Consider the following 72,089-nt stretch of genomic DNA (forward strand, 5'->3'; position numbering starts at 1 on the left):
CACGCGGCTCCTCTCCGTACAACCCGTACACACACGGCTCCGCTCCGTACACCTCGTACACGCGCGGCTCCTATCCGTACACCTCGTACACACAGCTCCGTTCTACACACCTCATACACACACGGCTCCTGTCCATACACCTCGTACACACGCGGCTCCTCTCCGTACACCTCGTACACACACGGCTCCTCTCCGCACACCTCGCACACGCGCGGCTCCCCTCCGTACATGCACGGCTCCGATCCGTACACCTCGTACACGCGGCTCAGTTCTGTACACCTCATACACACATGGCTTCTCTCCGTACACATCCAGTCCGCTCCGTACACCTCGTACACATCCAGCTCTGCTCCGTACACCCCGTACACACACGGCTACTCACCGTACACCTCGTACACACGCGGCTCCTCTCCGTACACCTTGTACACACGCGGCTCCTCTCCGTACACCCCGTACACACACGGCTCCACTCCATACACCTCTTACACGCACGGCTCCTCTCCGTACACCCCGTACACACACGGCTCCTCTCCACACACCTCGTACACTCGCGGCTCCTCTCTGTACAACCTGTACACACACGGCTCTGCTCCGTACACCGCGTACAAACACGGCTCCGCTCCGTACACCTCGTACACGCGGCTCCGTTCTGTACACTTCATACACACACGGCTCCTCTCCGTACACCTCGTACACACGCGGCTCCTCTCCGTACACCTCATACACACACGGCTCCTCTCCGTAAACCTCGTACACTTGCGGCTCCTCTCTGTACACTCCGTACACGCGCAGCTCCTCTCTGTACACCCCGTAAACACACGGCTCCGCTCCATACACTTCGTACATGCGCGGCTCCTCTCCGTACACCTCGTACACGCGGCTCTGTTCTGTACACCTCATACACACACGGCTCCTCTCCGTACACCTCGTACACGCGCGGCTCCTCTCCGTACACGCATGGCTCCGCTCCGTACACCTCGTACACGCGGCTCAGTTCTGTACACCTTATACACACACGGCTGCTCTCCTTACACCTCGTATACATCCAGCTCCTCTCCGTACAACCCGTACACACGCGGCTCCGCTCCGTACACCTCGTAACATGCGGCTCCTCTCCGTACACCTCGTACACGCAGCTCCATTCTGTACACCTCATGCACACACGGCTCATCTCCGTACACCTCGTACATATCCAGCTCCTCTTCGTACACCTCGTACACACGCGGCTCCTCTCCGTACAACCCGTACACACACGGCTCCGCTCCGTACACCTCTTACACGCGGCTCCATTCTGTACACCTCATACACACATGGCTCCTCTCTGTACACCTCGTACACACGCTGCTCCTCTCCGTACACCTCGTACACATGCGGCTCCTCTCCGTACACCCCGTACACACACGGCTCCGCTCCGTACACCTCGTACACGCGCGGCTCCTATCCGTACACCTCGTACACACAGCTCCGTTCTACACACCTCATACACACACGGCTCCTGTCCATACACCTCGTACACACGCGGCTCCTCTCCGTACACCTCGTACACACACGGTTCCTTTCGTACACCTCGTACACACGCGGCTCCGCTCTTTACACCTCGTACACAAGCGGCTCCGCTCCGTACACCTCGTACACATGGCTCCGCTTCGTACACCTCGTACACACATGGCTTCGCTCCGTACACCTCGTACACACACGGCTCCTGTCCGTACACCTCGTACACACGCGGCTCCTCTCCGTACACCTCGTACACACATGGCTCCTCTCACACACCTCGTACACACACGGCTCCTCTCGTACACCTCATACACACACGGCTCCTGTCCATACACCTCGTACAAATGCGGCTCCTCTCCGTACACCTCGTACACACGCGGCTCCACTCCGTACACCATGCTCCATTCTGTACACCTCATACACACACGGCTCCTCTCTGTACACCTCGTACACATCCAGCTCCGCTCCGTACACCTCGTACACACGCGGCTCCTCTCCGTACACCCAGCACACGCGCGGCTCCTGTCCGTACACCCGGTACACACACGGCTCTGCTCCGTACACCTCGTACATGCGCGGCTCCTCTCCGTACACCTCGTACATGCGGCTCTGTTCTGTACACCTCGTACACACACGGCTCCTCGCCGTACACCTCATACACACGGCTCCATTCTGTACACCTCATACACACACGGCTCCTCTCCACACACCTCGTACACGCACGGCGCGGCTCCTCTCCGTACAAGCACGGCTCCGCTCCGTACACCTCGTACACGCGGCTCTGTTCTGTACACCTCATACACACATGGCTCCTCACCGTACACCTCGTACACATCCAGCTCTGCTCCGTACACCTTGTACACATCCAGCTCCGCTCCGTACACCCCATACACACGCAGCTCCTCTCTGTACACCCCGAACACACACGGCTCCGCTCTGTACACCTCGCACATGCGCGGCTCCTCTCCGTACACCTCGTACACGCGGCTCTGTTCTGTATACCTCATACACAAGCGGCTCCGCTCCGTACACCTCGTACACACACGGCTCCGCTCCGTACACCTCGTACACACACGGCTCTGCTCCGTACACCTCGTACACACACGGCTCCGCTCCGTACCCCTCATGCACACACATACTTACCTCATCCAGCACCATGACAACCAGCATAGCAGAGTCCGGCAGACACAAAGAGGCAGGGCTGTGCGCACAGGACCTGTGATGAGGTCACAGGAGGGGGCGGAGTCAGGGGGTCACATGATCAGGGGTCTGGACAAAGGCTCCTGATCATGTGACCCTGACTCCTCCCCTCCTGTGACCTCATTACAGTTCCTGTGTACAGAGAAGAGAGCAGGCAAGCGATGCTGTGAGTGGCTGCAGGGGGGTCTCAAGCTAGGGCGAGGATGGAGTGCGTGGCAGCTTATCTCCCTGCAGTGCACGCAGAGGGCCAGCGGCAGGAACAACAGCCAGGCCAGTGGCCGCATCAGCTGACAAGCGGCCAGATGAGCGGGCGCTGCCGCCCTCGGCCCACATGACAGCGGCCCAGTGGGAAAATGCCCGGTTGGGCATATTACCAATCCGGGCCTGTCTGTGCCGTATCGGAGCATCATGAGTTGTGGTATGTGTTAAAGGGGCGCTCTTTGGCCCAGGGCACATGAAAATCTGGAGCCAGCCTTACCCCCCACAACTTTATCTAAATAACCCCCAGTTTTCAGTGCGTATCTATTATTATAAAGTAAATTAAGGTTAAAAAGCTTCAGCAATAAGAATTGATGTTTATGGCATTGAAATGGGCACTGTAGGTGTGTTTACTGTCCTCCACTCCCTGCTGACTTTGCTTCCCCATTGCATTTCGTGTTTCGGTCGGACCCCTGACTTTTCCCTATAGTCGGCTGATTTCATGAGAGGAGACATTGAAAAATGGTGGCAGGAATGTCACACGTACTGGCACAGGGCTCCTCATAGTACGCTGGTGTGTCTGACGGTGAGTGGGGCCCCCCACCGTCAGAGACATTGTATTGTACTATGAGGGGCCCTGTGCCAGTGCCGTCGGCCATCTGTGGGCCCATCCACCTGTTCAGAGCAACGGCACTTGCCCGGGTGCGCCAGGTTTTGACTCCAGCCATTGGGGGGGGTGGGCAGCCCACTTAGGGATGTTTAAAAAATGGCATATGTTGATGTGTTGGATGGACATTCAGCTGCTGCAAAGGGCGGAATAGGGCAAGTCTGAGGAAGAGGAGGACAAAAGCGAGGCAGTTTTCTGGGAACCTGTGTGTTATCAGGGGAAGGTGGGACAAAATCCTTTGCAACCCATGCATGGTTCATTTTAATGAAGGTTAGATCATCAACATTTTTGGTAGACAGATGGGTCCTTTTTTCTGTCAGGATTGATGCAGCAGCACTGAAGACTCTTTCAGATAACACACTAGCAGCAGGGCAAGCGAGCTCCTGTAAGGCATATTGTGCCAATTCAGGCCAAGTGTCCAGTTTCGAGGCCCAATAGTCAAAGGGGAATGATTTGTGAGGGAGAACATCAATATGGGAGGAGAAGTAGTTTGTAACCATATTTGACAACTGCTGTCTCCTGTCACTTTTAATCGATGCAGTATTAGCAGTCGTGTGAGTGGTACTTGAGAATTCCACAACATGGTTATTAATCCCTTGTCTCCAATGCCACTTCGGCTGTGTGCACCACAAACACCTCTTCCATTGTGCCAACTACAGCTCGTGGGAGAACCAGCACCACTGCTGTGTGCTGGGAAATCCTCAAACAAACGGTTTACCAGAGTTGCTTGTTTGTTAGCCAATATTATCTCTAGGTTTTCCTGTGGCATGATGCTGTGTAATTTTTCTTTGTAGCGTTGATCAAGGATTCTGACCAGCCAGTAGTCTTCATCTATCACCATTTTGGCAATGCGGGAGACCCTTTTTAGGATCCGCAAGGCATAATCGCACATGTGGGCCAATGTTCCAGGTGTCAATGATGCACTGCCAGTGGTGGGTGGAGGAGCACTTTCTGGCAAATCCACATCCCTACAGTAAAGCACAAACAATGTACCTGACCTTGGAACACCAGCTTTTTCTCTTGCCCCCTGAGAAACATCCTCCTGCCCAAAATAATCATCCCCCTCATCCTCCTCCTCCTCTTCCTCTTCTTCCTCCACCTCGTCCAGGACAGTCCCCTGACCAGACAATGGCTTAGCTTCCCTCCTCCTCTTCTGCAGACGCCTGATCCTTAATGTGCATGAAACTTTGCATGAGCAGTTGTGGGATGCTCATGCTTATGATGGCATTGTCTGTGCTTACCAGCCGTGTGCATTCCTCAAAACACTGAAGGACTTTACAGAGGTCTTTCAGCTTTGACCACTGCACACCCGACAATTCTATGTCTTCCCTCAAACTGTCTGCCTGTGTATCCTCCCACAAATGCATTACAGCCTGCCTCTGTTCGCACAGCCTCTCAACCATGTGCAGGCTGGAGTTCCACCTTGTTGCAACATCTATGATTAGGCGGTGCTTGGGGAGGTGGAGCAATCGCTGCAGCTTCTGCATACGACTGGAGTGTACGGCCGAATGACGGATGTGCAAGCACAGTCTTCGCACCTTAAGGAGCAGGGATGTTAACTCCGGATAATTATTAAGGAAGCACTGCACCACCAGGTTCAAAGTGTGAGCCAGGCAAGGAATGTGTGTGGGTTTTGCATGGGCTATAGCTGCCACAAAATTACGGCCGTTATCACTGACTACCTTGCCTGCCTCAAGATGTAGACTGCCCAGCCATGACTCTCTTTGTCGCTGCAAGTAGTCGGCCAGTACCTCCGCCGTGTGTCTGTTGTCGCCCAAAGACATCATCTTTAACACAGCTTGCTGATGCTTACCACTAGCTTTTCCGTAGTGGGGCACCTTGTGTGCAACACTGCCAGCTGCGGATGGAGTGCTCGTGCGACTGCGCTCTGTAGACGAGCTTTCGCTGATAGAGGAGGGGGAGGAGGATCGAAAGCCTACAGCCAACTGTTTCCTATACCGTGGGCTAGGCAGCACTGTTCCTCCGCCCCTGTCCCCAGTGGAGCCTGCATCCACCACATTAACCCAGTGCGCTGTGAAGGACACGTAACGGCCCTGGCCATGCCGACTGGTCCTTGCATCTGTTGTGATGTGCACCTTTCCACTCACTGACTGTTTTAGTGCATGGACAATGCGGTCTTTCACACGCCGGTGGAGGGCAGGGATGGCTTTTCGAGAAAAGAAGTGAGAGTGGGTTGTTGATGGTATTGGTGGTGATAGCCTAGATTCAGTGTTGTGTTACAAAACCATTGTGTTTCCCTGAGTGCTTTAGCCTTGCGACAACGCCTCCACATTTAGTGCTGTGGTGTGATTAACGGTGGTGGTGGACTTACAGTGGGGGAAGCGATGGAACGTTGCTGGCTACCTTCAGTCAGAGCAGGTGCACACGTGCTACCTGAGGTTTTGTAGTCTGTCCATGCTTGCATGTGCATGTTGATTAAATGTCTAAGCATGCAACTGGTATTCACATTTCTGAGTTGTTTACCTCGGTTAAAGGTCCTTCCGCACTTCTTGCAGGTAACCTTTGCCTCATCAGTAGGATTTTGGACAAAGAATTGCCACACTGCACTCTTCCTACTATGGTATACATTTTCTGGCCTTGCACGCTGTGCTAAGTTGACCGCCTGGCCAAGCTGTCTTGCAATTCTTTTCGTTTTTGGTCCACGTTTTTGGACAGCTACCAGATGACCGCTGCTGTGATGTCAATGCCTGCTGCGGATCCTTCTCCTTATCTGAACTATTGCCAGCGCCACCCTCCTCCCCCAATGGATGCCAATCCGGGTCAAGAGCTAGGTCATCCATCACCTCCTCTTCAAAGTCATCTGCACCTTCCTCTTTACCTACCTCTGTGTCATTGTGTAAGGTGGTATAGTATGCGGGAAGGGGCACCTGAGTTTCATCAGGGTCAGATTCTGGTTCAATAGACTGCGAGGGCAATGTAGTGCTCTGGGTCGATGTACCAGCAGAATCATCTAGCAGTGGCCGTGCATCAGTGCACTCCTTGTCAGATTCATCTTTGACTGGGGAATTCTGGATTTGACTGGATAACCAAGGCATGGTATGTGAAAAGAGCTCCATAGAGTAATCTGAAGTGTTGGCTGCCGCATTCTTAACTTTTGATGGGGGTGAAGGACACAAGGAAAGGTTTTTTTTCCTGACCAGAACCATGCACTGACGACTCCGTTCTTGCAGGTTTCGAACATTCAGAAGAGGAGGCAATAGAGCTGGTGGCTGTTTCGGCAATGAACGCCAAAACCTGTTCCTGATGCTCCGGCTTTAAAAGCGGTTTTCCTATTCCAAGAAAAGGCAACCTTACAGGCCTTCTTGGGCCAGAGGATGGCGCAGGCTCAACACCTCCTGCCTTAGCTGCTATTGTGCTTTTGCCAGAAACAGCCGATGCACCACCATCATCAGTACCAGCTGCGCCCCCTTGCACACGTCTACGGACACTTCCACCATACTTCCTCATGTTTGGGAAAATGTACAAAAAATACCAGCAGAGAGATGGTACTGTATGAGGAGCGTCCAGCTGTGTAAGGTGTATTAAAAAAATTAAATCTATGTATATATTTTCATAGTCACAGACACTCTCACAGTATGTATTGGACCGTAATCCAACTAGCAGATATACGGAACTATATCAGAAGTGTACAGCTGTATATGTTTTTGTGTAACTAACAATCTCCGTATATGTATTTACAGAGTGTCACACACACGCTGACTCTGTATAGATGTGACTGTAATGAAAATGGCAGATATACAATACTGTTTGAGAATCAGACAGCTCTATATGGTGTGTGTATTGAAAATTGTCAATCTCCGTCTATTTGTATAGGGACTGACACACGTTGTCTCTGTTTAGTTTTGCCCGTTATCAAACAGCAGATATACGAAACTGTTTGAAAAGCGGACAGCACTCGCTCTAAAGTGTAGGTCTGAAAAAACGGAAAAACTCGGCTTTTTTTTCCCAGAGTCACACACAGATAGCTTCTATTTGTCCGTGATGCAAGGCGGTACACCGTAGTGTGTGAGGAGCATACACCATTATATGGTGTGTGTATGGAAAATTGTCAATCTCCGTCTATTTGTATAGGGACTGACACACGCTGTCTCTGTCTAGTTTTCACCGTAGTCAAACAGCAGATATACGAAACTGTTTGAAAAGCGAATAGCACTCTAAGGTGTAGGTCTGGAAAAACGGACAAACTCCTTGGCTTTTTCTTCCAGAGTCACACCCAGATAGCTTCTCTTTGTCCGTGATACCAGCCGGTACATGGTAGTGTGTGAGGATCGTACACCGCTATACGGTCTGTGAAAAAATGATGCTCAGTAACTCACCAGGACAAAATAATTACATTTGGAGTGCTTTGAAAAAAGCAGTTTGAACACCAGTGTGCACACAGCAATGCAGCTAGCAGGTAGCCTTACAATGCAGCCTAATCACCACCAGCGCTGCTGCACAAAAGCAAAAATACTCCCCTTTCACTGCACACTAACTGTACAGTGAAAAGCGCTATCAGCAGAAGCAGTTTTTTTTTCTTCTTCCCAGCCTAATCTGTCCCTATTCAGAATCAGCAGCAGCACCTCTCCCTATGCTAAGATCGGCAGAAGTAAGATGGCGGTCGGCAGTCACAGCCTTTTATACCCACTGTGACGCCACACAAAGCCAGCCAATCACTTCAATGCCCTTCTCTAAGATGGTGGTGGCCGCTGCCTATGTCATCGCGTTGCCCACAGTGTGCATCCTCCATCATTGGCTGAAAAAAGGCGCTGGAAGCATCATTTGAATCGCGACTTTGGCGCTCGGGTCGCCGACATCATGGCCGACCTCACGCTATGGTCGGGTTTCGTTTCATGATACCCGACTTTGGCGAAAGTCGGCGATTTTTTAAATTGACCGACCCGTTTCGCTCAACTCTAGTCTTAAGTAGTTTTCTATTTTGTGACCTGTAAATTCACCTCCATTATCACTTCTGATGACAATTGGCTTCCTTTGAAATTTGTTACTCGACTTTGTTACGTAGTCTACAAGTTTATTAAAAACTTCACTTTTGTTCTTAATTAAGTATGTGACTGTGTATCTTGAGTAGTCTTCTATGAAAGTCACCATGTATCTATTTCCTCCTGATGTAGTCACTTTCATGGGTCCACATACGTCAGTATGCACCAAATCAAGTGGTCTTTTGCTTTTCATCTCACTTTCTTTTGGAATAGATATTCTTGTGGCTTTAGATTTTATATAACATTCACATCTTACGGTAATTGAGCAATCTGATATCTTTAGATTTTTTGCCAATTCTTTTCTTTGTAGTTCCCTTATACTGTCAGGGTGTCAGTGTCCTAGATGTCTATGCCACATGTGAATACAGTTCTTGTGATCATGTGTACATACCTTCATCTGTTCCTTTGGTGTGTCGAGATGATATAACTGTTCATCTGCCTTGACATTGGTTATCACCTTGCTTCCTGCTAGAATTGCACACTCATTGTCTTTGAATTTTACAGTGATTCCATTGGCTGTTAAATGCTTCAAATATAACAATCCACCCTCCAATTTTGGAACATACAACACATCCTGTATAAGTATCTTTGAATCTTATCCGAACTTGTTTGAACAGTTTAGCATACCTTGTCCTATACCTTTTGCGGTTATTTTGCTTCCATCTGCAAGATAAATGGCTTCTTTCTTATCTAAATCAAGATCAGTGAAGAAATTCTAGTCACTTGTCATATCACTCGTTGCTCCTGAATCAATAAACCAACCAAGTGATGATTTCTTGTCTGTTACTTTAAATTTGCCATCCCAATTATTCACAAATGAATCGGAAATTGTGTTTTTCACTTTCTGTGTATGCTCTTTATGTTGTAATTTTTGCTGTTCTGCTGTCCATATGGTACAGTTTTTCTTTAAATGACTTTTTTTCTTACATCTGAAGCATTCTCTTGTCTCTTTATTATAGGGATTTTTAAATTCTGTAGTTTTAAGAGTGTTTCACTGTCCTTTTCAGTAGAAAAATTGTCTGTTATTTTCTTCTCTGATATTCATCTATTAGTCTGGTTTTCACAAAATCTAATGTGATGTCTTTTTCTGGTCTTCTCTCGAGGGCATTTATAAAGGCTGTATACGAATCTGGTAAACTGCACAATAATATTGCTGCTACATGACTTTCTTTAATGTCTTCACCAATAGACCTTAGCTGTGATATTACTTCCATCACTGAGAATATGTGCTTCTTGCATATCGTCATTTGCACTCAATCTCATACTGTAAAGCTTTCTTAAAAGAAATAACTTTTGATTTAAACTGGATTTTTCATATAGCTTTTTCAATGTCTCCAACATTCCTTTCGCTGTATCCTCATTCCTTATCATCCACTAATAAGCTAATGGAGGCTCTAGCTTCTCTATTCTTTCTATCCTATGTCTGATTAACTTCATCAGATCTATCTGCAATGATTACTTCCCATAAAACATCCTTAGATAACAACATCTCTACTTTAAATTTCCATAACTGATAATTTTCACTGTTCAGCTTAGCTACTGTGAGTTCCAGCTCAGTGATGCACATCATTTTTAAATAATCTTACTTGTTTTATGAAGATATTCTTCTTTCTTCTTGAGAGTTTCTGTATATCCTGTGTGTGGTGATTCTCTGTAATGATCTCCAGTGTGCGGTCCTCCAGTTCCTGGGTCATAAATTCCTTTGTCCCTCTGTATCTAGATTTTTTTTTCAGTCTCCGTTCACTGGGTTTTATCTTATTTGCTTCTCCGTGTCTGAGGTTATTGCTTGTAATTATCTTCTGGGTGTCTCTGTCCTGGGTGTCTGGGCCCATAACCTGTAGCAGAGTGTATCTTTTGAGAATTCACCGGTACACAGGAGAATTTCACTGAGCAAGTTATCTTGAGTAAATAGCATTTACTTCTTATGGGTAAACATGAGATAAGAATTCAGAAGCACACAGCCCATGCTGTTGGTATAATACAGTCAAAAGCGAAAGTAAAAACTAACAATAGCAAGAGAGCTTCCCTCCCCACAATACAGAAAACATATAACTTCACACTATTGCCATCTGCTGTCAGGCTAGTGTAAAGTCCTCCTTTACATAAATAATAAGTCAATTTCTGTTGCATATGCCAACAGTCTGGCCCTACGGTCTCCCATTCGTTTCTGGATGCTGATACTGTTGCTCAGCGCAGGTGTCGGTCCCGGTGTCAGATGCGCTCACCGGTGCGCTAGTATCATTTATGTTTGGTGTGTGTAAGTGGATACTCTACCACTCTGTATGCATGTGAGTGTGTTTAGATACCTCATGAGTTTTTGCCAGTTAGGGCTTTTTGTACCTGCTTGGCTAAGCATCTGTTTCCCACATGTGTACGGTTAGCATAGTGGACGTACAGGCTGAGAGCCAACCAAAGAGCTGTGCTCCTCTGTGAAGTCTACAGGGTTTGTAGTTAGCCTCAGTTTTTGTATTTTTCTTGTGACTCAGCATCTGTGTCGGCCATGTGTTCGATTGGCAAGGGTCAGTAACAGAGCGAGCGCAACCCTTTAGTTCTACTTCTCTGTGAAGCAAACAGAGCTGTGTATTGTGCATTCTGTTCATACTGCGTGGCGTTAATGGAGTTCACTCACTGTCTTTAGTTCATCATTGTTCACATTAACAGTAGAGATGAGTGACTTTGCCTTTTTTAGGGTCGAGTCTGGTTTCATGAAACCCGACTTTCTCAAAAGTCGGGTCAAATGCAATTGGCCGACTATAGGGAAAAGTCAGAGGCCGACTGAAGCACAAAACCCAATGCAAGTCAATGGGGAAGCAAAGTCGGTAGGGAGTGGAGGACAGTAAACACACCTACAGTGCTCATTTCAATGCCAAAACATCAATTCTTATTACTGCAGCTTGTCAACCTTAATTTACTTCATAATAATAGATACCCATTGAAAACAGGGGGTTATTTGGCTAAAGTTGTGGGGGGGTAGGGCTGGCTCCTGGTTTTCGTGTGCCCTGGGCCAAAGAGTGTTAGTGCGCCCCTTTAACACATACCACAACTCATGATGCGCCAATACGGCACAGAAATATAGGTATAGTACAATGACAAATACTTCACTTCTTACATGACATGACTGATCTATTTTAAATTGTACAATAGCTCAAAAAAAGGACAGTATATTACTCCATACAGTATTATGGCCACCACTTTGTGCGCCAAACAGAATAATGCGCCCCACATATTTCTCCATACAGAATAATTGGCAACATATAATGTTCCATACAGTATATGATGAGCTCCACATAATGCTACCGTATATGATGGTCCCCATGGACGATGCTCCAGTGTGTTATGGGCCAAAATAATGCTCCACATATAATGGGCTCCATTTCTAATGCTCCAGTGTCTAATGGGCCCCTTAATGCTGCTCCAGTGTCTGATGTCCCCCATTTGGAATGCTCCAGTATATGATGGGCCTCATTGATGATGCTCCAGTGTATGATGGGCCCTAATAATGCTCCATATATAATGGGTCCCATTTCTAATGCTCCAGTGTTTCAGGTGCCCCATAGATGCTGCTCCAGTGTCTGATCTGCCCCATTTGGAATGCTCCAGTATATTATGGGCCTCATGGATGATGCTCCAGTGTATGATGGGCCTCATGGATGATGCTCCAGTGTCTTATGGGCCCTAATAATGCTCCATATTTAATGGGCTCCAGTGTATAATGGGCCCTAATAATGCTCCATATATAATGGGCTCCATTTCTAATGCTCCAGCGTATCATGTGCCCCATAGATGCTGCTCCAGTGTCTGATCTGCCCCATTCAAAATGCTCCAGTAAATGATGGGCCTCACGGATGATGCTCCAGTGTATAATGTCCCCCATGTCCATGGAGTAATCTGAAGTGTGTGCTGCTGCATTTTCACTTTTGGTGTGGGTGAAGGACACAAGGAAAGTGGTTGCTCCTGACCAGAAGCCTGCACTTACTACTCTGTGCTTGCATTTTTTTAAACTTCTGAAGAGGAGGTGATAGAGCTGGAGGCTGTTTCAGCAATGTAAGCCAAAAACAGTTCCGATGCTCCAGCTTTAAAAGTAGTCTACCCACTCCCAGAAAACGGAGCCTTACAGGCCTTCTAGAGCTACACCATGACGCAGGCTCAACACCTCCTGTCTTAGCTGCTATTGTGTTTTTGGCACTACCAGCAGATGCACTACCACCACCATCAGTACCAGGTGGCTCCCCATGCCCACGTGTGCATCCCCTTCCACCATACTTCCTCATGTTTTAGAAAATTGACCCAAAATACCAGCAGATCTATGGTACTGTATCAGAAGCGCACAGCTCTATACAGTCTCGGGATAACAGTAAATCTCCCTATATATTTCATGAGTCATGCACAGATGCTCACAGGCTCAGTATGGATTACCCAATAAAATAAAAAGGTGAAAAAGGGTACAGTATCACCAGATACAAGGTATATATAGTATAGTGTAAACATTCTGAATCTCCGAATACATTACAGGAGGCAGACACAAACGCTCTCAGGCCCAGTATGGATTACACAAGAATATGAAAAGCTGTAAATGGGTAATGCAACACAAGCGTACAGCTGTATACAGTGTTGGCCAAATTTGAAATCTCGGTATATTGTTCCGGAGTCACCTTCAGACGCTCACTCAGTCTGGGTTGACCATAATAAAAAATGTTGTAAAAAAGGTACTGGATAACAAGATAGCAAGTATATATATTATAGGGTACAATTGAAATCTCCATATACATAGTCCCGTAGTCAGTCTCAGATGCTTATTCAGTATGGATTTGACCGTAATACTAAATGTCGAACAAAGGTACTGTATAACAAGATACAAGCTGTATCGAGTATAGGGTAAAAATTGGTATCTCCGATTCACCGTATATATAGAAGTCGAAAACCACACACGCTCACTCACTATGGATGATACCGTAATACAAAATTTTGAACAAAGGTGCTGTATCAGCACATACCAGGTTTATCCAGTCTCCGGTTAATTGTAAATTTCCATCTATACTTCTGGAGTCAGACACAGACACTCACAGGCTCACTATGTATTACACCAGAATTTAAAAAGTAGAAAAAGGAAAAGGTGTCATAATCTCAGTGCGGGTTTGACTCGCACACATGGGGTTAATGTCTGGAACCAGTGCTGATGACTGGCATTTCTGGGGTTAAAGGTTGTGATCCCGGGGCTACGGTTGTGGCCTCTTCCTGGTTCTGGTAGAGGCTTCTTATTGTCATGATCCAGGCTGGATCTGACAAGTTAAATGGACAAATTGAACTTTTTTTCCTTTGGCTGTGTGCCAAAGTGGTGTGATTGCCCCCGGTGGCCATTAGAATTATTGCACTGTGGTGTCGTTTGTTCTAAGTTGCCCCGGTGGTGGTGAGCGGTAGTGCACTTTAGTTTCTTTGGTTAAGTGCACGTAATTATAAAACAGGTGTGATGCTCTATAAAAGAGTGTCAGGTGTATTGATCACTGTTGGTGATAGTTAGTCATTCACAAGTAAGCCTAGGTGAAAGATGGAGCTGAACAAGAGTCCTGGGCAGCCCAGCCAGAGGGGATGAGTGGCAGCTATGGAGTCTACAAGGAGTGCTGGCATGGATTTGTGGAGTCCAAAGATGGGGTCTGCAAGAAGGGCTGGTTTGGCGTGGTGGAGTCGCAGTTTATGGTGTCAGCCGGAAGTGCTTGCATGGCTTGGTGGAGTGGCGACTATGGTGAGAGTTGCACTCAGCATGCTGGACTTGGTTGCTGAAAGCTGGACTCAAGCATTCTGGACTTTTTGGCAGAAAAGTTGGACTCAAGCATGCTGGACTTTTTGGCAGAAGCTGGATTCATCTTTGGGACTCTGTTTACTGGGCAGCTACAACTGGTGGTGGACTCTGCTCCAAGGCTGCACTATGGTGATGGATCCGGTTATGGTGATGGATCCAGTTGAAGGAGAAGATGCACACAGGTGGTGGGCTCTGTTGCGGGGAGCAAAAGCAACAGAGCAAAGCTAAGTGGTGTCCCCCTGTATTGTCAGTTTTCCTTATGTGTGTTTAGTGCAGTGGTGGGATTAGTTTCCGCACCGACCAATTCCCTAGTGAGGGTTTAGGTGCAGGGCGAGTCATGGTTTTGAGGTTCCTGTGCGTCGCCCCAGTGCGGAATCGGTATAGGGAACGATAGAATTGTAGAGACACTGACTCAGGGGAGTGCAGGAGGTCTCCACTTCCCCGTTTCCCTATCGCAGGGCCCTCCATTGTTATTGTTACCCAGGTTTCCCCTTTATTGTTTAAATTCGCCTTACTGGAGGCGGGGTTTCCAGACTTACGTGTATTACCTAAATTCGCCTATTGGAGGCGGCGTATCCAGCTGCACGTGTTATTATTCAAATTCGCCCGACTGGAGGCGGTGTATCCAGGATCACGCGTGTCATCTAAATCTGCCCTGCTGGGGGCGCTGCGTCCAGCCGCGCGTGACCGTGACACTTATAGCCTCAGGACACTCCCATCCCCGTCAGTTATACTTTCACCCTTGGCATTGTGTGGTGACCCCTGAGTGTGTTTGTGCTGTGTTCTGGTTGCTTGATTCTCTGTGTATGACTCGGTCTGTTCTCTGGATATTGCTTTGGATTCTGCTTGGTACCTTCTATGTCTGTTTGGTCTTGACTTCTGCTTGGCCCTGACTATCCATTCTGTCTCATCCCTGGTACTTTACTGATATCTCTGTGTATGACCTCCGTTTTGCCTGACTCTGAGTATTTCTGTATAGTGTCTTGCCATCTCTGAAAGCAGGATGCTAAGCCCTGCCCCCTTGCAGTCACAAGACCGTAGGTCCTGTGACTGCTTGCTAAACTTCAGCATCCACAGGTCCTGTGTATTTGTACTTTCTGGCTGTACCTTACCCCGGGCCCCCCCTACAGTGCGGGTGAGTCCCTGCTCAGCGGAGGCTGCACACCGGTGCTGACAGGATCCTGACATTATAACTGACCGTTAAGTTTTTTGGGTTTTTTTTTCTTTCTCTGCTGAGAAATATGGATCCCATACAATCTCTTGCTGAGCAAATGAAAAATCAGAGTCAGATGTTTCAGGGTTTATCTCTGGAGCAGCAAGCTCTGGCTCGTTCTCAGCAGCAGGTTTCTGAGACAGTGCGGGGGGCTTTAGCTGCTGGGTCTCTGGGGGCTGGGGCGAGTGATGTTGCTTTGGTGTCCCCAGAACCACTTGTAAAACTGCCTGATTTCTTTTCTGGGAACAAAAAGGAGTTCAGGGTCTTCTTGGAGGGGTGCAAACTCTTCTTTAGTTTGAGGCCATGTTCCTCTGGGGACTAAAGTCAGAAGGTTGGGGTCATTATGTCTCTGTTAAGAGGGTCCCCACAAGCTTGGGCTTTCTCCCTTCATCCCACTGCCCCTGAGAGAGTGTCTGTGAATGCGTTTTTTGAGGCCCTCGGGCACATATATGATGAGCCGGACCGAGTGCGATTGGCAGAGGACATGGTGATGAGTGTCTGTCAGGGGAAACACTCGGCTGAGTGGTTTTGTACAGAATTCCGCCGCTGGGCCACAGAGGTCTCTTGGGACGACACTGCACTCCGAGGACTCTTTCGCAGAGGCTTGTCCGAGCGGTTACAGGATGCCTTGGCATTACATCCCCCACCTAACTCACTCGAGGATGCCATGACCCAGGCCGTCCGGATGGACCGCAGGCTGCGGGCCAGGGGTTGATGCAGGCGGAGACTCCATTGTTCCCTAGTGGAAAAGAGACTGTTTCTGTGCCCATTGACGTAGGGGCTCTCTCCCTGAAGCAAAAGGACAGACAACGCCAGAGAGAAAAGCAGTTATGCTTCTACTGTGGTAAATTGGGACATTGGAAAAGGGAGTGTCCTGATTGTCCATCCTCAACCCGGTCGACGGGAAACGACTAGGTCTGGGTAGTCAGCGGGGAGACTACTCAGACCCTCAGGTACCCTTTTCCTCATTTTCTAAGGTGTTGCTTCATGTGGAACTATTAGTGGACGATTGTTGTTTTCCCTCTACAGCTTTTGTGGACTACGGATCATCCATCAATCTCATTGTCTCCCAATTGGTCACACGCTGTAAAATAGGGACAGTTAGACTAAAGGTTCCGATCAAAGTGGTGGCCATTGACTCCTCCCCCCTCACTAAAGAGGGAATTCTCTTTATATCTGACTTGTTTTCACTCAAAGTGGGCGCTACCCATGTGGAAAAATTAAGTTGTTTGGTTCTGGACAATATACCAGCAGGATTGGTGTTGGGCATGCCCTGGTGGTTACAACACCATAACCCAGTCATTAACTGGAAAACGGGGGAGATTGTTCAGTGGGGGTTTATTGATTCGATGTTATGTGATAAGCCTGCACTATTGGTTGAACCTGTTAAATCTGCGTCTGTGTCATCTGTCAAGATGGAAGGTATTCCGGAGTACCTGAAAGATTTCGAAGATGTGTTCTCTGAAAGCGAGGCCGAGACGTTGCCGCCACATAGACCCTTTGACTGCGCTATCGAGTTAGTCCCGGGGGCTAAATTGCCTAAAGCCTGTCTGTTTAATTTATCTGGCCCTGAGCACTTGGCAATGAAAGATTACATTGCTGAGAGTCTTCGCAAAGGACACATACGTCCCTCAGTCACACCTGTGGCGGCAGGGTTTTGTTTTGTAAAGAAAAAAGATGGTGGTTTACGTCCCTGCCACGATTTTCGGGAGCTCAACAAGATTACTGTACGAAATATGTACCCCCTTCCGTTGATGCCCGATTTGTGTAACCAACTTTCAGGGGCAATATGGTTCTCCAAACTGGATCTTTGGGGGGCATATAATTTGATAAGGGTCCGGGAGGGGGCAGAATGGAAAACCGCGTTCCTCACGACGGAGGGACTGTTTGAAAATTTAGTCATGCCGTTTGGTCTTACCAATGCCCCAGCCATAGTTCAGAATTTCATCAACGTGGTATTCTTGGATCTCATTGGTCGTTTTGTTGTCATTTACTTAGACGATATTCTGATATACTCTCCCGACAGTCAATCTCATCTGAATTATGTACAAACCGTTCTCCAAAGACTGAGGGAAAATCATCTGTATGCCAAATTGGAGAAATGTGTGTTTTTTGTGTTCAAGAATTGTCTTTTTTGGGATTAATTGTGTCCTGTGAGGGTTTTCACATGGACACCAAGAAGGTGCAATGAAGAGGAGGATGAATGAACTCATGGAGATCAACATCCGACACTGCGGAGACACCATCACGTGTTTCTCAACGCAGTGATTCTAGAGCACTGCCCCCATCCCTTATGGGAAATATGTAAAACATGCAAAACAGAAGCCGCGGAGACACCATCACGTGTTTCTCAATGCAAGCAATGACCAGCCAGGTCTTTGCCCGGGAAGGATCAACTACGGGAAGGGCAGTCTCCAATGAAGGAAACCACCTATGCCAAAACATGGTATCCATCCACATACAGCTGTATGTGGATGGATACCATGTTTTGGCATAGGTGGTTTCCTTCATTGGAGACTGCCCTTCCCGTGGTTGTTCCTTCCCGGGCAAAGACCTGGCTGGTCATGGCTTCTGTTTTACCAAGAAGGTGCAGACCATTGCGGAGTGGGTGCAACCCCGAGACCTTAAGGGTTTTCAGTGCTTCTTAGGGTTCGCCAATAATTACCGCAAATTTATTCGGGGGTTTTCACAGGTGGTCAAACCACTCACAGATCTTACTTGTAAAGGTGCGGATGTGAGAAACTGGTCCTCGCTCGCAAAAGAGGCCTTTGCGACCCTGAAAAGAAGCTTTATGTCTGCTCCCGTATTAGTACAGCCAGATCCGTCCAAACCATTCGTCGTGGAAGTGGACGCCTCTGAGGTGGGGGTGGGGGCGGTGTTGTCCCATGGGCCTGCCACTCTAACCAACCTCAGGCCATGTGCTTTCTTTTTCAAGAAGTTCTCTGCTGCGGAAAGAAATTATGACGTAGGCAATAGAGAGCTTCTTGCGGTCAAATTGGCGTTTGAAGAATGGAGGCACTTTTTGGAGGGGGCCAGTCACCCGGTTACGGTGATCACGGATCACAAAAATTTGTCATACGTTGAGTCTGCTAAAAGACTAACGCCCAGACAGGCCCATTGGTCACTTTTTTTTCCCGTTTTCAGTTTACAATTACATTTCGTCCAGGGTCTAAGAATGTCAAGGCTGACGCCTTATCGTGCAGTTTTCAGCCGGTGTCTCCCCCTGAGCCACCGTCCTCCATTCTTCACCCTGGGGTTGTGATAGCAGAGGTCTTGTCTGAATTGGAACGGGAGATTCAGGGGGCCCAGTCACGGGCCCCGGTGGCCAAGCCGGAGGGGAAGTTGTTTGTCCCAGAGCAACTTCGCCTGAAACTCTTGCAGGAGTTCCATGAATCCAAGCTGAGTGCTCACCCTCATATTTCAGCCACGCGTCTGGCGGTGGCTAGAATCTTTTGGTGGCCTACCCTTGGTTCGGACATAAAAAATTTCATTGCTGGTTGTGGGGTCTGCGCTCATTCTAAAAGCTCTCATAGCCGGCCGGCAGGGGAGCTGATGCCCTTGGCAGTGCCCGAAAGACCATGGACTCACTTACCCATGGATTTTGTTACCAATCTCCCTCCTTCTAAGGGTAATACAGTGGTATGGGTAGTGGTGGACAGGTTTTCTAAGCAGGATCATTTTGTACCCCTGTCCGTACTACCGTCAGCTGAGACGTTGTCCAGGTTGTTTGTGCAGCATGTGATCCGGTTGCATGGGGTATCCCTGAATGTGGTGTCTGATCGTGGTGTGCAGTTTGTTGCTAAGTTTTAGCGTGCTTTCTGCAAAAAATTAGGGATGTCCTTGGAACAGATCCTCAGGTGTCTAACCTCTGCTAGACAGAATGACTGGTGCGATGCACTGCCATAGGCTGAATTTGCCTTCAATAGTCGGATGAGTCAATCCACAGGTATGACTCCTTTTTTTGATCAATTATGGGTTCAGTCCTCATTTTGGTGAGTTTTCTCGTCTGGACTCGGGGTGTCCCGGGGCTGAGGGCTCTGTTCAGCGATCACAGAATACGTGGGCAGAAGTTCAGCGGAGTATATCTAGGTCTCTGGGCAGGTATAAGTTTTTTGCGGATAGGAAACGAACACAAGGGCCCACGTTTCCGGTTGGAGACTAGGTTTGGCTCTCCACGCGAAACATTAAGTTGAAGGTTCCTTCAGCCAAGTTGGGGCCCAAATTCATTGGCCCATACAAGATTGTGGAAAAGATCAATCCAGTGGCGTATAGGCTGTGCCTTCCACACTCTTTCAAGATCCCTAACGTCTTCCATAAATCTCTACTGAAACCTTTCGAAGCAGTCCGGGGAGACTCCGAGTCCGGTGCTCCTCCCTGTTTTGGTCGAGGGGCAGGTGGAGTACGAGGTTGGTCATATTGTAGATTCCAGGTTGGTACGGCGGTCGGTACAGTACCTGGTTCATTGGAAGGGGAATGGACCGGAAGACAGGTCCTGGGTACCAGCCCGGTTGATGCATGCTGATCGCCTGGTGCGGGCTTTCCATGCTAAGTACCCGGGCAAGCCTTGGGGTCCAGAGGCCCCCCGGTGAGAGGGGGGTACTGTCATGATCTCAGTGCGGGTTTGACTCGCACACGTGGGGTTAATGTCTGGAACCAGTGCTGATGACTGGCATTTCTGGGGTTAAAGGTTGTGAACCCAGTGCAGGCTTACCTGCACACCTGGGGCTATGATTGTGGCCTCTCCCTGGTTCTGGGATAGGCTTCTTATAGCCTCAGGACACTCCCATCCCCGTCAGTTATACTTTCGCCCTTGGCATTGTGTGGTGACCCCTAAGTGTGTTTGTGCTGTGTTCTGGTTGCTTGATTCTCTGTGTACGACTCAGTCTGTTCTCTGGATATTGCTTTGGATTCTGCTTGGTACCTTCTATGTCTGGTTTTGACTTCTGCTTGGCCCTGACTATCCGTTCTGTCTCATCCCTGGTACTTTACTGATATCTCTATGTGTGACCTCCGTTTTGCCTGACTCTGAGTATTTCTGTATAGTGTCCTGCCATCTCTGAAAGCAGGATGCTAAGCCCCGCCCCCTTGCAGTCACAGGACTGGAGGTCCTGTGACTGCTTGCTAAGCTTGAGCGTCCACAGGTCCTGTGTATCTGTACTTTCCGGCTGTACCTTACCCCGGGCCCCTGTTATGAATGAGTCACCGTAGGAGGCAAAAGCAGAAATACAAGCTAAGTCCAGAAAACCAGAGAAGTTGGCAACTATCAGATTGCAGACCCCTGAACCTATCAACACAACTAGCAGTAGCCATGGGGGGTTTCTAAGATGCCCTAGACCCCTCGATCACAGCCGGAGAATTACATAGGCCTAAAGAAAGAAAGGGGAAATCTAAACTGCCCCAGAGCAGAACCCAAAGCAATAGGCAGCCCCCAACATATAATGACGGCGAAGCAAGATGAAAATACTAACACAGACAGAAAGATAGACTGAGCAAAGACGGGGCCCAAAACTACCTAGATAGGAAAGGACAGGAAGGCTGCTGTCTGCAATCTGCCAAAACCCTATCAAAGACAAAAGCCAACAAGCTGATATGAAAAAGGCCCTGAAGCAGCTAGGCTTCAAAAACTAAATCAGCACTCAGGTATTTTCAGAAGACAGAGCTAAATGAATTCAGCACACCCCAGCAGGGAATGGCAGAAATCAAGAAAAACAAAGCAAAACAAAGTCAAAGCACCAAAGCAAAAGGCCGAGCAGCAAACTTAGCTTTAGAGGAGCAGGAATTCAGACTGGTCTCCAAGGATCCCACAGAGAAATCACCCGCAGGGCAGAAGGGCGTCGGCAGCCTTATATCCAGTCAGTAACTCCACTCAGCCAGTCATCATCATCAGCCTCAGGTGTTTGATAATCAGGCTCACTACCTTTCTTTACCAGAAGAGGGAGTTCCTCGGGCCTCAGTAATGAAGGGGAAAATGAACTCACAACAGTACCTCCCCCTTGAGGATGAAAGGCACGCACCAATCTTTTGGCATGAATATCAGAGGCAGAGACCCAGGAATTATCCTCCTGACCATAACCCTTCCACTTAACCAAATACTGGAGTCTCCGTCTAGCCAGACGGGAATCCAGTACTTTCTCTACCTCATATTCCATGTTACCTTCAACCAATACAGGGTCTGGAGGTGCCACCCCCGGAACAACAGGTTCAACAAACCTCTTCAACAAAGATTTATGGAACACATTATGGATTTTAAATGTGACAGGAAGAGCCAAACGAAAAGAGACCGGATTAATAATCTCCACAATCTTGTAAGGTCCAATAAATCTAGGCTTAAACTAAGGAGAAGCCACCTTCATAGCAATATTTTTTGATGATAACCACACCATATCACCAACCTTAAACTGGGGACCAATGGTCCTATGTCGGTTGGAAAACCGCTGGGCCTTTTCCTGGGAGAGAGATAACTTATCCACCACTTGGTCCCAGATCTGGTGCATTCTCTCCACCACAGTGTCAACACCTGGGCAGGCAGAGGGCTCCACCTGCCCTGAAGAAAATCGAGGATGAAACCCAAAGTTACAAATAAAAGGTGACATCAAAGTGGCAGAACTAGCTCTATTATTTAAAGCAAATTCGGCCAAGGGCAAAAATGAAACCCAATTATCCTGATCAGCAGAAATAAAACATCTCAAATATGACTCCAAGGTCTGGTTTGTTCTCTCTGTCTGCCCATTGGTCTGAGGGTGAAAAGCAGAGGAGAAGGACAACTGAATTCCCAGCCTGGAACAGAAAGTTCTCCAAAATCTAGACACAAACTGGACTCCTCTGTCAGATACAATGTTCTCAGGAATCCCGTGCAAACGAACCACCTGTTGTAAAAACAGGGGCACCAACTCAGAGGAAGACGGCAACTTAGGGAGTGGTACAAGATGAACCATCTTAGAGAACCTATCACAAATCACCCAAATAACAGTCATCCTCTGAGAGACAGGCATATCAGAGATGAAATCCATTGAAATATGGGTCCATGACCTCTTGGGGACAGGCAAAGGCATCAACAACCCACTAGAGCAAGAACACGATTTAGACCGGGAGCACGGCCCACAGGACTGCACAAAATTCCTGACATCACGAGACAAGGAGGGCCACCAAAAAAAAGACTCACCAGATCTCTAGTACCAAAAATACCTGGATGACCAGCCAAAGCAGAGCAATGAACTTCAGACATCACTCTCTTCTTCCACTGGTCAGGAACATACAACTTTCCACTGGGACAACGCTCAGGTTTGTCCTCCTGGAACTCTTCCAGAGCACGTCTCAAATCGGGCGAAATGGCAGAAAGAACTACCCCTTCGCCTAAGATGGTAGCAGGCTTGGTCACCACAGGAGAATCAGCAAAGAAGCTCCTAGATAGGGTGTCTGCCTTGACATTCTTTGTTCCAGGAAGAAAAGAAACCACAAAATCAAAACGTGTAAAAAACAAGGCCCACCTAGCCTGTCTAGGGTTCAAGCGCTTAGCCGACTCTAGGTAAATCAAATTCTTGTGGTCAGTGAGGACCACGACTTGATGCTTAGCTCCCTCCAACCAATGTCTCCACTCCTCAAATGCCCATTTGATGGCCAACAGTTCCCTATTCCCCACATCATAGTTACGTTCAGATGGAGAGAACTTTCGGGAAAAGAAAGCACAGGGATTCATTTTAGATGTTACAGGATCCTTTCGGGAAAAAACAGCTCCTGCACCAATCTCAGAAGCATCCACCTCTACCTGGAATGGAAGTGAGACATCAGGTTGCCGCAAAACCGGGGCGGAGGTGAATCTTCGCTTCAGCTCCTGAAAGGAAGAAACAGCCTCCGGAGACCAATTTAACACATCAGCACCCTTTTTAGTCAAATCAGTCAATGGCTTGGCAATACTAGAAAATTTTGCTATAAATTTCCGATAAAAATTAGCAAAACCCAAAAACTTCTGGAGGGCCTTCAAAGAAATGGGCTGAACCCAATCGTGAATGGCCTGTACCTTGGCCGGGTCCATTTCAATAGTTGATGGGGACAAAATAAATCCCAAAAAAGAAATCCTCTGTACTCCAAAAAGGCATTTAGATCCTTTGACATACAGGGAATTCTCCCTCAAGATCCGGAACACAGTCCGAATATGTTCCACATGAGAATCCCAATCCTTGGAGAAGATCAAAATATCATCCAGATAGATAATCAAAAATGTATCGACAAAATCTCGGAAAATATCGTTCATGAAGCACTGGAAGACAGAAGGGGCATTAGTGAGCCCAAAAGGCATCACCAGGTACTCAAAATGTCCCTCCGGAGTATTAAACGCCGTCTTCCATTCATCCCCATGCTTAATGCGAATAAGATTATACGCCCCCCGAGGTCAAGCTTGGTAAACCAGCAAGCACCTTTAACTCTGGAGAATAGATCAGAAATCAGGGGTAACGGATACTGATATTTAACAGTAATTTTGTTGAGGGCACGATAATCAATACAAGGTCTTAATGATCCATCCTTTTTGGCTACAAAAAAAAACCCGGCACCTAAGGGTGACGAGGATGGTCTAATATGACCCTTCTCCAACGCCTCCTTAATATAGGATCGCATAGCCTCGTGCTCGGGTAGAGATAAATTGAAGAGCCGACCCTTGGGAAATTTACACCCCGAGCTCAGTTCAATTGCACAGTCATAACTCCTATGAGGAGGCAGAGATGCAGACTCATTCTCACTAAATACATCATAAAAGTCCACCAAATAATCAGGAACATCATGCGACTGAGGAGAGGTGGAAAACACCGGAGCCTCACTAAAGGCACACCGACAACCCCAACTCACCACAGACACAGATTTCTAATCCAAAACTGGATTATGAATCTGTAACCAGGGAAACCCCAGAACAATAGTATCATGCAGATTATGCAACACCAAAAATCTGCAATTTTCTTGATGGTCTGGGGCGACCCGCATTACCACCTGGGTCCAAAACTGGGGTTTATTTTTAGCCAAAGGAGTAGCATCAATCCCCCTCAAAGGGATAGGAGTCTGCAGAGGTGTCATCGGAAATCCACAACGTTTAGCAAAATCCAAGTCCATTAGGTTTAGGGCTGCTCCCGAATCCACAAAAGCCTTGGCGGAAAATGTGGACAGGGAGCAGATCAGAGTAATGGCCAGAAGAAACTTAGGTTGAACACCCCCAACAGAAAACGTGTGTGCAAAGCATTTCTCTCGTTTAGGACAGGCAGAAATAATATGCGAGGCATCTCCACAGAAAAAACACAACTTATTACGCCTTCTGAACTCCTGACGCTGCTCTCTGGAAAAAACTCTATCACATTGCATAGGTTCAGACATTTGTTCAACAGGTGGCAACACCTCTCGTGCAGGTTTGCGTTCGCGCAAACGCCGATCAACCTGAATGGCTAATGACATAGAATCGTCAAGACCAGAGGGAACAGGAAATCCCACCATAGTATCTTTTACGGCTTCTGACAACCCCTTCCGAAAGAGAGCAGCCAAGGCATTATCATTCCAGGTAGTAAGTACTGCCCACTTTCGGAATTTTTGACAGTACAATTCTGCAGAATCACGACCCTGGCTCAATGCCAGCAGGGTCTTTTCAGCCTGATCAATGGCATTAGGTTCGTTATACAACAACCCCAAAGCTTGAAGGAATGCGTTCACATTAGTCAGAATAGGATCATCTGGTTTCAAAGAAAACGCCCAATCCTGGGGATCGCCACTCAGCAAAGAGATGACAATTTTAACCTGCTGCGCGGAGCTCCCTGACGAGTTAGGCTTCAAGGCAAAAAATAATTTCAATTATTTTTTAAATTCAAAAATTTAGACCGATCCCCAAAAAATACATCAGGTGTAGGAATCTTTGGTTCAGCAGCATGTGAATGAGCAAGGTAGGCGGAAATTCCCCACACTTCCGCAGCGAGCTGCTCCACACGATCAGACAATTGCTTTATCTCCATTGAGAGAAAAAAAAAATTCCCCCTACGGCCTCAGAGATGTAGAGGAAAAAATATACACACTTTTTTTTTTTTTTTTTTTTTTTTTTACAATTCTTTCCTGCTATTGAGTACCCTAGGATCTGCGGTATGGCGGGTGATTCTGTTATGAATGAGTCACCGTAGGAGGCAAAAGCAGAAATACAAGCTAAGTCCAGAAAACCAGAGAAGTTGGCAACTATCAGATTGCAGACCCCTGAACCTATCAACACAACTAGCAGTAGCCGTGGGGGGTTCCTACGATGCCCTAGACCCCTCGATCACAGCCGGAGAATTACATAGGCCTAAAGAAAGAAAGGGGAAATCTAAACTGCCCCAGAGCAGAACCCAAAGCAAAACAAAGTCAAAGCACCAAAGCAAAAGGCCGAGCAGCAAACTTAGCTTTAGAGGAGCAGGAATTCAGACTGGTCTCCAAGGATCCCACAGAGAAATCACCCGCAGGGCAGAAGGGCGTCAGCAGCCTTATATCCAGTCAGTAACTCCACTCAGCCAGTCATCATCCTCAGCCTCAGGTGTTTGATAATCAGGCTCACTACCTTTCTTTACCAGAAGAGGGAGTTCCTCGGGCCTCAGTAATGAAGGGGAAAATGAACTCACAACAGGCCCCCCTACAGTGCGGGTGAGTCCTGCTCAGCGGAGGCTGCATGCCGGTGCTGACAGGATCCTGACAAAAGGTAGTCGAAGCGTACAACAGTATACAGTGTTGTGGTACTTTTAAATCTTCGCATATATTTCAATCTCAGTAAGCCAGTCCAGACTCTCCGCTACTGGAAATTAAATGGATACAAATACAGACGGAAATTCGAGTGTTATCAGGAATTTGGGAATTACTCATCGCGGGAAAATCTCCCGGTAGATATTGCAGAGGCGATGCAGACCCTCAATTACTGTGTCTGTGGAGACAGTGAAAACGGTTCTTTGTGAAGAAAGGATTGCTTTATCGCAGTAGCGTGGATAACATCACCGTTACTCGTCTCCATCAAATTGTGATCACAGAGAGAGATGTAGACATGGTCCTCACTGCCTATCATGATGTGTCTGGTCATTTTGGAGTGCAAAAGACAGAAGCCACAGACTGTAGGTGATTCTATTGGACTGGCATGAGAGGAGACATTGAAAAATGGTGGCAGGAATGTCACACGTCTGTGAATATCACAACTGTGAAACGTGATCATAAAGCACCACTGCATCCGCTTGTAAGTTGACGTCCATTACAAATGGTAGCCATTGATCATCTGAAGGTAGAGGCCAGCAGGACAGGGCATAGCTACATCTCAACCATCATCGATCAATACACCAAATTTCTAGTGGCCATCCCTTTGAAGAATTTAACTGCCCAGACTACACAGCGGTGAAGCAGGGAGAGGTACGTATTGCAACTTGCAAGTGCTGTGGCCATGACCAAGCCGGGGGGGCACACTCGTGGTCGACGGTACTGGCACAGGGCCCCTCATAGCACACTGGTGTGTCTGACAGCGATTGGCCCCTCCACCGTCAGACACTGTATTGTGCTATGAGTGGCCCTGTGCCAGTGCCGTCGGCCATCTGTGGGCCCATCCACCTGTTCAGAGCAATGGCACTTGCCCGGATGCGCCAGGAGTTGACCCCAGCCAATGGGGGGGTGGGCAGCCCACTTAGGGAGGTTTAAAAAATGGCATATGTTGATGTGTTGGCTGGACATTCAGCTGCTGAAAAGGGCGGAATTGGGCAAGTCCGAGGAAGAGGAGGACAAAAGCGAGGCAGTTTTCTGGGAACCTATGTGTCATCTGGGGAAGGTGGGACAAAATCCTTTGCAACCCATGCATGGTTCATTTTAATGAAGGTTAGATCATCAACATTTTTGGTAGACAGACGGGTTCTTTTTTCTGTCAGGATTGATCCAGCAGCACTGAAGACTCTTTCAGATAACACACAAGCAGCAGGGCAAGTGAGCTCCTGTAAGGCATATTGTGCCAATTCAGGCCAGGCATCCAGTTTAGAGGCCCAATAGTCAAAGGGGAATGACCTGTGAGGGAGAACATCAATACGGGAGCAGAAGTAGTTTGTAACCATAGTTGACAACTGCTGTCTCCTGTCACTCTGAATCGATGCAGTATTATCAGTCGTGTGAGCGGTACTTGAGAAATCATTCCACAACATGGTCATTAAACCCCTGTCTCCAATGCCACTTCGGCTGTAATCACCATGAACACCTCTTCCATTGTGCCCACTACGTCTCGTGGGAGAAACAGCACTGCTACTGTGTGCTGGGAAAGCCTCAGACGGCTTACCAGAGATGCTTCTTTGCTAGCCAATATTATCTCTAGGTTCTCCTGTGGAATGATGTTATGTAATTTGCCTTTGTAGCTTGGATCGAGGATGCTGGCCAGCCACTAGTCATCATCCCGCATCATTTTAGCAATGCGGGGGTCCCTTTTTAGGATCCGCAAGGCATAATCGCACATGTGGGCCAATGTTCCAGGTGTCAATGATGCACTGCCAGTGGTGGGTGGAGGAGCACTTTCTGGCAAATCCACATCCCTACAGTCACGCACAAACACTGTACTTGACCTTGGAATGCCAACATTTTCTCTTGCCCCCAGAGAAGCATCTTCCTGCCCAAAATAATCATCCCCCTCATCCTCCTCCTCTTCTTCCTCCACCTTGTCCAGGACAGTTCCCTGACCAGACAATGGCTTACTGTCATCAAGGCTTCCTTCCTCCTCCACCTCCGCTGCAGACGCCTGATCCTTAATGTGCGTCAAACTTTGCATGAGCAGATGCATAAGTGGGATGCTATTGCTTATGATGGCATCGTCTGCGCTTACCAGCCGTGTGCATTCCTCAAAACACTGAAGGACTTTACAGAGGTCTTTCAGCTTTGACCACTGTACACCCGACAATTCCATGTCTTCCCTCAAACTGCCTGCCGTGTATCCTCCCACAAATGCATTACAGCCTGCCTCTGCTCGCACAGCCTCTCAACCATATGCAGGGTGGAGTTCCATTTTGTTGCAACGTCTATGATTAGGCGGTGCTTGGGGAGGTGGAGCAATCGCTGCAGCTTCTGCATATGAGTGGAGTGGACGTTTGAGCGATGGATGTGCAACCACAGTCTTTGCACCTTATGGAGCAGGGATGTTATCTCCGGATAATTATTAAGGAAGCACTGCACCACCAGGTTCAAAGTGTGAGCCAGGTAAGGTATGTGTGTGAGTTTTGCATGGGCTATGGCTGGCACAAAATTACGGCCGTTATCACTGACTACCTTGCCTGCCTCAAGATGTAGACTGCCCAGCCATGACTCTCTTTGCCGCTGCAAGTAGTCGGCCAGTACCTTCGCGGTGTGTCTGTTGTTGCCCAAAGACATCATCTTTAACACAGCCTGCTGATGCTTACCACTAGCTGTTCGATAGTGGGACACCTCGTGTGCAACACTGCCAGCTGCGGATGGAGTGCTCGTGCGACTGCGCTCTGTGGATGAGCTTTTGCTGAGGCGGAGGATCGAAAGCCTACAGCCAACTGTTTACTATATCGTGGGTAGGCAGCACTGTTCCCCCACCGCTGTCCCCAGTGGAGCTTGCATCCACCACATTAACCCAGTGTGCAGTGATGGACACGTAACGGCCCTGGCCATGCCTACTGGTGTATGCATCTGTTGTGAGGTGCACCTTTCCACTCACTGACTGTTTTAGTGCATGCACAATGCTGTCTTTCACATGCCGGTGGAGGGCAGGGATGACTTTTGGAGAAAAGAAGTGCCGACTGGGTAGGTCATAGCGTGAACAGCGTAGGCCATGAGTTCGCGGAAAGCTTCGCTTTCAACCAAACAGTAGGGCATCATCTCTAATGAGATTAGTTTGGCAATGTAGGCATTCAAATAAAGTGTACGCGGATGAGAGGATGAGTACTTTCTTGTCCTACTCAGAGTGTCTGGTAGGGTGAGCTGGACTGGAGAGCTGCATATGGGGAAAGTAGCGGTGGACCGGATGGAGTAAGAGGGGGTTGTTGATGGTACTGGTGGTGATGGCCTAGATTCAGTGTTGTGTTGCAAAACCATTGTGATTCACTGAGTGCTTTGGCTTTGCGACGACACCTCCACATTTAGTGCTGGTGGTGTGCTTAGCGGTGGCAGTGGTCTTACAGTGGGGGAAGTGATGGAGCATTGCTGGCTACCTTCAGTCGGAGCAGGTGCACATGTGCTACCTGTGGTTTTGTAGTCCGTCCATGCTTGCAAGTGCATGTTGATTAAATGTCTAAGCATGCAACTGGTATTCAAATTTCTGAGTTGTTTACCTCAGCTAAAGCTCCTTCCACACTTCTTACAGGTAACCTTTGCCTCATCAGTAGGATTTTTGACAAAGAAGTGCCACACTGCACTCTTCCTACTATGTTATACATTTTCTGGCCTTGCACGCTGTGCTAAGTTGACCATCTGGCCAAGCTGTACTGCAACTCTTTTAGTTTTTGGTCCACGTGTTTGGACAGCTATGGGCCTGCCAGATATCCGCTGCTGCGATGTCAATGCCTGCTGCGGATCCTTCTGCTTATCTGAACTATTGCCAGCGCCACCCTCCTCCCCCAATGGATGCCAATCCGGGTCAAGAACTGGGTCATCCATCACCTCCTCTTCAAAGTCATCTACACCTTCCTCTTTACCTTCCTCTGTGTCACCATGGAAGGTAGTATAGTATGTGGGAAGGAGCACCTGAGTTTCATCAGGGTCAGATTCTGGCTCATTAGACTGCGAGGGCAATGTAGTGCTCTGGGTCGATGTACCGGCAGAATCATCTAGCAGTGGCTGTTCATCAGTGCACTCCATGTCAGATTCATCTTGGACAGGGGAATTCTGGATTTGACTGGATAACCCAGGCATGGTATGTGAAAAGAGCTCCATAGAGTAATCTGAAGTGTGGGCTGCCACATCCTTAACTTTTGGTGGGGGTGAAGGACACAAGGAAAAGTGTTTTTCCTGACTAGAACCGTGCACTGACGACTCCATGCTTGCAGGTTTCGAACGTTCAGAACAGGAGGCAATAGAGCTGGTGCCTGTTTCGGCAATGTACACCAAAACCTGTTCCTGATGCTCCGGCTTTAAAAGTGATTTTCCTACTCCAAGAAAATGCAACCTTACAGGCCTTCTTGGGCCAGAAGATGACGCAGACTCAACACCTTCTGCCTTAGCTGCTATTGTGCTTTTGCCAGAACCAGTCGATGCACCACCACCATCAGTACCAGCTGCGCCCCCCTTCCCACGTCCGCAGCCTCTTCCACCATACTTACTCATGTTTGGTAAAATGTACCAAAAATACCAGCAGAGAGATGGTACTGTATGAGATGCTTCCAGCTGTGTAAGGTGTATTAAAAAAATTAAATCTACGTATATATTTTGTTAGTCACAGATGGTCTCACAGTATGTATTTGACCGTAATCCAATAAGCAGATATACGGAACTGTATCAGAAGTGTACAGGTGTATATGTTTTTTGTGTAACTAACAATCTCCCTATATGTATTTACAGGGTGTCACACACACACTAACTCTGTATAGATGTGACTGTAATGCGAACGGCAGATATACAATACTGTTTGAGAATCGGACAACTTTATACTCTGTGTGTATAAAATTGTCAATCTCCGTCAATTTGGATAGGGACTGACAAACGCTGTCTCTGTCTAGCTTTGACCATGATCAAACAGTAGATATACGAAACTGTTTGAAAAGCGGACAGCACTCTAAGGTGTAGGTCTAGAAAAACGGAAAAACTCCTTGGTTATTTTTTCCAGAGTCACACACAGATAGCTTCTATTTGTCCGTAATACAAGGCGGTACACGGTAGTGTGTGAGGATCGTACACCGCTATACGGTGTCTGTATAGAAAATTGTCAATCTCCGTCTATTTGTATAGGGACTGACACACGCTGTCTCTGTCTAGTTTTGACCATAATCAAACAGCAGATATACGAAACTGTTTGAAAAGTGGATAGCACTCTAAGGTGTAGGTCTGGAAAAACAGAAAAACTCCTCGGCTTTTTTTTCCAGAGTCACACACAGATAGCTTCTATTTCTCCATGATACAAGGCGGTACATGGTAGTGTGTGAGGATCGTACACCGCTATACGGTGTCTGTATGGACAATTGTCAATCTCCGTCTATTTGTATAGGGACTGACACACGCTGTCTCTGTCTAGTTTTGAACATAATCAAACAGCAGATATACGAAACTGTTTGAAAAACGGACACCCAGATGGCTTCTATTTTTCCGTGATACCAGCCGGTACACGGTAGTGTGTGAGGAGCGTATAACGCTATACGGTGTGTGAAAAAGTGAATGCTCAGTAACTCACCAGGACAAAATAATAAAAGTTGGAGTGCTTTGAAAAAAGCAGTTTGAACAGCAGTGTGCACACAGCAATGTAGCTAGCAGGTAGCCTTAAAAGGCAGCCTAATCACAACCAGCGCTGCTACACACAACAAAAATCCTCCCCTTTCACTGCACACTAACTGTATAGTGAAAAGCACTATCAGCAGAAGCAGTTTTTTTTTCTTCTTCCCTGCCAAACGCTCTCCCTATTCAGAATCAGCAGCAGCACCTCTCCCTATTGTAAGATCGTCAGAAGTAAGATGGCGGTCGGCCGTCACAGCCTTTTATACCCACTGTGACGACACACAAAGCCAGCCAATCACTTCAATGCCCTTCTCTAAGATGGTGGTGACCTCTGCCCATGTTATCATGTTGCCCACAGTGTGCGTCCTCCATCATTGGCTGAGAAAACGCGCTGGAAGCATTATTTGAAACTCGACTTTGGCGCTCTGATCGACGACTTCATGGCCGACCTCATGCTATGGTCGGGTTTCGGTCGGCGAAACCCGACTGTAGCTAATGCCGGCAATTTTTTAATTTGAGCAACCCGTTTTGCTCAACCCTAATTAGCAGCAGTTTTATATCTCAGCATGGTGGACCCTGGATTGCGATCGCACTTTATTATTTATTTTATTTAGTGCGATCTGCCAACCCTAACACCATATTTGTGCAGAATTTGTCTGGAGATCATTTTCTGAACAAATTCGCTCATCACTATCCTCTACCCATGGTAGCCAAATGGGCTCATGACACGACCCACCAATTAAAAATGAAGATGCACAATCTTGTGAAGCAGTACTACCATTCACCAGGCTTCTCAATAGAATCTGCAAACATCACAAAGGCATGCTTTGTCTGCAGAGGGGTATCCGGGGAGGGCAGCCGGGTCATGTGCCCCTGGCACAGCCGGCAGGGGGGCGCAGTCGGGCCGCTAAATGCGGCAGTCTGCACTGTCTCCCCCCCTCTGTATGCTGACTGTCAAGCTGACAGCAGGCACAGAGAAGCTGCAGTTTTTCGGCCCCCAGGGATCAATTGTACTGGTGTCTGTACAGACGCCAGTACAGTTGAAGCTCTGGCCGCCGGGTCAAAGCGACGCCAGCAGTGTGTTCATGCTATGTGATCACGCTGCTGACATCACTCGCTGGTGCCCAGAGCGAACATTGGTGGTAAGTGTGATCCACTGTGGAGCTGAAGAACCATCGAAGATTAAGGGGGGATTTGGAGTGGGGATGGGGGGTTATTTAATGTGTGGGGGTATTTGGAGTGGGGATGGGGGAACATAATGTGTGGGGGGACTTGGAGTGAGGATGGGGATTTGTTTACTATGTGTGGGAATTTGGAGTGGGGATGGGGGAACATAATGTGGGGAGATTTTGAGTGGGGATGGGGGGTTATTTAATGTGTGGGTGGATTTGGAGTGGGGATGGGGGTTATTTAATGTGTGGGGGATTTAGAGTGGAGATGGGGGTACTTAATGTGTGTGGAGGATTTGGCACGGGGATGGGGGATTTCATGTGTTGGGGGATTTGGAGTGGGGATGGGGGATTTAATGTGTGGAGAGATTTGAAAACACAATGAAGAGTATGTATGTATGAAGGCATGTATGAGGAAACAGTATGGGGGATGGGTGCAGACACAGTATTGTGAATGGGGATGGGTGTGGGATGTCCTCACACCCAGGGCTGTGGGGTACTCGGTACCGGGCCCGATGAGCTTCAATGGGAGATGTCACGGCAGCTGGGACCCGGCCCGTGGCCCTGGGCACCCATTGTAAAAGGGAAATGTTCAGTGTGCTTAAGATGAGTGATTTGTGACGCCACCTGTGGTGTTCGGCAATAGAGATGTAAGCCGATGCTGCAGACAGATCCTCTGGGACAGATGGTGTGGTGCAGCAGTGATGTTATAGCCCTCCACAGGCAGGGCTGTAGTCCCAGGGCAGTGTAGGTGAAGTGAAACATAGATTGTGTAGTGTCAGGCACAAGGGATGTAGCAGTGCTGGGCAGGTTGGCGCAGGAATAAGTGGAGGAAACCAGGGCATGTGGTTCTAAAGCTTTACTCACAGTCAGTTGCAGGTACAAGTGCCCTCATCCATGCCGTGTCCTCCGGATCAGGAGCTCAGCCAACTTCCAGGCAAGATGAAGTACTCCTTTCCAACACTCCGCCGACATATGTGCCTTTTCTGAACGTCTCCTCTTATAGCGCCTTTGAATGAAGTACTCCTAGTACTGAGTTACACTGGAGTTCCTCCTGTCAGATGTTCCAATGAACTCTACTTGTACGGCAGACAGCTGAGTGAAAGACTGACTGACTGACTCAACTCTTCCCGCTCTTTTATGTGATCTAAACTCCACCCACCTCCCAGCACGTTTCATGTTGCAAGCAGGGAGCCACCAAGGGGTGCAATGCTACACTCCAAGCAGGGAGCCGCCGAAGGTGCTTTGCTACACTACTTTGTGGTGTGGGGTGCAGGTGTTGGAGTGTCGTCAGTTGTCTCCACCTTACCTGGATGGTGGGGTACCACACCTCAGGAGGAGATGCAGTACCTCTGTGGCGACTGAACCCTCAGACAGTATGGGGAGCGAACGGATGAATGTATGTGGACAGTATGGGGAGTGAGGGTGATAGGATGTGTGCAGACACAGTATGGGAAGTCAGGGGTATGTGTGAGAAGACAATATAGAGAGTGAGGGGTAAATATATGAGGAGACAGTATGGTGAACAGGTGAGATGTCAGAGGAGATAGTATGATGAAGGAAGAAGGAATCCATGCTATTCCGAAACTAGTTGGAATTTTGGCTCAAGCAGCACTCTTGTTATCAGACATCATGTGACTGCACGCCTCACGTGATTTGGATTATCATCACAGGTCCTGCCGGACTCACACCACGCTGACCGCGGGTGTCTACAATCTATAATACGGCTGGTATGCTGACCGCCGTTGAACTGTGTCTACCTTGGTGAGCGATCATCTATGCTCTTTTTCCTGCTCTCACACCATTCACGTGGGATCTGTCATTATCGGAGAATTATCGGACGTTTGACTGCACCTGGAGCCTGTTACCGTCCGGAACAGAGCTCGGTGTTTTATTTGTTTTTTATCTACTGATTGAGAGACTTCCTAAACGATTAGCAAGTATATGCCGCTGGCTTTTACCACTTAAAAGTCCGCTCTCAGAGGTGAATCTACTGCTTAAATGTCTGTTCACATTAGTGAACCACCGGGCGTTTCCCACTGCACTCCTATTCAGAGGTAGTCACTGTGGGGGTATGTGCAAGTTACACTTATAGCACTTTATGGTTCCCCCAGTGTGTTTGTTTCTGTTTTATTTATGTCTGCATAGTTATATGGTAGGTGTTTTTAATTAACTATTAGAATGCAATACCAACCATGCTCTTAGTCACTAGAGTCTAACCCGGACACATCACCCTTTTTTTTTTTTTTTGGATATGACTTTGCATTTTCAGATTTAAAACTTATGTTTTGCTTTGTCTTTTTGTAGTCTGATCCATCAATACTCAGTATCTTCTAACATCTAATGCTTATGAGTTTATTGCCTTGATCCTACAGGTAACTATATATATATTTTTATTCTCCATTGATTCACAGCGCGAGTATCATTTTGTTTCAATGGTAATAATATGTACTAGGTTCAAGTACCAAACTTGGGAGAGGGGGGGATGGTGACAAAATGGGCAAATTTAACTAAGAAACATTGATACCAGGTATGTCTCATCCACACAAACTGTAGACATAGATGGACCAATTGCAGGAGCCAAATTCCTATCAGATGTGACCAGTGAGGACAAATTGGCCATAGAAACAGGATTCTCTGACTCCAACATCTGGCTAGAATGGATAAGATACTCTGCCAGCAATACAAATCACTCCTCATGCATAGCCTGTTCTACTGCCTCACCTCATTTAGACCCAGTACAGTTCCCATTAGAGACCCAAGGGTAGACGAGGAGGGATTCATATGTGTCCTATCACTATGCATGCACAACCACCCAGGTAATTCACAAAGATGCCAATATGTATCCACCCTATACCCACCTAACCAAAATAAGGAACCAACTGGCTATGGGATCACCTCTATCCTAGGAATTACACTTGTTTTGAACATGATGGCGTGATGCTCATGGAGCCTACATAGATAACTTACCATTTGACTATTGTAATAATGTCCTCCAGGTCCTGCCAGGAAGTCAATATAATGATTCTCTTTTGGTAGGCCAGAATTACCAATTACCAGATGTGTACTGGCTATGTGGTGACCTAAAAATTAGGCCCAGACTATACACACAATGGAGAGGACAATGGGTCATGGTAAAAGCCTTTATACCCTTCCATATATTTGGTCTACCCAGCTGGAATCAAGTACTCTGGCATGACTAACTACCACTAAAGGTGAAAAGGGAACTACGAGGTTTTTTTGACTCTCATGTCTACATAGATGCCATAGGGGTCCCACAGGGAGTTCCTGATGAATTCAAGGCCAGAAATTAGGTAGCAGCTGGATTTGAATCTATTATTCCCATAATGGGGATAAACAAAAATGTAAGATGGATAAACTACATATTCTATAATCAACAACAGTTTATGTATTTAACTAGTAATGTTTTAAATGGACTTAATGAGCTAATAGGTCCCACATCCATTATGGCTTTCCAAAATAGGATGGCACTAGACATGATCCTGGCAGAAAAAAAGTGTAGTGTGCAAAATGATAGGCACTAGCTATTGTATTTACATACCCGACAACATAGTCCCGGATGGGAGCATAACTAAGACACTCAAAGGTTGGCGGGATGGATGGCAAAGAGCTCTCACTAAATTAGAAGTAGCTATTCAGTTTTGATTATCTTAGCCTTAATTCTATGCTGGTAGCTCCATACCTTAAGAAAATGATGATGAAAACTATGGAGACCACGGTAATGACCATGCACGCTGACTTTGAGGAAGACTACCATATCCAGCTCCCCCAGAGTATGCCTGCCTGAGACATGAGGGAGAGAGTAGGCTCTGACATCCTTCTGCATAAGTCCGTTAAGAGGGGATCTATTTACTAGAGACAGGTCATCTTGTAAGCGGTAAAACAATCATTGATACACTAGGACAGATCAATAGGCTCGACGAGAAAAGTGTTCTGATTTTGCATATCTCCTCAGGGGGGACTGTTAAGGATATGGACTTGATTGAAGATATACAAAATGGATGCTTATATGAATACATAAGAATCAAAGATACTGATTAGTTTCTTTGGGCTATGAAGAAGTCATGCCTGTCAGCACTTTTAGCTAATTTCTGTGTACTTTGATATGATAGCATGTCCACTTTTGCTAATAAGGAATGAGTTAATGCTTCAGAAAAAACAAAATCATAAAAGCTAATGAATATTGATTAAACCCCTTCTGAGGGAGGATAAATTAGAAGGTTTTACCAATGATCAATATGATAAGTGATAATCTATATAAGGATGTGCTATTTCCTTAATAAATCAGATTTTCTGCTCGTGACTGTGTGGTCAGTCGCAAGTAGTCTTTCTCCATGTAAATGTATATCTCCCTGATATATAGTTTGGCAATAGACAATTAAGAAGATCACACAGCTTTAGTGTGACCCTAAAAAGGGAGGTAAGAACTCCGGCTGCCGCTGAGCTCATATTATCATAATATCTCAGCACAGAAACAACCGGTATGTTGTGGGACAAGCCCTTTAATATAAGCAAATTAACTGATATTATTTTTTGTGTATTACCATCATTGTATCTATTCTATACACTTAGGCTACATTATATCTTTGCATGTGATACAATAGAAGCTCTTAGCACTCGTTTCTGTGGGAAGAATATGAATTGGAACACAAAAAGATGACTACAAAAGGCAATATCTGTTAATTTGTGAACCTGCACATAAATATTGTTGTGTCAGCACACAGTGCTACCAAAGTTTTTTTTTTTATTGGGAGAATCTGGACTCTTTGGTGCAGTGCTAGTTATTTGTCAGCTAAATATAGCACTCCCCACATGTATTACGAAATATTAAAGTACCTGAAATGCAAACGAAAGAAATATGAAATAATCTGCATATATATTATTGCGTGCAGTGGGAATCTGCACTCTTCCAGAATTTGCATGTATTTACATTTCAGTCACAGCAATTTAGTTCCTGTTCATTCATTTTATCATGTTTGGAGGCGTGAATCTACTCCATTTTATTTTGCAATTTGCTACAGAGTTGGTGGCTGCTTTCATTTTAACAAAAATCCATTAAGTCAGCCATGTTTTTTAATTAGTATAGAATATAGCTTATACACACCTATAGCATTTGAAGAATTGAGACCACAAGTAATCCTATTATACAGGTGAATAAGTATAATCTACTTTGGATAAAATTGATTTTAATAACTTATGCAATTGTGATCCCGTCTAAGGCCTGTTTCACACTTCAGTCTTTTTGTTTCAAAATCCGTCGTTTTGTGAAAAAAATGGATTCAGCAAATTTACCCGCTGGATACGTTTTTTTCTCAGAGACTTGTATTAGCGACGGATTACGACGGATGGCCTCATGTTTCACCCGTCGTGCGCTGGATCCGTCGTAATTTGTGTATCCGTTATCTGGAGAGGACGGTCAAAGTATCGTTTTTTGTCTCCCTCGAAAAGTCGGAATCCAGGGACGGATTCCATTTTTTTACACTGAGCATGCTCCAAATCTGTATTTAGTAACCAATTGGCCAGCCAACCCGAAATCTATATAAACCTGCCATATGGCTTCATTCCTTAATGTGCCAGCAAGCATCAAAAAGCAAGAAGCCTGCCAGCAAGAACTCCTTCCAGCCAGCCATAGTCCTGCCAGCCATAAGCCTGAAAGCCAGCAAGAGGACTGCCAGCCAGCCAGCCACAGTCCTGCCAGCCATCCAGCCAGAGGCCTTCCAGCCATAGGACTGCCAGCCAGCCAGCCACCTTCCTGCCAGCCATCCAGCAAGAGGCCTGCCAGCCATAGGACTGCCAGCCAGCCAGCCACAGTCCAGCCAGCCAGCGTGAGTCCTACCATCGTGTGTGCGGCGAGTGTGTGTGTGTGTGTATGTGAGTGTGGCGTGTATTTCTTTAATACTGTACATATATTTTCGTGTGTGTGTGTGTCCAGCCATGTTTTTTTTTTTAAATACTGTACGTTAGGGGTGAGCGAAACGGGTCGGTCAAATTGATAAGTCGCCGACTTTCGCTAAAGTCAGGTTTCGCCGATCGAAACCCGACCATAGCGTGAGGTCGGCCAAGAGGTCGCCGACCCGCGTGCCAAAGTTGCGCTTCCCATGATGCTTCCAGCGCCTTTTGTCATCCAATCATCAAGGACGCACACTGTGGACAACGCGATGACATCGGCAGCGGCCACCACCATCTTAGAGAAGGGCATTCGTGTGATTGGCTTGCATTGTGTGGCGTCACAGTGGCTATAAAACCCCAGACCGTCGACCGCCATTTTACTTCTGCCAATCTTAGCATAGGGAGAGGTTGCTGCTGCTGATTCTCAATAGGGATAGCGTTAGGCAACAAAGAAAAAAACTGTGCTTCTTCTGATAGCAATTTCAACTGTACAGTTAGTGTGCATTGACAGGGGAGGATTTTTGTGTGTGCAGCAGCACTGGTGGTTATTAGGCTGCCTTATAAGGCTACCTGATAGCTGCATTGCTGTGTGCACACTGCTGTGCAGACTGCTTTTTTAAAAGCAAAAAAACTTTTATTTTGATTTTCTGCACAGTTAGAGCGTTCATTTTTTCACAAACCGTATAGAAGTGTACGCTCCTCACACACTACCGTGTAGCAGCTGGTATCACGGACATATACATGCAATCTGTGTGTGACGCCGTAAAAAAATAAATGGAGATTTTATATTTTCCATACATACACCATATAGAGCTGTCTGCTTCTCAAACAGTATCGTATATCTGCTGTTTTTATTGCGGTCAAATCTATACAGAGACAGGGTGTGTGTGTGAGACTCCGTAAATACATATACTGACATTTAAATTTTTCCATACACCGTATAGAGCTGTCCGCTTCTCAAACAGTATCGTATATCTGCTGTTTGATTACGGTCAAATCTATACAGAGACAGCCTGTGCGTGTGAGTCCGTAAATACATATATGGACATTTCCATTTTTCCATACATACCCCGTATAGAGCTGTCCGCTTCTGATACAGTACTGTATATCTGCTGTTTAGATTTGTCATGATCCATGCTGCATCAGAGAGATTTTTTAAATTGACCGACCCGTTTCGCTCAACTCTAATGGTAGCAGCATGGGGAAGACCCCTGAAAGTATCTCTGACTCCCAGATCGGTGGTGGGAACAATGTTGCCAGAGTATTACATTACTTTTACTGACTAACAATAAAACATACAAAACTGAAGAAAATATTGATTTTACTGGAAAAAATGTTAAGAAACATTCTTTCCAGGATAATGACTTTGTATATAAGGCAAAATAAAAATATGTCCATGTTGTGTGTGATGAACATAAGGATGAGTGACCTCATGGAGATCAACATCCAACACTGCGGAGACACCATCACATGTTTCTCAACGCAGTGATCTAGAGCAATGCCCCCATCCCTTATGGGAAATATGCAAAAGCATGTAAATCAACAGCCGCGGAGACACCATCACATGTTTCTCAATGCAAGCAATGACTAGCCAGGTCTTTCCCCGGGAAGGAACAACCACGGGAAGGGCAGTCTCCAATGAAGGAAACCACCTATGCCAAAACATGGTATCCATCCACAGACAGCTGTTTCGGGGTATTGCCCCTCATCAGTGTGGAGTAGGAAACTGGCTAGTAGGAGCAATGCCTAGTGAAAGGCTATGAACATAAGGATGAGTGACCTCATGGAGATCAACATCCAACACTGCGGAGACACCATCACATGTTTCTCAACGCAGTGATCTAGAGCAATGCCCCCATCCCTTATGGGAAATATGCAAAAGCATGTAAATCAACAGCCGCGGAGACACCATCACATGTTTCTCAATGCAAGCAATGACTAGCCAGGTCTTTCCCCGGGAAGGAACAACCATGGGAAGGGCAGTCTCCAATGAAGGAAACCACCTATGCCAAAACATGGTATCCATCCACAGACAGCTGTTTCGGGGTATTGCCCCTCATCAGTGTGGAGTAGGAAACTGGCTAGTAGGAGCAATGCCTAGTGAAAGGCTATGAACATAAGGATGAGTGACCTCATGGAGATCAACATCCAACACTGCGGAGACACCATCACATGTTTCTCAACGCAGTGATCTAGAGCAATGCCCCCATCCCTTATGGGAAATATGCAAAAGCATGTAAATCAACAGCCGCGGAGACACCATCACATGTTTCTCAATGCAAGCAATGACTAGCCAGGTCTTTCCCCGGGAAGGAACAACCACGGGAAGGGCAGTCTCCAATGAAGGAAACCACCTATGCCAAAACATGGTATCCATCCACAGACAGCTGTTTCGGGGTATTGCCCCTCATCAGTGTGGAGTAGGAAACTGGCTAGTAGGAGCAATGCCTAGTGAAAGGCTATGAACATAAGGATGAGTGACCTCATGGAGATCAACATCCAACACTGCGGAGACACCATCACATGTTTCTCAACGCAGTGATCTAGAGCAATGCCCCCATCCCTTATGGGAAATATGCAAAAGCATGTAAATCAACAGCCGCGGAGACACCATCACATGTTTCTCAATGCAAGCAATGACTAGCCAGGTCTTTCCCCGGGAAGGAACAACCACGGGAAGGGCAGTCTCCAATGAAGGAAACCACCTATGCCAAAACATGGTATCCATCCACAGACAGCTGTTTCGGGGTATTGCCCCTCATCAGTGTGGAGTAGGAAACTGGCTAGTAGGAGCAATGCCTAGTGAAAGGCTATGAACATAAGGATGAGTGACCTCATGGAGATCAACATCCAACACTGCGGAGACACCATCACATGTTTCTCAACGCAGTGATCTAGAGCAATGCCCCCATCCCTTATGGGAAATATGCAAAAGCATGTAAATCAACAGATTTCCTTCATTGGAGACCTTTCCTTCATTGGAGACTGCCCTTCCCGTGGTTGTTCCTTCCCGGGGAAAGACCTGGCTAGTCATTGCTTGCATTGAGAAACATGTGATGGTGTCTCCGCGGCTGTTAATTTACATGCTTTTGCATATTTCCCATAAGGGATGGGGGCATTGCTCTAGATCACTGCGTTGAGAAACATGTGATGGTGTCTCCGCAGTGTTGGATGTTGATCTCCATGAGGTCACTCATCCTTATGTTCATAGCATTTCACTAGGCATTGCTCCTACTAGCCAGTTTCCTACTCCACACTGATGAGGGGCAATACCCCGAAACAGCTGTCTGTGGATGGATACCATGTTTTGGCATAGGTGGTTTCCTTCATTGGAGACTGCCCTTCCCGTGGTTGTTTCTTCCCGGGGAAAGACCTGGCTAGTCATTGCTTGCATTGAGAAACATGTGATGGTGTCTCCGCGGCTGTTGATTTACATGCTTTTGCATATTTCCCATAAGGGATGGGGGCATTGCTCTAGATCACTGCATTGAGAAACATGTGATGGTGTCTCCGCAGTGTTGGATGTTGATCTCCATGAGGTCACTCATCCTTATGTTCATAGCCTTTCACTAGGCATTGCTCCTACTAGCCAGTTTCCTACTCCACACTGATGAGGGGCAATACCCCGAAACAGCTGTCTGTGGATGGATACCATGTTTTGGCATAGGTGGTTTCCTTCATTGGAGACTGCCCTTCCCGTGGTTGTTCCTTCCCGGGGAAAGACCTGGCTAGTCATTGCTTGCATTGAGAAACATGTGATGGTGTCTCCGCGGCTGTTGATTTACATGCTTTTGCATATTTCCCATAAGGGATGGGGGCATTGCTCTAGATCACTGCGTTGAGAAACATGTGATGGTGTCTCCGCAGTGTTGGATGTTGATCTCCATGAGGTCACTCATCCTTATGTTCATAGCCTTTCACTAGGCATTGCTCCTACTAGCCAGTTTCCTACTCCACACTGATGAGGGGCAATACCCCGAAACAGCTGTCTGTGGATGGATACCATGTTTTGGCATAGGTGGTTTCCTTCATTGGAGACTGCCCTTCCCGTGGTTGTTCCTTCCCGGGGAAAGACCTGGCTAGTCATTGCTTGCATTGAGAAACATGTGATGGTGTCTCCGTGGCTGTTGATTTACATGCTTTTGCATATTTCCCATAAGGGATGGGGGCATTGCTCTAGATCACTGCGTTGAGAAACATGTGATGGTGTCTCCGCAGTGTTGGATGTTGATCTCCATGAGGTCACTCATCCTTATGTTCATAGCCTTTCACTAGGCATTGCTCCTACTAGCCAGTTTCCTACTCCACACTGATGAGGGGCAATACCCCGAAACAGCTGTCTGTGGATGGATACCATGTTTTGGCATAGGTGGTTTCCTTCATTGGAGACTGCCCTTCCCGTGGTTGTTCCTTCCCGGGGAAAGACCTGGCTAGTCATTGCTTGCATTGAGAAACATGTGATGGTGTCTCCGCGGCTGTTGATTTACATGCTTTTGCATATTTCCCATAAGGGATGGGGGCATTGCTCTAGATCACTGCGTTGAGAAACATGTGATGGTGTCTCCGCAGTGTTGGATGTTGATCTCCATGAGGTCACTCATCCTTATGTTCATAGCCTTTCACTAGGCATTGCTCCTACTAGCCAGTTTCCTACTCCACACTGATGAGGGGCAATACCCCGAAACAGCTGTCTGTGGATGGATACCATGTTTTGGCATAGGTGGTTTCCTTCATTGGAGACTGCCCTTCCCGTGGTTGTTCCTTCCCGGGGAAAGACCTGGCTAGTCATTGCTTGCATTGAGAAACATGTGATGGTGTCTCCGCGGCTGTTGATTTACATGCTTTTGCATATTTCCCATAAGGGATGGGGGCATTGCTCTAGATCACTGCGTTGAGAAACATGTGATGGTGTCTCCGCAGTGTTGGATGTTGATCTCCATGAGGTCACTCATCCTTATGTTCATAGCCTTTCACTAGGCATTGCTCCTACTAGCCAGTTTCCTACTCCACACTGATGAGGGGCAATACCCCGAAACAGCTGTCTGTGGATGGATACCATGTTTTGGCATAGGTGGTTTCCTTCATTGGAGACTGCCCTTCCCGTGGTTGTTCCTTCCCGGGGAAAGACCTGGCTAGTCATTGCTTGCATTGAGAAACATGTGATGGTGTCTCCGCGGCTGTTGATTTACATGCTTTTGCATATTTCCCATAAGGGATGGGGGCATTGCTCTAGATCACTGCGTTGAGAAACATGTGATGGTGTCTCCGCAGTGTTGGATGTTGATCTCCATGAGGTCACTCATCCTTATGTTCATAGCCTTTCACTAGGCATTGCTCCTACTAGCCAGTTTCCTACTCCACACTGATGAGGGGCAATACCCCGAAACAGCTGTCTGTGGATGGATACCATGTTTTGGCATAGGTGGTTTCCTTCATTGGAGACTGCCCTTCCCGTGGTTGTTCCTTCCCGGGGAAAGACCTGGCTAGTCATTGCTTGCATTGAGAAACATGTGATGGTGTCTCCGCGGCTGTTGATTTACATGCTTTTGCATATTTCCCATAAGGGATGGGGGCATTGCTCTAGATCACTGCGTTGAGAAACATGTGATGGTGTCTCCGCAGTGTTGGATGTTGATCTCCATGAGGTCACTCATCCTTATGTTCATAGCCTTTCACTAGGCATTGCTCCTACTAGCCAGTTTCCTACTCCACACTGATGAGGGGCAATACCCCGAAACAGCTGTCTGTGGATGGATACCATGTTTTGGCATAGGTGGTTTCCTTCATTGGAGACTGCCCTTCCCGTGGTTGTTCCTTCCCGGGGAAAGACCTGGCTAGTCATTGCTTGCATTGAGAAACATGTGATGGTGTCTCCGCGGCTGTTGATTTACATGTTGTGTGTGAGACATCCTGTTTAATTTATAAAGGAGGAATTCTGAAAGTCACACAGATTTTTTTTTCAGTGCCATTAGGCGGCCCTCACTATTTGTAGAGGACCATCAGGTGGCCCTTACTATTGTTGGATGGCCAGAAGGGGGCTCTCACTATTGTTAGAGGGCACGTAGGTGGCCATCACTCTAATTTTAGACAGCCAGCAGCCAGTCTTCACTCAACAGTTTTAAAGGACCAGTAGCCAGCTTTCACTAATCATTTTTGGTGGGCCAGCAGCTGGCTATGCTTTGCAAAGCCTTATATTGCTACTGCAATATAATTTATCCATCTGAGGTGGGTACATTTTCTTTTTCATATTAACACTGTAAAGTTTGAAAGTTGGAGGGCCAGCAGGCAGCCCTCACAATTTATAGAGGGCCAGCAGGTGGTCCCCAATATTTTCAGAGGGCCAGCAGGCATCTTGTGGACAAATGAGACAAAGATAGAGCTTTTTGTTAGAGCACATTATTCTACTGTTTACTGGAAATGGCATGAAGCCTACAAATAAAATAACACAGTAGTTACAGTCAAATTTGGTGGAGATTCTAAGATCTTTTGTGGCTGTTTTGCTGCCCTTGGCAATGTGTGTGTCATGGCTCTGGACGGGAATTCCTTTCCTCGTCATAGGCTCTATGGAGTTAACTTTGCTTGCCTCCTTTTGGTATGGGGAGGGCTATATTAATCCTCCCTTCTGTTGTGTTTTTGTTATTGATTGTTCTGTCCTCGGCTGAGCAGCTGACCTTGCTATACTTTTGTATACCGTTCGTTCACGTTTGCTTGTCCTGTGTATGATCCGGCTTGTCCCTCGTTTTGTGCCTGCACTCTGATTCTGTACCTCAGCTATTCTCTGGTTCTGATCTCTGGCTTGCCCTCTGACTACCCTCCTTGTCTGTGCCCTTGGTTACTGCGTTCCTGTCTGGTTTCTAACTTTGGCTTATATTTGACCAATCTTCAGTCTGTGCCATTGGATCCTTTTTACCCTCTGGCTATTGAACTCGGCTTGTCTGCCCTCTCTCTCTCCCTGGGAAGGAGTCCGGTTTTTATTCAGGAATTTTCTGCATACGTGGGTACATAACCTAAGGTTATTCAAACTGTGTCTGGTAAATTATAATTGTTGGGATTGGCTTTACTCACACCTTGCTTTTAAGGTCCCAAAGAGTTGTCCTTATACCATCGTGTATTAAGTTTTGACTATGTTATATTAAATCAAAATAATTATAAATTAATTTTACTCAAATATAACAATTACACAAAAACACAGTAAGCTGAAGAAAGGATAGAAATTTAGTACCAGATATTTTTCATGCCATATTGCTGGGTATTACTTGTGAGAGCATTACAACACTCTAGAAAATTCTCTGCTAGGGGTAATTTGGGTATTAATGTGTTAGGAACATTTTTGAAGAACTTTTAACATTATTCAAATTTCTATCCACTGTGAAGTAAAGGAGATGACTGATAGAAGAATTCCTAGAGTGGCACTTGTTCTAAAACCTCTGGAGAACAGCTTAGAGACTTATCTTCCCTTCTTAAAAATTACATAATTGGGTTTGCAGGTCTTTAATTTACCTTCTATATTTTAAGATAAATCAATGAGTGTTACATGCAAAATGGGAGTACAAAGTGCCCACCATATTCAAGTAAGTTCTGCAAAATTGTTATTATGAGATCCATAGTTTTCTCATCACATACAAAAGAAAAAAAGAATGATTTTAGAAGACTGTGAGCTTGTTTCCAATAGTTTTGAATTGCTTGAAGGGGTTTCCTCATACCTTAAATTATGTCTCTATTTAGCGATCTATAAAAAGTAACCATTTTTCTAATTGACATATCTTTATAATTGTCTCCCTTTTTCTTGCTCTTCTCCCTTTCAGTTTGTTATGGCTATTATTTTCGATGACATTTATTTTAAAACTCCGACCATGCATAGGGGAGTTTCAAATGGAATGTCATCACTGACGTTCACTCAATGGGCTGTTCCTGTACTATGGTGTCTCTTTTTCTACTTGTTTCAACATCCCTTCTTCCTTGAAACAGAATGTTATTTGTTATTAGTGATTAGACTGTTCTATTCTACCATACTCTGACAATCCTACTGCTCATTTTCTTCTCTCTCCTCACTCTGCTCTGAAGCATCTTTGAATGCTAACGAGTGAGAGCACACTGAGTATGAGTGGAATAGACAACACCTGCTCAGTGTATCCTCTCTTTTTGCCCGCATTCAGCGAGGTTTTGATCCGAATGCAAAAACAGAAAATCAATGCGTATACAGGAGAGAGAGAAAATGTTCTAGTTGGGTAATTAGCATTGCTGGGTGGGTCTGCGCAAGACTTAAATAGAGTTAAGGCCCCATCTCACATAGAGAGATCGCTAGTGAGATCGCTGATGCGTCACCGATTTTGTGACGCAACAGTGATCTCGCCAGAGATCTCGCTACATGTGACACATAGCAGCGACTGGGCCCCCCCGCTGGATATCGCTGATTGTGCTTCGAGTGTCCTGGGCCATTTTTTCATCGTCCCGCTGGCCAGCATGCATCGCTGTGTTTGATGCCGACAAGCGACCTCGCTGGTGACGCAGAACTCAGGGACGCAGGCTGGAATCATTCAGAATAGCTGCTGTGTGAAAACGCACCAGTGATCCTTACCAGGTCACATCATTGTCTGGATCGTTGCTGCATCGTTGAAGAGATCTGCCCGTCTGGCAGCTTACTAGCGACCATGTAGTGACGCACCAGCGATCCCTACCAGGTCTTATCGTTGTCGGGATCGCTGGAGCGTCGCTATGTGAAACAGGATCCTTAGTTTACTGTACCAGTTATAGAAAAAATTACCTTTGCTTTGCCCCGTTCCAGCCTGTTTTATTCTTGTCCTGGCCTTGGCTCATTTCCTGACCATTGTTCTGTCATTTGATTTTCTACCCTGAATGTACTTTTAGCCCTGACCGGACAACCTGGCCATTCTGACCAGCCAGCACTACTTTAGCAATTAGGCCAAGTTCACATAGCGTTAACACAGCTCGTGCAACGCATAGTGTTGACTGGCTGCATTAACGCTATAGCATAATGCGATATGCGTTATACTATACCGCTAGCGCTGATGATTCATCAGCGCTAGCGGTGACATAGCCTCAGATGCTGTAGCCCGCATCCGAGGCTCCGTCAGTTATACCTCGGTGTAATGCAGTCCGTTAAACGGACTGCCTAAACGCAGTGTGACCCCAGCCTTATTACGAGAACTCGCCTGAGAGTGCCAGCATGAAAGTCCTCAAACCTGTAGAGAGGTTAAAGGGAACCTGTCACTCCCCCAGGGCATTTTTAAGTAAAAGAGCCACCTTCAGCAGCACAAAGGCTGCATTCTGTGAAGGTGGCTCTTATGTTTCTGATCCCTAGTAACGCCGAAATACAGACTTTTATAATTCCCTGCCATACCTCTTGTGTGTCCCGGAGGTGGGTTTTCTCCCCCGGTGTCCAGCCTCTTAGAGCCATCCATCATCCCCTTCTTGTGTTGTTGCACCACCTCCTCTGCTCCTTACATGCCCTGCTCCTTTGCTCTGCTAACAGTTCTCGGGCATGCACCGTGCGCGCTGACCGGGAACTGACATCATGGCTTCATGTAATGCTGTCTCGCCGCAAGGCCCCAGATCCCACCCTGCTGTGTGTTATGATGTATTGACACTGTGGGGCTGGGTATCTGGTGCCTGTGTAGGGAAGGTGACCTGACAGACGGACTGACTGGTCAGGTTTCAAAGGGGTTTGCACTTGCCAGGCAGGATGTCAGTTATGACAGAAGGGAAAACAGCTAGGAAAGTGTAGGTGATGTGCAGTACCTGGAATTGACATTAGAGGGGGGGAGGAGTGTGAGCATAGGACTTGACATCAGCTTAGGGCTAAGAAACCGTTGGTCATGGGGGCGGAGTTACAGGGAATCGGGAAAGCTATAAATTTGACAGGAGGGTTCCAGAAGATTCCAGTCCCCAGGGGGAGCTCAAGTGACGAGAAGACTGTGACAGTTGGTGCACTGTGAGGAAAAACCTAACCAGGGGACTGAGGAGAAAGGAAGTCAGGGGGGTGGTCCTGACATGAAGTACCGCAGTACAGACGAGGCTCCGGGGAAACACATACCGAGTTGAAGACGATATCTGACCAGAAAAATTACTGTTGGTGTACGGGCCTAAGGCGGCCACAGTGACCGAGCTGACAGGAACGTCGTTAGGCGAAAACGGACGGTACGTGTATTTACATCCCTTGGGATAAGTACAGTGTTTGTGTAACGGGGCCTGGACACGGAGGGCCGTGAAGAGAATTTGCGGTGTATTGTGAGGGCCGTCAGTCGGACGTCGGGAAATAAACTTGGACCTGTTGCACCCGAAATCTGCCTCCATCTTTTGTCTGTGCGTCACTGCGTGATATACAGAGGGACCACCCCCCCAGCCCGGCCTACCGACCCTACACCTGCGCAGAGAGATACTGCGTGTGGGGAGCTCAGCTCACTAGATGCTTGTGAGGGAGGAAACAGGAGAAGGGGGAGATAGATGCTCACTGCACAGGCACCAGATACCCAGTCCCAAAGTGTGAATACATCATAACACACAACGGGGAGGGATCTGGGGCCTCGCGGTGAGAGAGCATTACATGAAGGCATGGTGTCAGTTCCCGGGCAGCCCGCACGGCGCATGCCCGAGAACTGTTGGCAGAGCGCAGGTGCCGGGCATGTAAGGAGCAGGGGAGGTGGAGCAACAACGCAAAAGGGGGATGATGGATGGCTCTAAAGGCCCCGTTACACTAAACGATGCACCAGCGATCCCGACAATGATACGACCTTGTCAGGATCGCTGGTGCCTCACTACATGATCGCTGGTGAGCTGCCAAATAGGCACCTTCACCAGCGATCAGGACCAGCGAGGACGCTGGTATTTAAGGTAAATATCGGGTAACTAAGCGTGCACGGCACTTAGTTACCCGCTGTTTACCTTAGATACCAGCGTCCTAGCGTGTGCACTTATGTATCTAAGGTACACAGCGGGTAACTAAGTGACGCGCGCGCTTAGTTACCCAATATTTACCTTAGATACCAGCTCCCAGCGTCTGCTTATAGCGCTGGGAGCTCGCTGATCGTCGGTCTCCCGCTGCCACACGCAGCGATGCGTGCTGGCCAGGGGAGACCAATGATCAAAAAATGGCCGAGGACGTTCAAGCACGATCAGCGATACCCGGTGGGAGGGCCTGTCGCTGATGTGTGTCACATACAGCGAGATCGCTGGAGAGATCGCTGTTGCGTCACAAAATCAGCAATCTCGCTAGCGATCTCGCTGTGTGTGACAGGGTCTTAAGACTCTGGACACCGGGGGAGAAAACACACCTCCCAGACACAAAAAAGGCATGGCGGGGAATTTATAAAAGTCGATATTTCAGCGTTACTAGGGATCAGAAACATAAGAGCCACCTTCACAGAATGTAGCCTTAAGGGTGTTTTACACATAGCGATATCGCTAGCAATATCGCTAAAATGTCACTGATTTTGTGATGTTATAGCGATATCGCTATAACATACTTACCTCCGACCAGCTCCCCCGCTGTCCATCGCTGATCGCGCGAGATTGGGCGGCTCCATTTCTCGTAGTCTGCTTCCTGCTGTGTGAGACGAGCGACGCGTGGAGGCGGGCGGCAGGACGTCTGGATCGCTGTGTGTGAAAGGTGAGTATCGTGCGCTGCGTCGCTGCTGCATCACTGTGAGATCTTCCTGTGTGACAGCTCACTAGCGATCATTTAGCGATGCACCAGCGATCCTGACCGGGTCGGATCGCTGGTGCATCGCTAAGTGTAAAAGGGCCTTTAGTGCTGCTGAAGGTGGCTCTTTTACTTAAAAATGCCCTGGGGGGGTCACAGGTTTCCTTTAAGACTAGGGTTCCTTGACATCTGATAGTAGCTAGTGTAAAATCTGTTCATGGTTGTCCTTTTTAGAACTGCCAGATGATTGCTGATAGGCCAACCTAACACCAGCATTAAGAAATGCTTCAGAAAACAAAGAAACAATGGATCCTCTGAAAGCCTCTGGAGGAGGGAAAGAGTGCTTTGGTATTTTGTCCAGAATGATGCGATGTGCTTAAACTCACCACAAATAATTTTATTACATGTAAATCAAAAGCTAAATAAAGCTATAATTTTCAAAAATATAGTGGGACCTTCTTCAGGTATACACATAGCAGATTCTAACAGCAATTCAAAGGGAGGACAGAGCATCAAAAGGGGAAAAGCAACAAAAAAAAACATTTTTTAAAGAAGTTTTTTGAAAAATCAATTAAAATTGCATTTTACATAGAACAGACATATCAGACTATGAGCTTTAGGCATGTTTTTTTATTCATATGAAATGTACAATACAAAAAAACAACAACTATAAAATATTACTTTAAAAATAGTGTTGCTTATTATCTATTGTGAGGTGGCCAATAGGACATACTATATTGTCTTACAATTAGTAAGTGAATAAAATAAGCTAGACATATATCATTTACAATGTGAGAATTCAATCAACATAAATTATTTATTTTGTGTTTGTGAAAAATAAAACGTGACGGTTATGTGTGTCTCCATTGCTTAGGGAAGCAAGTGATGGCTCTGAACTACGGACCCTAGGAAGACTAACGACAAGACACTGAGCGAATGCTTGAGGTGAAAGAGATGGCATCCCAATCATCTAGGTAACTGAAAATAGTTCTATTAGGCTATGCTGAGAGATAAGATGAAGTTCATCTGGATTCATGTAAATAATATATAGATTGGAGTGAATATTAAAAATTACTAAATTACTAAAGGCTAAATACTGTATACAGTAGTGTATTACAGTGTATAGCTGTGACAATAAGTAAAACTGAATTAAAAAAAATAGAAAATTGTGATTGTATTTATATCGCTTTTGTTATGAAAATAAATGCAGCTGTACCTTGGAGTCACTGGTTTTTATATAAAGAAATATTAAATAAAATAATTTGAAGTACAGTACTTACAGCAGTCGATGGGTGCTTATAAGTTACAAGAACATAATGAAAAGATTTTAAAATATGGTAAATATAAATAAGGATACAAATAGAGAATAGACTAATAATAATAATAATAATTTGATTTATATAGCGTTAATGTATTCCACAGCGCTTTACAAATAAGGGGGCATGTACAAACAATAAAGACATTATCGAGTAACCCATAATTCAACAGTTACAGGAGGAGAGAGGGCTCTGCTCGCAAGCTTGCGACCTATAAAGAAATAGGGGGGACCCAGAGTGCACAGTGCAGAGAGATCAATATACAGTGGGTTTGGAAAGTATTCAGACCCCTTTAAATTTTTCACTCTTTGTTTCATTGCAGCCATTTGGTAAATTCAAAAAAGTTCATTTTTTTTATCATTAATGTGCACTCTGCACCCCATCTTGACTGAAAAAACAGAAATGTAGAAATTTTTCCAAATTTATTTAAAAGGAAAATTTGAAATATCACATGGCCATAAGTATTCAGACCCTTTTCTCAGTATTGAGTAGAAGCACCCTTTTGAGCTAGTACAGCCATGAGTCTTCTTGGGAATGATGCAACAAGTTTTTCACACCTGGATTTGGGGATCCTCTGCCATTCTTCCTTGCAGATCCTCTCCAGTTCCGTCAGGTTGGATGGTGAACGTTGGTGGACAGCCATTTTCAGGTCTCTCCAGAGATGCTCAATTGGATTTAGGTAAGGGCTCTTGCTGGGCCAGTCAAGAATGGTCACAGAGTTGTTCTGAAGCCACTCCTTTGTTATTTTAGCTGTGTGCTTAGGGTCATTGTCTTGTTAGAAGGTGGATCTTCTGCCAAGTCTGAGGTCCAGAGCACTCTGGAAGAGGTTTTCATCCAGGATATCTCTGTACTTGGCCGTATTCATGTTTCCTTCATGTTGCAACCAGTCATCCTGTCCCTGCAGCTGAAAAACACCCCCATGTTTCCCTGTTGGGATTGTATTGGGCAGGTGATGAACAGTGCCTGGTTTTCTCCACACATACCTCTTAAAATTATCACCAAAAAGTTCTATCTTGGTCTCATCAGACCAGAGAATCTTATTTCTCATAGTCTGGGAGTCCTTTGTGTGTTTTTTGGCAAACTCTATGTGGGCTTTCATATGTCTTGCACTGAGGAGAAGCTTCCGTTGGGCCACTCTGCCATAAAGGCCCAACTGGTACAGGGCTGCAGTGATAGATAACTTTTGTGGAACTTTCTCCCATCTCCCTTCTGCATCTGTGGAGCTCAGCCAAAGTGATCTTGGGATTCTTCTTTACATCTCTCACCAAGGCTTTTCTCCCACGATTGCTCAGTTTGGCAATTCTTTTTATGTATTATTTTAATTTGGATTAATTAAAATTGGTTTATAATAACTTTCTGATTCTCTTCACAGGATAGTGACATGTATACAACACAAAATAAATAAGAGAAAAAAAATGCTCTTCCACACCTTTGACTGTGTTTTGGCTAGAGTTGAGCGATACCGTCCGATACTTCAAAGTATCGGATCGGAATGGATCGGCCGATCTTAAAAAAAAGTATCGGTATCGCCGATTCCGATACCGCAAGTCCCATTCAAGTCTATGGGACTTCCGGTATCGGAATAAGAAAAATCCTGCTTTTCCCTTGTACAGCCTCTCTGGGGTCTGTACGGGCCTTTCGGGGGGCTGTGCCGGCCTGCCAGGGGGTCTGTGCAGGCTCCGGTGGTCTGTGCCGGCCTGCCGGGGGTCTGTGCAGGCTCCGGTGGGCTGTGCCGGCCTGCCGGGGGGCTGTGCCGGCCTGCCGGGGGGCTGTGCAGGCTCCGGGGGGCTGTGCCGGCCTGCCGGGGGGCTGTGCCGGCCTGCCAGGGGGCTGTGCAGGCTCCGGGGGGCTGTGCCGGCCTGCTTGGGGCTGTGCCGGCCTGCCGGGGGGCTGTGCCGGCCTGCCGGGGGGCTGTGCAGGCTTCGGGGGTCTGTGCAGGCATCGTCCGATGGGACTACAAGTCCCATCGGGCGATGCCTGCTACCATGACAGTGATTGACACATTAGCCAATGATGGGACTGTAGTAGTCCCATCATCCGGCTAATGTGTTGAATGTAAAAAAAAAAAAAAAATTACATGCTACATACATGCTACATACATACAACATGCATACTACATACATGCTACATTCATACTACATATATACTACATGCAACATACATACTACATATATACTACATGCATGCAACATGCATACTACATATATACTACATGCAACATACATACTACATATATACTACATACATACTGCATGCTACATACATACTACATATATGCTACATACATACTACATACATACTACATGCTACATTCATACTACATGCATGCTACATACATGCTACATACATACTACATGCTACATACATACCACATACATACTACATACATACTACATGCTACATATATACTACATATATACTACATGCATGCTACATACATACTGCATGCTACATACATACTACATACATACTACATGCTACATACATACTACATATATACTACATGCATGCTACATACATACTACATGCTACATACATACTACATATATACTATATGCATGCTACATACATACTACATGCTACATACATACCACATACATACTACATACATACTACATACATACTACATGCATGCTACATACATACTACATACATACTACATAAATACTACATGCTACATACATACTACATATATACTACATACATACTACATACATACTACATGCATGCTACATACATACTACATGCTACATACATACCACATACATACTACATACATACTACATGCTACATACATACTACATATATACTACATGCATGCTACATACATACTGCATGCTACATGCATGCTACATACATACTACATACATACTACATGCTACATACATACCACATATATACTACATACATACTACATACAATACATTCATACAATACATACATACATAGACATACAGTACATATAACATAGAGTAACATACTTACCAATACTTGTCACATTGTTCCCCGAAGCCATTGTCTTTTACGGAATAAATATTAACATAACAAACCACAAAAATACTCACCCACGATCCGAAGCAGTCCACGAGTGTGTCCCACGACGATCTTGGGTAGAGAACTGCAGCATCAGCTGTTGCTGCCGTTCTCTACGGGCTGCAGGAATCCAATGACGGAAGGTAGGTATCCTTCCGCACTGTATTCCTCCGCCACTTAAAAAAAAAAGTCCCTAGTCTCACTTTATGCCATTGCTGTGTGGGAATTTCCCACACAGCAATGGCATAAAGTGAGACTAGGGACTTTTTTTTTTTAAGTGGCGGAGGAATACAGTGCGGAAGGATACCTACCTTCCGTCATTGGATTCCTGCAGCCCGTAGAGAACGGCAGCAACAGCTGATGCTGCAGTTCTCTACCCAAGATCGTCGTGGGACACACTCGTGGACTGCTTCGGATCGTGGGTGAGTATTTTTGTGGTTTGTTATGTTAATATTTATTCCGTAAAAGACAATGGCTTCGGGGAACAATGTGACAAGTATTGGTAAGTATGTTACTCTATGTTATATGTACTGTATGTCTATGTATGTATTGTATGAATGTATTGTATGTAGTATGTATGTAGTATATATGTGGTATGTATGTAGCATGTAGTATGTATGTAGTATGTATGTAGCATGCATGTAGCATGCAGTATGTATGTAGCATGCATGTAGTATATATGTAGTATGTATGTAGCATGTAGTATGTATGTAGTATGTATGTGGTATGTATGTAGCATGTAGTATGTATGTAGCATGCATGTAGTATGTATGTAGTATGTATTTAGTATATATGTAGTATGTATGTAGCATGTAGTATGTATGTAGTATGTATGTAGTATGTATGTAGCATGCATGTAGTATGTATGTAGTATGTATGTAGTATGTATGTGGTATGTATGTAGCATGTAGTATGTATGTAGCATGCATGTAGCATATATGTAGTATGTATGTAGCATGTAGTATGTATGTAGCATGCATGTAGTATATATGTAGTATGTATGTAGCATGTAGTATGTATGTAGCATGCATGTAGTATGTATGTAGTATGTATGTGGTATGTATGTAGCATGCAGTATGTATGTAGCATGCATGTAGTATATATGTAGTATATATGTAGCATGTAGTATGTATGTAGTATGTATGTGGTATGTATGTAGCATGTAGTATGTATGTAGCATGCATGTAGTATGTATGTAGTATGTATGTAGTATATATGTAGTATGTATGTAGCATGTAGTATGTATGTAGTATGTATGTAGCATATATGTAGTATGTATGTAGCATGCAGTATGTATGTAGTATATATGTAGTATGTATGTAGCATGTAGTATATATGTAGTATGCATGTTGCATGCATGTAGTATATATGTAGTATGTATGTAGCATGTAGTATATATGTAGTATGTATGTTGCATGTAGTATATATGTAGTATGCATGTTGCATGCATGTAGTATATATGTAGTATGTATGTTGCATGTAGTATATATGTAGTATGAATGTAGCATGTATGTAGTATGCATGTTGTATGTATGTAGCATGTATGTAGCATGTAATTTTTTTTTTTTTTTTTTTACATTCAACACATTAGCCGGATGATGGGACTACTACTGTCCCATCATTGGCTAATGTGTCAATCACTGTCATGGTAGCAGGCATCGCCAGATGGGACTTGTAGTCCCATCGGACGATGCTTGCACAGACCCCCGGACATCAGCACAGCCCCCCGGCAGGCCGGCACAGCCCCCCGGCAGGCCGGTACAGACCCCCACAGGGTGCACAGACCACCGGCAGGCCGGCACAGCCCCCCCGGCAGGCCGGTACAGACCCCCACAGGGTGCACAGACCACCGGCAGGCCGGCACAGCCCCCCGGCAGGCCGGTACAGACCCCCACAGGGTGCACAGACCACCGGCAGGCCGGCACATCCCCCCGGCAGGCCGGTACAGACCCCGGGCAGTCCACACAGCCCCCCGGCAGGCCGGCAGAGACCCCCGGAAGGCCTGAAATGACGGCGCATCATGATGCGCACACACCGCGCATCATGATGACGTCAGGCTGTCAATCAACTTGAACTTCCGATTCCGATGCCGACTTCCGATATTGAAAAAATATTGGAAGTCGGTATCGGAATTCCGATACAGCAAGTATCGGCCGATACCCGATACTTGCGGTATCGGAATGCTCAACACTAGTTTTGGCATGTTTGAATTGCTTTCCATGGTGAAAAAAATCATTCACCAGGAAATGTAATTTTAATATTTTACTACCTTATCTGACAATGTGGTGTGTGAGACTTGATCAGACACATCCTGTTTAATTTATGAAGAAGGTACACACATATTTTTTTTTCATGGCCATCAGGCGACCCTCACTATTTGTAGAGGGAGAGCAATCGGCCCTCACTTTTTCAAAGGGCCATCAGGCGACCCTCACTTTAATTTTAGAGGGCCAGCAACCAGCCCTCACTTAGCACTTTTGGAGGGCCAGCAGCCAATTTATAGAGGGTCACCTACCCCACTATCTTTCGGAGGTCAGCAGGTGTCTTGTAAACAGATGAGACCAAGATAGAGCATTTTGGTAAAGCACATCATTCTACTGTTTACTGAATGAGTGATACAAATCGAAGAACACAGTAGTTACAGTCAAATATGGTGGCCGTTCAAAGATATTTTGGGATTGTTTTTCTACCTCTGGCCCTGAGTGCCTTGAATGCGTGCAAGGCACCATGAAATGTGAAGATTCCCAAACGATTTAGGGTCGCAATGTACTCTCCAGTGTCAGAAAGCTGAGTTTGCATATCAGGTCATGGGTCTTCCAGCAGGACTATGACCCCACACATAGTTCAAGAAGCTTCCAGAAATGGATTGAAACAAAAGCGCTGAAGAGTTCAGATGTGGTAATTCCAGCTCCAGTAGCATAAAGTCTCCCACAACTACCTCTTACATACAGATGCTGCAGTGAAACTGTGAATGGACACATTAAATTAGTTATTATTGCCTGCTTTGATGAATTTCTGAGCATACATCACCGTAAAAAACACAAATCTGTCAATGAGTGAATGGAAAAAAATGTCAGCAATGAATATAATTTATAAGGCAATAGTCCCTTACTTGATGCCTGTAATACGCTATCCCAACAGCCACACCTCACCCTCGATGAATAGCAGATAAGAGTGGTATTATTGTAGAATTTAGAAGGGATTTGAAACGGCCCTGAAAATATATTTTCTTGTACTTGGCAGGATAAAACTCTGGAGGAATGCAAGCAACATTGCTAGCTTTGATTAATTTTTGAGTTCAGATCACCGTAAAAAGCATGAATTTGTCAATGAGTGTAAGGAAAAAAAGCAGCAGCAATGATTATAATATATAAGGCAATAATTCCTGACTAGATGTCTGTAATACACTATTCCTACTACAACGCTTCACCCTGGATGAATTGCAGCTAAAAGCTGTATTATCGTGGAATATACAAGGGATTTAAACTAGCAAAGCAGGCCTAACCAGTTCCTTACCAACCTCTTAATTTCAACTTAATTTCAAAACGTAAATGTTGGCCCAGACCTTGTCTCATGCATGGCCCATACCTGACTGCTGCACCATTAAAAAATGTCTACTGTGTGTCAATTGTTGCCTCTTTTCTTGGTGTCTGCCCATAATTTTTGGAAACATTTGGACTCAAAGTTGGGTCTCCTTCATGTGTGTTGCTTAAATTTGATAGGGCTCTCAAAGCACCAGGCTTAAACCTGTCACTCATCAACCTATTACTGATCAATATTTAAACTAGAAATGCTGGTCCAAGCCCTGTCCCAGGCCCTAATCCATGCATCCATGCATCCAAGGTGTTATTTATGTATTTGGTTTTGCCTCCCATAGTATTCACTGGGGTTTGTTTAAGTTCGGCAAACTAATCAGTGAACATTGGGAAGTTTGCCGAGCCGAGCTGAACCTTAACAGGTTCGCTCATCTCTAATTATCATCCAATCTGCTTTGAGAAGATGAAATGAGACTTGCCTGTGTAGTATCACTTTCTATAGTTTTTTGCTTCATCTCAACTTGCTCAACCTGCAAAACCTCCTCTTTAATTGTGAGCAGCGAGTATTTCAGTAGACAGAAATGAGAAGGTCATTGCGGCTCACCATCTTGGTCAAGCCCTCAAGTTTTGAACAACCACACAGATGTCAGACATCCATGCCCAATCATCAGCTTGTGTGTGGACGCTGACCAGAATACTGACTGGCATGTTGTAACTGGTGTTCAACTACTGCCCTCTGCTGCTCAGAAAGCTTTGCCAACACATCTAACGTCGAGTTCCAACACATGATGTCATTGCACACTAATTGATGAGCTGGAAGTTGCAAAAGCTGCTACAGCATCGACAAAGCGGCGGCAGCTGTAGCTGACTTGCGGAAATGGGCACACACACGGTGTACTTTCACAAGTACCTCTGGGTAGGTTTTATGAAATCAATGAACAACTAAGTTGAGCATGTGGGTCAGACATAGTACATATGCGAGGTTGTGAATTTTTAGAGCTGCCACCAGGTTACAGCCATTGTCACACACGACCATGCCTGGTTCTAGGTTTAGGTGCAACAGCAACAGATCAATCTGGTCTGTTAGAGTCCTCAAGTTAGTCCTTTCAACAACTCTGCGGTGGTGAGCGGTTTGTCACCTAAGCAAATTAGCTCAACAGAGCCTGTTGTCGCTTACACCTTGCGACTGATGTTGACGTTTCGGTGATGGAGGGTGAGGAGGTGGAGGAGGTGCAGGAACTACTATAGATGGTGGGGGAAACCCTGATTGAACCAGGGCCTGCAATCCTTGATGTTGGTAGCATGTGTTCCGCCCCAGGGTCCGAATGGGTCCCTGCTTCCACAAAGTTCACCCAATGTGCAGTCAGGGAAATGTAACATCCCTGGCCATAAAACTTGTCCTTGTGTCTGTGGTCCTTCCCAGTAAAAGTGTTGGTCAGGGCATGGCTGATGTTATGGGACACGTGTTTGTGTAATGCGGGGACGGCACATGGGGAGAAATAGTGTAACTGAAGACCAAGTAAAGAGGGATCTGCTGTCATGAGGCTACGGAAAGCTTAAGTCTACAAGCATAAACAGCAACAAGCATAAACAGCAACATCTACAAGCATAAACAGCAACATCTACAAGCATAAACAGCAACATTTCCAGGGCAAGCAGGCTGGAAATGTGATCATTTAGTTTTGTGGCCAGTGGGTGGGTGGCTGCGTATTTACACTTGCGTTTCAAGGACTGGGGTAGGGACAACTGAACACTGTGCTGTAACAAGTATGTGGTAGCTGATAGTAATTTCAAGTATGCAATGACAGGTGCAGGGTGGAAAGCATCTTCATCTGCATAATTGACAGGAGATTGGCATGCATGTAGAACAGGGGAAGAGGCAGTGGTGTCATTCATAGACAATCTTTCTGGACCCTGTCGTTCGGCCCAACTAGTCAGGTGCTTGCATGTTCATGGAAGTCAAACTGGTAGTTTTGCTGCCCCTGCTGATGCTGGCATGACAGATGTTGCAAATGGCCTTTTTTGGGTTAACTGGACTGTCTTTAAAAAAGTACCAGACTCGGGAACATCTATCTTTTGGCCTGGCAACTTCTCACTTGTTGGTGCTCTGGGGAACAGTTGAACACCTTGTGTCTCTGGTCACCGCACTGCCTCTTTCTCCCTGTTGCGGTTCTGCAGATACCACCCCCTCGGCACTGATGTCCTTGCTCTGCATGACACCTTCTCTGGTTGGATCATTGACTTCATCGTCCACCACCTCGTCTTCCACTTCTGCAATCTGGTCCTCCTTCTGACTTTATGACTTAACAGCATAACTTTTTGGCAATTATATCATCATCCACCTCTTGCAACAGTAATTGCATTTTCCCACCGTCGACTTCTTGTCACCATGGCTGCTCAAATATTTGGACATCGCCAACTGTGATCTCCTCATGTCCCATTTGAAATTGCCAAGGCAAGATGGCAGAATCTATAAATGGAAATGTGAACAGCTCTTTGGAGTGTCCAAGTGTGGGATCACTTGTCTCCAGGCACACAGCATGGTGGGAGGAAGGAAGATCAGGGTGAGGATTATGTGGTCCAAAATCACCGCTACTGAGACTAGACCATGAGGGTGGTGCTGGCAAAGTGACTGGAAGCATTAAATGCTATACATCCAACAACCTTCCTTGGGACAGGAAGATAGGATGACATGATGTATGTGTTTGTTGTGCTCCCGCAGCAGGCACAGTTTAACCATGGCCTTGGTCTATGCACTCACCATCAGCATCACATTCACTTCCCTGTCCCTTACCATGCTCCTTGCCCATTTTAAATTACGTATGATATTTCCGTGTTGAGAAAACTTTGCAGGATTAGTATCTCAAAAAATTTGCCCACCTCAGATGGACTTGTTACACTGCAGTAGCAATATAGTGATGCTATTGCTAACTAGCCAAGTCTGGCTGTATGTCTTTGACGCACAACTGGTGTAGTATAAATAGTGTATAATATTTCCCTGTTCAGAACAATTTGCAGGATTAAGAGAAAAAAGAATATTATTAGCCCTGAGAAGGCCTTTTGATATGAGTTGCAGCAGAAAGGACATGCAATTAACCCTATCCTTTCCTACACTACCCCTTCAGCACAATCTCTCCCTAAGTGCTTCTAACAGCAGTATTCAGATTAGTGATAATTAGCCCTAGCAAGACCTGTTGTAGCAGTTGAAAAAATATTAATGATATATAATCCATGCCTATACGCAGCTACAACTCTGTCCCTAAGCCAGAATCATCTCTCACTGTTCTGTCTGCTTCCATGCCGAGCATGGTGTCACGTGTCTTATATAGACTCGATAATGCTATGCAGCCAGCTAATCACAGTAATGCCACAACCAAGATAGCCACGGCATTATGGTAATCCCTGAATGTTTATTGGCTTTCTAACAAGCATAAGACATGCGGGATGGAGACTCGAGTTTGTGCGCGAGCATTCAAAAATACTCTCCAAATAATGAGCCTATCGAGAACAGTGATTCTGGAGTGAGTAACAAGCAGTGACAAGCACACTCGCTCATCATTACTCACAACTTTCCTTTGGAATTCATTGTCTCAAACATGGATAAGATAACCTGGAGTCAGGCTTATTTATGGCAGCCAAGAAACAATAGACTCCAGCGCTGAGTGAACGTCCTATATAACTTTTACTGAATTTTGAACCAGTTTCAAATTTCTTCATTGTTTATTGGCTATTCTAATTTATTGTTAACTATGCCAATTATAAACTGTACGATTTACCAAAATTGTGGTACAGGATTAGAAAAGAATTACCTGTTTTCTTAAAAAAAACAATAAGACTCCTGTCCTTAGATCAAAGTCTGTTTCTCTCATCCATATTTGTGTTGAAAGACCAACGATGATTGCTGGGTCTCCTGATAAAAGCTAATTGTGTCATAGACATCGATATGGCAGTTAGCTCAGGTTAGAATACCTGGTGGTTGGGCTGGGTCTTCTGATGTGCGAATTCTCCTTTATTGTATGTGTGAAATCGGCCTTAGACAGGTATTGTATAGTAGCTTATTCATTTTAATATGGCTGAACCATACCAGCCCAACCTATAGAAATATGTGATGTTACAGCTATATAGAAAAAAGTATCTATGTTTTCCAGTCCTGGACAACTCTTTTAATTAATTTTTAAGAGCGCCTTTAGCAAAAGCAAATAAAGTCTGAAGGAAACATTTAAGATCTGTTAAGTATTCATTTTGTTTATTATTTCATATTTTACATAGATTTTATTATAACATCATAGACTTAATTATTATCTCACTAATTGAATTTACATTTTGACATCATTTCACTAACTTGACATTGTCTTTCTAGCATATGATGCATTATTGTGGGTTTTCCCCTGGGGCTGTGTGTAGCAGGCAAGACAGGATCAGTGCCTTTTCCCAACTATTAGATCAATATTATCAGCCATGGACAAAACACATGATGTAATTTGTTCAGGGCTGTATTTATGGTTAGTCGTGCCCTAGGTCATGAGATCTCTCCTTTTATTGGGAGTTTCTTGAATATTTCTGTAGAGTTAGCAGGTATTGTACAAATTTCAATGGGTTATCTGGATTTAATTTTTCTTTTATAATAGCTGAACAAAAACTTTTGCTGGACCCCACTCCAGGAGCCATGTTGGTAGCTTGTGACCAACAGACCAGAGCCTTGAGAACCTCCTCCTATATGCAGATTTTCCAGGCATTCTCTTCTAATTTGTTGGCCTGTCCATAAGTCATGTGTGTCTTGAGGTGCAACAATGATGTTGCAGGGCTTAAATGTCAGCAGATGCATGAGTGATACCAGCAGATAGGATGATTATTTTAGGGTTCTGGTTTGATGGCCATGGACTATAAATGTGGCTGCTGAACCAAGATCCTGTGAATTTTCACACCCAGCTGTGAATTATTTTACCCAGCTCTAACATGCCATACATTAGTTTGTCCACTGAAGCCAATTACTGGCCTCAGTAGTGATGTAGGTATGTACGACTGGCTGCAGTGGTTCTTCCCCAAGGAAGCGGGAAGCGAAACGTGCGTCGGGGCCTCAGCGTGACGTGCGGACATTCTAACATAGGTAAGAGCACCTTTACTTTCTATTAACCCTTTACCTTCTCTACTTATGGGGTGATGGGAGGAACATCCTCTTTAACTCAATGTTGGGCTACGTTTAACCATCTATGGGATTTGGTAGTTAAGGGTCCTATGATTGGTTGTACTTTTCACTCATATGAGTGTACTTTGCCTACCAATCTGTATGATTATTGGCTTATAGAGACCTCCCTCTTTCTAGTTGGGGACTGATTTTGCTCTTTGCCCGCACCCGTGGACTTTAGGGATACTTAGACATGACATCCTATTACCTTGTACTCTCTCTAGCTCCCGGTTGGTATTGTCATTTGTGTTCGCTCGATCACTCCGCAGGTTGCATTGTTATTTACTGGTTTTAAATATTTTTGTACATGATTCATGGTGTGTATTACATGTTTACTTCTACTTGTTTAATGACACAATAAAGTTTTGTATTTTTGTGTAAAACTTGGCTTTATTTACAAAAAGTTTTTTGATTGGAATACACCATATACAGTATCTTTACCTACCTTCTTTGAGATACATGCTCTTCTGGGCTCTTCTTCGGGCCATATATGTTCTATGGAGAGCATCTCGCGATTCAATCATGCTCTTTTCATCATTCCTGAATCCTAGCTATGTTTTCATCTGAGGTTCATTGGATGTATATGGTATAATCACTAGAGCAAAGAAAGAAAAAATCATGGATATCATTAGATTAGCAGTTCTAGAAAGGCAATATATTTGATGGGTGAGTATTTAAATTAATAATAATAATTTTATACCTTTCCTTGCTCAGTGAGGTGTATAATTGGCTCCAAATTTATTCTTGAACAAGCAAACGACCTCAAACATATGGCCAAAATCATTAGGAACTATCTTTAGCATAAGAAGAACAAGGAGTCACTGAATTCATTATAAGGCCCCCACACAGCCCGAAATTAAACATCATTGAGTCTGTCTAGGGTTACATGCAAAGATAAAAGGATATGCACAACCCTACATTCACAGATCTGTGATAGTTCTCCATGTTTGGAACAACCTTCCTGCTGAGTTCCTTCAAAAACTTTATGCAAGTGTACCAAGAAGAATTGATACTTCTAAGCTGTTTTGAAGGCAAAGAGTGGCCACATGAAATATTGATTTGATTTCGTTTTCTCTTTTGTTCATTCACTTTTAATTTTGTTAATTGATAAACATAATCTAGTAACACTAACTTTTGTACAGTACTATGTGTGAGTATATGTATATATACTGTTCTGAAAACACAGAGCTGATAATTGGTGCAGTACAGAAGGGGTGATGAAACCTTTGTAGAGCTCTGCTCCACTCAATGTCTGTTTTTTTTAGGGGAGCTACAGTCTCTCCCTTTCCGTTACTGAAGTTCTACTGCTCCTACATACACATACTGCACCCATATATTAACTTTTGCAGTTAGACATGATATCTGCTCGGAATAGTGTATTTGGCTTTTACTGCAAACTGTTATTTACTGTAGATGAAGTAAGGCCAACTTGTCACTTTTGTCCTTCACGTTAGTGGACTGTATTTTGTACACTGCCTGCGACATGAATGCTGCTGCTTTGGGCACAGTCTGTAGCCTCTCCTGTGCATTTTGATTCAACTTAACTTGCATTTACAGCTGTCCCAAATCCGCATAAGATGTTGATCTCATCATATCGTCCATGAGGTTGTTTTTTGTAAGGCACTATGGGTCACATGAGGCATTAATTAGATTCAGCCTGCAGATAGTGATTTTTAAAATCCTAATGGAAACTGAAAATTTGATTGAAAATTGGATTAATTTCTTCTAAAAGGTAAGTAAGAGGTTGCATGGGAAAAAACGAAACACTATTATATTGATTTAATCTGTTTAATTTTTTCTTAACGATAACTCATTTTAGTAAAAGGGACAATGTATGTAACGATCAGAAATTATCATAGCAGTGTAACAAGTCCAACAACTAATTAAAAACAGCCTTAAACATAGAGGTAGTCACTACCTCCAATCACATACTACAAAAACAAATCTGATCAGCACCTCCTAACAAAATGAAGCAAATGTGAATAGGTTCAAGCTGTTATAGCTGCATGTGCTGGTCAAATGTTTTTTGCAGAATACATGTGGAGGTAGTGACTGCCTCCAGAAATGTCTGAGCATTCCTATCATCAGTATAAGGCTAGGTATGCACCAGTGTCAGACTGGGGTGCCAAGGGCCCACCAGTAAAAAATGACTTTGGGGGCCCACTTTTCACCTGCATACAAATATTACACTACCCTTGTTCACAAATGTACTTGTATTTCTATATAATAATAAACTAGCTAGTTTGTACACAGTAAATCATAAGAATTATGGCAAATACTTTCCATATAGTGGGGTTGGGGCCCATGTTTGCACAGGGGTCCACCGGGGTATTCTCCTGTACCCCTATGGGCCAGTCCGAGCCTGTATGCACTGCATTTGTGCCTGATGTTGAGTACATATTTTCAGGAGATATACGTCCGACATTGGTCACATTCAGGATTGATGCCTGGATATTGATCAGCCAAAGAAACTTACGGTATAAAAAATAAGGCATATCTAATGGAAGACATTTCTTTGCAGTGTCCCTCTGTATAGCAAAGCTCCTTATGTACACTGTAGATTAGTACACTTAGCGTTAGACCTCCATCACATGTCCATGTTTAAACATGAACGTGAAAAACCGATACCGGTGTCATCATTGTTTTTTATCAGTCTGTTTCCAGTGTGCCACGTGTTTTTACCATCAGTGAGCCATCCGTGTGTCCCCTTTACCATCAGTATCATCAGTGTGTCACTCGTGTGTCTGTTTTTTTTCCATCAGTGTGTCATCAATATTTTTCCAGTATGGATAAAGAAAGAAAGAAATGACAATGCTACTCCTACACCTTGCAATGTTAACCACAGATGGCATCTGTGTGTTGTACGTATTTTTCATGGACCCATGGACTTGTATTGGCACTTGTCATCCATTCTGTTGGAAACAAAATGGACATGTCTCCGTGTGTTTTGCTTTGACTCAAAACACAGACATGTGCATAGCACCACAAGTTATTATGGGTACGGGAGGAATCCATGGAAAAACGCATACCTCACATATTGGAAACACGAACATGTGGAACTGTTTTAATTAGCGTTGGATCCTTCCTTTCATTTAAGTTTGTGTACTTTGGCTCTGGAGAGGTCTAGCTGATAATAAAGAAAACAAAAACATTAGGGTCCCATCAAAAAAAGGCATGACTTCTCGTGGCTGGTTAGAACATATGAATTGGTCAATTTCTGAGCTAAGCATATTCTATATAGCAGTATTGAGGTTAAAATGCAAATATTCAGTGTTTGCATTTATTTTGACACACACAATGTGCAGCTGCACCTTTTGGTGTCTTGGTATATCAAGCTGTTCCTGAAAAAAAAGGGTGAGACAAACCCTGCACTGCAAAACGGTATACATTATAACAGTTTATTCCAGAAAAACAAGTCCTTTTGTAGCTGTGTCAATGAAAAAATAATATCAAATAAAAATATTCTAGCTCTCGGTGTTTTATGTGTATGTGTGAAAAAAGTTTGTTTCTAACTTCTATTTGACATTTTAGTTTTCATTGAATCAGCAATCTTTTTGTCTTTAATTCGTTACAGTTTACTCTTTTCTATTCAAGATTTTTAACCCATGCACACAGCATTATAAGCACTGAGCTTTCTGGAATCTACATTTTATGATAGGATACATGGCTGTATAAAGTAAATGATACACTGTTAATGAAATTATAGTGAGATTAAAGGGTTCAAATATCATCTATACAGAGTAATAAATGTATCCTGGATAGTAATATCAGGAATGCAGATGATAAAAAGTATAATGACTTGAGGTCTGATTGCTAAGACCTCCACCAGCAAAGACTGGTGTTTGAACATTCACATATGCATGAAGCATTACTGGGCATGTGCAAAGTCTTGCAGAGCAGTAGTCGTGACTGAGCTGCTGTCCGATTGCACTCTGGCACTTTACAGGCAATGGATGTCCCAGTCCTGGTGTGCTTTAGGCTGTGGAATGCATCACACTCAATTGTATGCTGCAGGCCTCCATTGCCACCAGGCTTCAGTCCTCAGGAGTCACCACACACAATGCATGGGACACCAAGTTCTTTGTAACATTCAAACTTTTACTAAAGAGTACAAGTTCATCAGGTGGGAAGAGGTGGGATAGGGCACAGCAATGCAGACTTCCTTCCTCCTTAGCACAACTCTTTCTTTTTCTGTTCAGGCATATGTTCATTCTGGACTACCCCCAAGCCCGCTGACTCCACCAGCCCCAGGGGTTCGCTGTCCTCTCCTGCAGTGCACCCAGGACCAGCCACCTGCCCCTCATGTAACTCCATGTCCACTGACCTTGTGATGTCAGAAGACTAAGTACTTGGCCTAAGCCCTAGGCTCCATACTCTATTGGAATGTCCATGAGGGATCTCCATTTGGCCACCCACTGCCCTGAACTTTTAGCCTAATCTGCTCCTAGCAACCCACTACCCCACATGAACTTGAACTCATTCCACATTTATCTGGGTGACACTGAACTCCCTCTAACCAGGAAGTGCCCCTCTTCTTAGCATTAGTGCCCTCCCACTAAGCTAATCCTAACCTTACCTATTTCCTATCTACATGCTATACCTGTTCTATATCCTATGATGTCCTAAGCTTATCCTTATGCTATATTCACATTATGCTCTAACACTTTATATACTGTGCATCAACACAATACATTACACACGTAGTCAAAATTGTTGATACCCCTCGTTTAATGACTGAAAAACCCACAATGGTCACATAAATAACTTGAATATGACAAAAGTAATAATGAATACATAATCTATGAAAATGATCAAATAAAAGCCAGACATGGCTTTTCAACCATTCTTCCACAGAATTTAAAAAAATAAAACTCATGAAATAGGCCTGGACAGAAACGATGATACCCTTAACTTAATATTTTGTTGCACAACCTTTTGAAGCAATCACTGCAATCAAATGAATTCTGTAACTGTCAATGAGACACCTCTCGACAGGTATTTTGGCCCATTCCTCAAGAGCAAACTACTCCAGTTGTGTCGTGTTTGAAGATTTCCTTTTCCAGATGGCATGTTTCAGCTCTTTCCAAAGATGCTCAATAGGATTTAGGTCAGAGCTCATAGAGGGCCATTTCAGAATAGTCCAATGTTTTCCTCTTAGCCATTCTTTGGTGTTTTTAGCTGTGTGTTTTGGGTCATTATCTTGTTGCAAGACACATGACCTGGACTGAGACCAAGCTTTCTGACACTGGTCAGCACATTTCTCTTTAGAATACCTTGATAGTCTTGAGATTTCATTGTACCCTGCACATATTCTCTCTAGACACCCTGTGCCAGATGCAGCAAAGCAGCCCCAGAACATAACAGAACCTCCTCCATGTTTCACAGTAGGGACAGTGTTCTTTTCTTGATATGCTTCAATTTTCCATCTGTGAACATAGAGCTGATGTGCCTTGCCAAAAGTTCCATTTTTGTCTCATTTGTCCATAGGACATTCTCCCAGAAGCTTTGTGAATTGTCAACATGTAGTTTGGAAAATTCTAGTCTGGCTTTGTTATGATTTTTTTTCAACAATGGTGTCCTCCTTGGTTGTCTCCCTTGAAGTCCACTTTGGCTCATACAACGACGGATGGTGCAATCTGACACTGATGTTCCTTAAGCTTAAAGTTCACCTTTAATCTGTTTAGATGTTTTTCTGGGCTTTTTTTGTTACCTTTCGTATTATCCGTCTCCTTGATTTGTCATCAATTTTCTTCCTGAGGCCACGTCCAGGGAGGTTAGCTACAGTCCCATGGAGCTTAAATTTGAGAAAAATATGTGCAACTGTAGTCACAGGAACATCAAGCTGCTTGAAGATGATCTTATAACTTTTACCTTTAACATGTTTGTCTATAATTTTCTTTCTAATCTTCTGAGACAACTCTTTCTTTTGCTTCCTCTGGTCCATGTTGAGTGTGATACACACCATGTCACCAAACAGCACAGTGAGTATCTGTAGCACTCTATTCAGGCCCACTCACTGATTCCAAGAATGTAGACACCTGTGATGCTAATTAGTGGAAACACCTTGATTTAAAATGTCTCTTTTGTCACATTATTTTCAAGGGTCCCATCATTTCTGTCCAGGCCTATTTCATGAGTTTTATTTTTTTTACAAATTCTATGGAACCATGGTTGAAAAGCAATGTCTGACTTTCATTTTTTAATTTTCATAGATTTTTTATTTATTATTACTTTTGTCAGATTCAAGTTATTTCTGTACCATTGTGGGTGATTTCTGTCATTAAACGAGGGGTACCAACAATTTTTTGACCGTGTGTATATTGTATTATATTAGACATATATTACTTTCACATAAAAGTCCGCACAACATTATTCACATGTGTGTCTGTTGTCTTCAGTGGCAGGAACAGGGTACGACAGTCCATATTACTACACAGATGTGACCACTGCTCCATAATTGATCATAAACTGGCTATAGAAGTTAGAGACAGTTAATAGAGCAGTAGACATGCTCATTAATGCTTAATTTGCGCAAGGGACTTGGGTTGCATCTTATCTGAACCAGTGGGGGTGTCTCAGCTGCCAGAACCCCGGCAATCATATATCTATTATTTGATAACTGTTATTTATGGGACAAATCTTTTAAGTTGTATTCTGGAAATATTGATGTTTAACAGTGGGGAAAGTGTGTGAATGACATTTCAGTGCTGCAAGCGAACAACTATATGAAGGGGCCATAGTTTTTACATGGGTTAAACATTTATAGCCTATCCTTAAAGGGGTTCTACAAGAAGCTAATAAAATGGCCTCGTCACATAATTCAAATGTGAGACCATCCTAGTCATGCGTCAGGGCAGTCTGCAGTCTGAAGCAACACAGTTCCTGAGGTCTGTGTTTCATAGAATCATAGAACCATTGAATGTTAGAGTGGGAAAGAACAAAAGGGTCTTCATGTCCAACACTCTGCTCAATGCAGGACTCACTAATCCATCTCAGACAGATGTCTGTCAGCTTCTGTTTGAAGGCTTCCCTTGAAGAATAACTCACCACTTCTTGTGGCAGCCTGCTCCACTCATTGATCACCCTCACTGTTAAAACGTTTTTTCTAACATCTAATCTGTATCTTATCCCTTTCAGTTTCATTCCATTGTTTGTCGTGTTTTCATGTGCAAATGAGAATAATTATGATCCTGCTACACTGTGACATCCCTTCAGATATTTATAGACAGCTATTAAGTCTCTTCTTAGCCTTCTTTTTTGCCAGCTAAACATTCCCAAATCCTTTAATTGTTCGTCGTAGGACATAGTTTCCAGTCCGCTCATCATCCTAGTAGCTCTTCTCTGAACTTGCTACAGTTTTTCAGTGTCTTTCTTAAAATATGGTGTCGAGAACTGTACACAGTATTCCAGATGAGGCCTGACCAAGGAGACATAAAGAGGGATAATTACTTCTTGTGACCTAGACTCTATGCTTCTCTTAATACATCCTAGAACTGTGTTTTCCTTTTTCCCTGCCACATCACACTGTTGACTCATGTGCAACCTGTGATATATTAGTATACCAAACTATTTTTCATATTTGCTGTTGCTTAGTTCTATTCCTCCCATTCCATAGATGTAATTTTTGTTTTTCTTGCCCAGATTTAATAATAATAATAATAATCTTTATTTTTATATAGCGCTAACATATTCCGCAGCGCTTTACAGTTTGCACACATTTCATCACTGTCCCCGATGGGGCTCACAATCTGAATTCCCTATCAGTATGTCTTTGGAGTGTGGGAGGAAACCGGAGTGCCCGGAGGAAACCCACGCAAACACGGGGAGAACATACAAACTCCTTGCAGATGTTGTCCTTGGTGGGATTCGAACCCAGGACCCCAGCGCTGCAAGGCTGCAGTGCTAACCACTGAGCCACCGTGCTGCCCGTTAGAATTTAGAATCTTGCAATTCTCCCTGTTAAATAACATTATATTAGTAGCTGCCCATTGTTCAAGTTTATCATGATCCTTCTGAATCCTTTCTCTGTCTTCTCTAGTGTTAGCTATTGCTCCTAGCTTTTCATCATTTGCAAATTTCAGTAGAGAGAGGAGCTGTATTGGAAGGGCCCATACTTCCATGGGCTGAGGAGAAGGGCTGTGACATCAGAAGAAACACATTTTCTTCTTGGCTGACTGTTTACAGAGTTCTGAATTTATAGGAAAAAAATATTTGTGCACAGTCATCAAGATAACTCCTTTGAGGATGGACATATGTTGCTCAAGTGCATGCTAGGTTTTCCTTTGGGTTTACATATGTATTGCAAGTTGTGTTATGGTTGACT

The 72,089-nt window shown here is 45.2% G+C and overlaps 1 long non-coding RNA gene across 1 annotated transcript; it reads left to right on the plus strand.

The window, feature by feature from the left end:
- The first annotated feature begins 2,811 nt into the window (after positions 1-2,811).
- Positions 2,812-58,667, plus strand: LOC141069673 (uncharacterized). Its single transcript, XR_012226631.1, has 4 exons — positions 2,812-2,863; positions 51,571-51,670; positions 52,606-52,691; positions 58,289-58,667. It is a non-coding gene; the product is annotated as an uncharacterized lncRNA (long non-coding RNA).
- The last annotated feature ends 13,422 nt before the right edge of the window (positions 58,668-72,089 follow it).

Source organism: Dendrobates tinctorius, unplaced genomic scaffold, assembly GCF_039654945.1.
Source record: "Dendrobates tinctorius isolate UK_male_01 unplaced genomic scaffold, ASM3965494v1 ptg000270l, whole genome shotgun sequence".
NCBI classification, from domain to species: Eukaryota; Metazoa; Chordata; class Amphibia; order Anura; family Dendrobatidae; genus Dendrobates; species Dendrobates tinctorius.